The sequence below is a fragment of the Aegilops tauschii genome, chromosome 4 (assembly GCF_002575655.3).
Source record: "Aegilops tauschii subsp. strangulata cultivar AL8/78 chromosome 4, Aet v6.0, whole genome shotgun sequence".
NCBI classification, from domain to species: Eukaryota; Viridiplantae; Streptophyta; class Magnoliopsida; order Poales; family Poaceae; genus Aegilops; species Aegilops tauschii.
The window spans coordinates 300,765,860-300,837,948 of NC_053038.3; the positions used below are offsets into that span (position 1 = coordinate 300,765,860).

The following is a 72,089-nucleotide window of genomic DNA, read 5'->3' on the forward strand; positions in this document are numbered from 1 at the left end:
TTAAGTAGAGGCATACTAGGGACACTCTGTTTTGTCTATGTATTCACACATGTACTAAGTTTCCGGTTAATACAATTCTAGCATGAATAATAAACATTTATCATGATATAAGGAAATATAAATAACAACTTTATTATTGCCTCTAGGGCATATTTCCTTCACTTAATTACAGGGGTGTTACATCCCCAAACCCTATTACATCTCTTGTGCTCAATCTTTGCATCAAACCTCATATTTACCTGGGGGTGCTAGTAGTGTTGATTACATCTTATAGTTCATGCTAGTTGGTTTACTTTTTGGAAGATCATTATGTTCGGATTGTTGATTGCATATTTATACCTATTAAACATGTTCAATATAATGAGTTGTGAGTATTTATATTTGTTCTTGAGGCATGGGAGAAGTCTTGTTATTATTAACCATGTCAAGTTGATCACCGTTCAATGTTCTGATATTATGTTGTGTTGATCTTTCTCTAGTGGTGTTATGTGAACGTCGACTACATGGCACTTCACCATCTTTGGGCCTAGGGGAAGGCATCATGGAATTAGTTTGTAGTTGATTGGTTGCAGGAGTGACTGAAACCTAAACCCTAGTTTATGAATTATTCCGTGATGGCCTGTTTTCGATCCACATGTTTAATGCTACAGCTAGATTTACCTTAATTACTTCTCTTGTATTTGCGAATGCTTGCATGGAGGGTATAATCATAAGTAGGTGTTTGTTCAAGTAAGAAAGGTACCTTAGCTCCGGTCCACCCACACAACACTTATCAAGGCAATGAACGTAACTCGATGAATCATGGTGGAAGTAACTTGACGAGATTCCCATGTGTCCTCAAGAGCGTTTTAATCACTATAAGAAATATTGCCGGCTTGCCCTTAGCATAATTAAGGACTGGGCCAGTTGATGCACCTTCCTACTTTTGTTACTTGTTACCAATTATCCTGCTATCAAACTATAGGTCAAAACTATCTTACAACACTTGCAGAGAATACCTTGCTGAAAGCCGCCTATCAATTCCTTCTGCTCCTCATTGGGTTCGACACTCTTACTTATCAAGAGGACTACGACTGATCCCCTATACTTGTGGGTCATCATGCCTCATGCACCATCAATGATGCAGCTTCACATGCCCTAGAATGTCAATATCCACAGGCTTTAGTATGCCTTGGTACCGGTCTAATATGATGCATACCTCCCTGCCGAAGGAGTGACAGTGGTCCTCACAAGTGTCATGAACCATTCCTAGTCTTGGATCTCGACTGACACCAAAGAAAATTCCACATGCAACACTTGATAATTAGCATTATATGACATTGCTATCATGAGCGTGCCCTTGTATTTGCTTGCCAAGAATGTTCCATCTATAGGCAAAACCGGATGACAATACTGAGAAGCCACAATGCATGGGTCCAATGTCCAAAATGCATGACGGAACACTCCATCAATATCCTAGACAAAGTGATCATTCATGGGTTCCTATAGATCATTGCTCCCAACAACCTAGGGAGCATGTTGTATGCTTCTTCCCATCCATCGTACAACATTCTTAGAGCGACTTGATTGGCCTTCCATGTCGTCCAGTACTTCACCTTATATCCAAACTTATCTTCTACTCAGCTCATCATCAACTTGATTTTAATTATTGGATCCTTGGCGATATGTTTCTGGTATTTATAACCGATGAATTCTGAGGTTAGCCGACGGTATGTCTTGCGTGCTTATGCGAATGGCAATTTGCATTAGTGATTGGCTTTGCAATTAGTTATATTCCACCATTCATCTTTCATAAGTCTTCCATGCACTTTCCATGAGCATCCTTCCGCCTCACATTTCACAATGTATTGCTTCTTGCAGTCCAAGTGAACCACTATGAAAGGCATATAGTACTTAACAACGTACTCACACAGCTACATCTTGCATTCTAGCATGTGCTCAAACATCGAACCTTTCCTTAGGTAAGATATCTTGGACTCGTCGGATGTACTATTCGGGAACAGTCTAGGCTCAATTGTCTTACTCATTCCACCATCAACTATAGCCTTATGGGCAAGGCTAACATCACAAAACAATGGCACTCGATGATCCCGACTGGTGATTTTTGTGTACCGCTTTGCTTCTTTATCCATGAATCCAACATCATCCAAATCATTCTCCGTGCCATCATCATCCAAGTCACAAGCATGTTGATAGATGATGTCAGGGTTTATTCCTTATGCCTGACTTGAGCCTCTATGTCACCAAGATCATTGTTGTGCCTCTCATCCTCTTGCTCGTAGTCATGACCATCCTCATTCATCGGTGCACCACCCAAACACTCATATTGGGGATCCACATTGACAAATCAACTTGTTTGCTGCCATGTTGAATATCTTTCACCTTGAATTTATTCGATTGGATAACAAGAGGTTGGCTCATTGCATTGACGGCTTTGCACTTCAACACTTTGCTCAAAAATTGGCGGCACACTTCTAATTGAGCTCATATCATCTAACAAGGTTTGCCTCAAGTCAACATGAAAAAGAGAAACTTTGACCACCTTAGTGACAAACACTTCAAGTGATTTGACTTCCAAGGATGGAACAACCTCCTTATAGGCACCCCGTTGCAAATTTGACTTGATAGGCGTTGTCTTCATTCAACACTTATGTCCCGTACCGAGATCATATCTTCCTACTAGTTACACTTATGTCCATCCAATTTAATCTAATTCTTATCCCTTTGACAACCTCCTCATAGCTAGGACTTGTAAGAAATTCAACAGTTCCTCATCATTGTCAACAATCTCGACATGCATAAATGTCCCCTTGTCAACATAATGAACATTCACGATCCTCTCCATCCAAAAACCAATGGGACCATAATAAGTACTTACAAAGAGCAATAAAAATCTACCACATGCCATACAAAACAAGTAACAACATTAAACCTAATCCTAACCCTAACTCTAAATACTAAATACTAATCCTAACCCTAAGTCCTAACATTAAACCTAACCCTAACCCAAACCCTTGTTCATCCACATCACATATCACCACTACAAAAAGCGATAGCGCGCTTTGTTGCACCGAAATATTACAATGTGATGCAATACATTACCAACCGAACCTGCAATGCTCTTCGTTGCGATCACCTTGACATATCGAAGACCATCATGCCATAAAGAAATATGCATTTTCAAATACACATACATAAATTTTTATGATTGCATTTTGGAATGGTTTATCTAAACAATGATATATTGGTATATCCATGAAAAAAGGATTGCTTTGACTAAACTAAGACATACTGAAGTAAGTGAATAAAAGGTATGCACAAAAATAATATTGTTTGTCTCAGTAGCTAAGTATCTTGAAAGGAAATAACGATGAATGGAGTTTGCCCTTATAAGTACTCCCATCGTTTCATTTTCAAGGTCTTTGGTAGCAAAAGAACAGGGCACGATCCTCTACACAGAAGACGCAATGTTGTATATAGGTCAATAAACAACTTAAAATTTGGCATGGTAATATATGGTCATTCTTTGAGTCATGGGTTTGTGAGAGCATTGAACACGCCGTTAAATAGGTTTCACGCCACAACTTGTCTGCTGAATGTAAACGAAAGCCTGATCAAACCAAAGACGATGAAGAGAAATCAACAAATGGATGATCACTGGATAGGTTAGTTGGGTATACTAATCTTCATTGTAGTAGCTATTTGAATGCACTGTTATAGGTGCACCCATTGGAGTGCATTAAATGTCCAACAGAACTTTACCAGCCAAGTGGCATAATATTGTACCATATTATCTAGAAGTGATTAGGTCTCTTGTAGCATGGGTTTTTCTTGTGAAAACAACCTACAATCTATTAGGGGTAAATATTGGTTTTCACTTCAATGGTATAAACACGTAATTCAAATTCGATCTGCACTCATAAAAAAAGTTTCATATTCCCTGATTTCTCATGGAATTTTTGTTAGATGATAACATTTCAATGGCATATAAGTTTAAAAAATAAGACCATGTGCTTGAAATAGATGTATCATAAAAAAGATCGGCATGATCTGCTCTATACCTTTCTTTGCACATCCACAACCATTTATGATCATGCTTGCCATAAACAGTCATATCTCCATCTGTTCGGAAGTGAAGGAGGAACACAAAAAGGTACATATGTCTCTCCTCTACCTTCCAGCTATAGCTCCACCTTCTTGAAACTATAGGTAGAAAAGTAAGATGAACTATCAAATTGCTCACTTGTATACCCGTCTCCACCTTACCCTTTGGTTCATCCCTATCTCCTACACCGAATTTTCTAACCCGAAGACCAATTAGGAGTTGGAATGATCCAGGTGGTTAAGAATGTGAGAACCTAAGAATACAACAATTGGGGAAAAATACTTTTACCGCCTATTGAGTTGCATCATATAGTGAACAATTTAGGCCAAGTTGAAAAATCTCATGAAACAGAAGTTGTACAGCCTTCCACAATGAGCATATCACTGAATCACACTGTACAAATGTCATCAATATGGACCACCAAGTCCAACTAAGTCATTCAAAAAGTGGACACTGTGAAGACTTTGCTATCCTAACAGACCACAAATAAGCCATGGAAAGGACAACTCCCAAATTTTTTCATATGTGTCAGCTACACGACTTCGCCTTAGATTTGAAAGAAGAATTCAAAGTGAAGGGGTTGAATTTCATTACCCGAGTGTCACTAAGACTTGATCAGATGTTCCCCAGTCTTGCTTCTATTATGTTGTTTAGAGGTGGGAGTTAGAAAACACGACACAACCAGGATTCGAGTATCTTGTGGATGACAAACATCTGCTCATTTTCCTAGTTATTGTACTCAGTTGGCTCTGGTGTAACCTTCAGGTTGAGGCTGGGATTGCTGTCCCTGGCACCACATTTCTGAGGTGCTCCAACGCCCCGCTATCATGGAACTCCAGTGCAGGGACCATGCCCATAATATCATCTTCCAGAAAGCCTCCAGCAGCTGCAACATAATAAAGGGAGCAAGCGTGAAGGGTTAACACCACACACCAGAGAAGCATGCACGGAAGGGAATGGTGGGGGTTTTGTTTACCTAACCCCGCTGCTGGTCTCGTAGCTTGCTTGTAACTGTTGGGGAACGCAGTATTTCAAAAAATTTACCTACGATCACGCAAGATCTATCTACGAGATGCATAGCAACGAGCGGGGAGAGTGTGTCCATGTACCCTTGTAGACCGAAAGCGGAAGCGTTTAGTAACGCGGTTGATGTAGTCGAACGTCTTCGTGATCCAGTTGAGCGGAGGGAGAGTTCCGTCAGCATGACGGCATGGTGACGGTGATGATGAAGTTACCAGCGCAGAGCTTCGCCTAAGCACTACGACGATATGACCGAGGTGTGTAACTGTGGAGGGGAGCACCACACACGGTTAAGAGAAACTTGTATGTTCTAGGGTGCCCCTGCCCCCGTATATAAAGGAGGGGAGGGGAGGCCGGACAACCCTCCTAGGGCGCGCCAGGAGAGGGGAGTCCTACTAGGACTCCAAGTCCTAGTAGGATTCCACCTAAGGAAGAGGGGGAAGAAGGAAGGAAGAGGGGGAGGGAAGGAAAGGGGGGCGCTGCCCCCTTCCTGTTGGGGAACGTAGTAATTTCAAAAAAATTCCTACGCACACGCAAGATCATGGTGATGCATAGCAACAAGAGGGGAGAGTGTCGTCCACGTACCCTCGTAGACCGTAAGCGGAAGCGTTATAACAACGCGGTTGATGTACTCGTACGTCTTCACGATCGACCGATCCTAGTACCGAACGTACGGCACCTTCGTGATCTGTACACGTTCAGCTCGGTGACGTCCCACGAACTCACGATCCAGTAGAGCTTCGAGGGAGAGTTCCGTCAACACGACGGCGTGATGATGGTGTTGATGAAGCTACCGACGCAGGGCTTCGCCTAAGCACCGCTACGATATGACCGAGGTGGATTATGGTGGAGGGGGGCACCGCACACGGCTAAAAGATCAATGATCAACTTGTGTGTTTATGGGGTGCCCCCTTCCCCGTATATAAAGGAGTGGAGGAGGGGGAGGAGGCCGGCCTCCTAGGCGCGCCCCAAGGGGAGTCCTACTCCCACCGGGAGTAGGATTTCCCCCCTTCCAAGCGTAGGAGTAGGAGGGAAGGAAGGAGGAGAGAGGGGGAAGGAAAAAGGGGGGGCGCCCCCCCCCTTCCTTGTCCAATTCGGACTAGAGGGGGAGGGGGCACCCGGCCTGCCCTGGCCGCCCCTTCCTCTCTCCACCAAGGCCCATGAGGCCCATTACACTCCCCGGGGGGTTCCGGTAACCCCTCGGTACTCCGGTATACGTCCGAACTCATCCGGAACCTTTCCGAAGTCCAAACATAGTCATCCAATATATCGATCTTTATGTATCGACCATTTAGAGACTCCTCGTCATGTCCGTAATCATATCCGGGACTCCGAACTACCTTCGGTACATCAAAACACATAAACTCATATTACCGCTCGTCACCGAACGTTAAGCGTGCGGACTCTACGGGTTCGAGAACTATGTAGACATGACCGAGACACGTCTCCGGTCAATAACCAATAGCGGAACCTGGATGCTCATATTGGTTCCTACATATTCTACGAAGATCTTTATCGGTCAAACCGCATAACAACATACGTTGTTCCCTTTGTCATCGGTATGTTACTTGCCCGAGATTCGATCGTCGGTATCTCAATACCTAGTTCAATCTCGTTACCGGCAAGTCTCTTAACTCGTTCCGTAATACATCATCCTGCAACTAACTCATTAGTTGCATTGCTTGCAAGGCTTATAGTGATGTGCATTACCGAGAGGGCCCAGAGATACCTCTCCGACAATCGTAGTGACAAATCCTAATCTTGATGTATGCCAACTCAACAAGTACCATTAGAGACACCTGTAGAGCACCTTTATAATCACCCAGTTACGTTGTGACGTTTGGTAGCACACAAAGTGTTCCTCCGGTATTCGGGAGTTGCATAATCTCATAGTCATAGGAACATGTATAAGTCATGAAGAAAGCAATAGCAATATACTAAACGATCAAATGCTAAGCTAACGAAATGGGTCAAGTCAATCACATCATTCTCTAATGATGTGACCCCGTTAATCAAATGACAACTCATGTCTATGGCTAGGAAACTTAACCATCTTTGATTCAACGAGCTAGTCAAGTAGAGGCATACTAGTGACGCTCTGTTTGTCTATGTATTCACACTTGTACTAAGTTTCCGATTAATACAATTCTAGCATGAATAATAAACATTTATCATGATATAAGGAAATTTAAATAACAACTTTATTATTGCCTCTAGGGCATATTTCCTTCAGTCTCCCACTTGCACTAGAGTCAATAATCTAGATTACACAGTAATTATTCTAACACCCATGGAGTCTTGGTGTTGATCATGTTTTGCTCGTGAGAGAGGCTTAGTCAACGGGTCTGCAACATTTAGATCCGTATGTATCTTGCAAATCTCTATGTCTCCCTCCTTGACTTGATCACGGATGGAATTGAAGCGTCTCTTGATGTGCTTGGTTCTCTTGTGAAATCTGGATTCCTTTGCCAAGGCAATTGCACCAGTATTGTCACAAAAGATTTTCATTGGACCCGATGCACTAGGTATGACACCTAGATCGGATATGAACTCCTTCATCCAGACTCCTTCATTTGCTGCTTCCGAAGCAGCTATGTACTCCGCTTCACACGTAGATCCCGCCACGACGCTTTGCTAAGAGCTGCACCAACTGGCAGCTCCACCGTTCAATATAAATACGTATCAGGTTTGTGACTTAGAGTCATCCGGATCAGTGTCAAAGCTTGCATCGACGTAACCATTTACGATGAGCTCTTTGTCACCTCCATGAACGAGAAACATATCCTTAGTCCTTTTCAGGTATTTCAGGATGTTCTTGACCGTTGTCCAGTGATCCACTCCTGGATTACTTTGGTACCTCCCTGCTAAACTAATAGCAAGGCACACATCGGTCTGGTACACAGCATTGCATACATGATAGAGCCTATGGCCGAAGCATAGGGAACACCTTTCATTTTCTCTCTATCTTCTGCAGTGCTCGGGCATTGAGTCTGACTCAACTTCACACCTTGTAACACTGGCAAGAACCCTTTCTTTGCTTGATCCATTTTGAACTTCTTCAAAACTTTGTCAAGGTATGTGCTTTGTGAAAGTCCAATTAAGCATCTTGATCTATCTCTATAGATCTTGATGCCCAATATATAAGTAGCTTCACTGAGGTCTTTCATTGAAAAACTCTTATTCAAGTATCCTTTTATGCTATCCAGAAATTCTACATCATTTCCAATCAACAATATGTCATCCACATATAATATTAGAAATGCTACAGAGCTCCCACTCACTTTCTTGTAAATACAGGCTTCTCCAAAAGTCTGTATAAAACCATATGCTTTGATCACACTATCAAAGCGCTTATTCCAACTCCGAGATGCTTGCACCAGTCCATAGATGGATCGCTGGAGCTTGCACACTTTGTTAGAACCCTTTGGATCGATAAAACCTTCAGGTTGCATCATATACAACTCTTCTTCCAGAAATCCATTCAAGAATGCAGTCTTTACATCCATTTGCCAAATTTCATAATCATAAAATGCGGCAATTGCTAACATGATTCAGACGGACTTAAGCATCGCTATGGGTGAGAAAGTCTCATCGTAGTCAACTCCTTGAACTTGTCGAAAACCTTTTGCATCAAGTCAAGCTTTGTAGACAGTAACATTACCATCAGCGTTAGTCTTCTTCTTGAAGATCCATTTATTCTCGATGGCTTGCCGATCATCGGGCAAGTCAACCAAAGTCCACACTTTGTTCTCATACATGGATCCCATCTCAGATTTCATGGCTTCAAGCCATTTCGCGGAATCTGGGCTCATCATCGCTTCCTCATAGTTCGTAGGTTCGTCATGGTCAAGTAACATGACCTCCAGAACAGGATTATCGTACCACTCTGGTGCGGATATTACTCTAGTTGACCTACGAGGTTCGGTAGTAACTTGATCTGAAGTTACATGATCATCATCATTAGCTTCCTCACTAATTGGTGTAGGAGTCACAGGAACAGATTTCTATGATGAACTACTTTCCAATAAGGGAGCAGGTACAGTTACCTCATCAAGTTCTACTTTCCTCCCACTCACTTCTTTTGAGAGAAACTCCTTCTCTAGAAAGGATCCATTCTTAGCAACGAATGTCTTGCCTTCGGATCTGTGATAGAAGGTGTACCCAACAGTCTCCTTTGGGTATCCTATGAAGACACATTTCTCCGATTTGGGTTCGAGCTTATCAGGTTGAAGCTTTTTCACATAAGCATCGCAGCCCCAAACTTTAAGAAACGACAACTTTGGTTTCTTGCCAAACCACAGTTCATAAGGCGTCGTCTCAGCGGATTTAGATGGTGCCCTATTTAACGTGAATGCAGCCGTCTCTAAAGCATAACCCCAAAACGATAGCGGTAAATCAGTAAGAGACATCATAGATCGCAACATATCTAGTAAAGTACGATTACGACGTTCGGACACACCATTACGTTGTGGTGTTCCGGGTGGCGTGAGTTGCGAAACTATTCCGCATTGTTTCAAATGAAGACCAAACTCGTAACTCAAATATTCTCCTCCATGATCAGATCGCAGAAACTTTATTTTCTTGTTACGATGATTTTCCACTTAAGTCTGAAATTCTTTGAACTTTTCAAATGTTTCAGACTTATGTTTCATCAAGTAGATATACCCATATCTGCTCAAATCATCTGTGAAGGTGAGAAAATAATGATACCTGCCGCGAGCCTCAACATTCATCGGACTACATACATCAGTATGTATGATTTCCAACAAATCTGTTGCTCGCTCCATTGTTTCGGAACGGCATTTTAGTCATCTTGCCCATGAGGCATGGTTCACAAGTACCAAGTGATTCCAAAAGTCCATTAGAATGGAGTTTCTTCATGTGCTTTACACCAATATGACCTAAACGGCAGTGCCACAAATAAGTTGCACTATCATTATTAACTCTGCATCTTTTGGCTTCAATATTATGAATATGTGTATCACTACTATCGAGATTCAATATAAATAGACCACTCTTCAAGGGTGCGTGACCATAAAAGAAATTACTCATATAAATAGAACAACCATTATTCTCTGATTTAAATGAATAACCGTCTCGCATCAAACAAGATCCAGATATAATGTTCATGCTCAACGCTGGCACCAAATAACAATTATTTAGGTCTAAAACTAATCCCGAAGGTAGATGTAGAGGTAGAGTGCCGACCGCGATCACATCGACTTTGGAACCATTTCCCACGCGCATTCGTCACCTCGTCCTTAGCCAATCTTCGCTTAATCCATAGTCCCTGTTTCGAGTTGCAAATATTAGCAACAGAACCAGTATCAAATACCCAGGCGCTACTACGAGCATTAGTAAGGTACACGTCAATAACATGTATATCAAATATACCTTTCACTTTGCCATCCTTCTTATCCACCAAATACTTGGGGCAGTTCCGCTTCAAGTGACCAGTCCCTTTGCAGTAGAAGCACTCAGTCTCAGGCTTAGGTCCAGACTTGGGTTTCTTCACTTGAGCAGCAACTTGCTTGCCGTTCTTCTTGAAGTTCCCCTTCTTCCCTTTGCCCTTCTTCTTGAAACTAGTGGTCTTGTTAACCATCAACACTTGATGCTCCTTCTTGATTTCTACCTCCGCAGCCTTTAGCATCGCGAAGAGCTCGGGAATTGTCTTATCCATCCCTTGCATATTATAGTTCATCACGAAGCTTTTGTAGCTTGGTGGCAGTGATTGAAGAACTCTGTCAATGACACTATCATCAGGAAGATTAACTCCCAGTTGAGTCAAGTGGTTGTGGTACCCAGACATTCTGAGTATATGTTCACTGACAGAACTATTCTCCTCCATCTTGCAGCTATAGAACTTATTGGAGACTTCATATCTCTCAATTCGGGCATTTGCTTCAAATATTAACTTCAACTCCTAGAACATCTCATATGCTCCATGACGTTCAAAACATCGTTGAAGTCCTGATTCTAAGCCGTAAAGCATGGCACACTGAACTATGGAGTAGTCATCAGCTTTGCTCTGCCAGACGTTCATAACGTCCGGAGTTGCTCCTGCAGCGAGTCTTGCACCTAGCGGTGTTTCCAGGACATAATTCTTCTGTGCAACAATGAGGATAATCCTCAAGTTACGAACCCAGTCCGTGTGGTTGCTACCATCATCTTTCAACTTAGCTTTCTCTAGGAACACATTAAAATTCAAAGGAACAGTAGCATGGGCCATTTATCTACAACAACATTAACATGCAAAATACTATCAGATACTAAGTTCATGATAAATTAAAGTTCAATTAATCATATTACTTAAGAACTCCCACTTACATACACATCCCTCTAATCATCTAAGTGATCACGTGATCCATATCAGCTAAACCATGTTCGATCATCACGTGAGATGGAGTAGTTTTCAATGGTGAACATCACTATGTTGATCATATCTACTATATGATTCACGCTCGACCTTTCGGTCTCAGTGTTCCGAGGCCATATCTGCATATGCTAGGCTCGTCAAGTTTAACCCGAGTATTCTGCGTGTGCAAAACTGGCTTGCACCCGTTGTATGTGAACGTAGAGCTTATCACAACCGATCATCACGTGGTGTCTCGGCACGATGAACTGTAGCAACGGTGCATACTCAGGGAGAACACTTATACCTTGAAATTTAGCGAGAGATCATCTTATAATGCTACCGCCGTACTAAGCAAAATAAGATGCATAAAGGATAAACATCACATGCAATCAAATAAGTGATATGATATGCCCATCATCATCTTGTGCCTTTGATCTCCATCTCCAAAGCACCGTCATGATCACCATCGTCACCGGCTTGACACCTTGATCTCCATCGTAGCATCGTTGTCGTCTCGCCAACTATTGCTTCTACGACTATCGCTACCGCTTAGTGATAAAGTAAAGCAATTACATGGCGATTGCATTTCATACAATAAAGCGACAACCATATGGCTCCTGCCAGTTGCTGATAACTGTTACAAAACATGATCATCTCATACAACAATTTATATCATCACGTCTTGACCATATCACATCGCGACATGCCCTGCAAAAACAAGTTAGACATCCTCTACTTTGTTGTTGCGAGTTTTACGTGGCTGCTACGGGCTTCTAGCAAGAACCGTTCTTACCTACGCACCAAAACCACAACGATTTTTCATCAATTGTGTTGCTTTAACCTTCAACAAGGACCGGGCGTAGTCAAAATCGATTCAACTAAAGCTGGAGAAACAGACACCCGCTAGCCACCTGTGTGCGAAGCACGTCGGTAGAACCAGTCTCATGAACGTGGTCATGTAATGTCGGTCTGGGCCGCTTCATCCAACAATACCTCCGAATCAAAGTAAGACGTTGTTGGTAAGTAGTATGACTATTATCGCCCACAACTCATTGTGTTCTACTCGTGCATATAACATCTATGCATAGACCTGGCTCGGATGCCACTGTTGGGGAACACAGTATTTCAAAAAAATTACCTACGATCACGCAAGATCTATCTAGCAGATGCATAGCAATGAGCGGGGAGAGTGTATCCACGTACCCTCGTAGACCGAAAGCGGAAGCATTTAGTAACGCGGTTGATGTAGTCGAACGTCTTCGCGATCCAACCGATCCAAGCACCGAACGTACGGCACCTCGGCGATCAGCACACGTTCAGCTCGATGACGTCCCTCGGACTCTTGATCCAGTTGAGGCCGAGGGAGAGTTCCGTCGGCATGAGGGCGTGGTGACGGTGATGATGAAGTTACCGGCGCAGGGCTTCGCCTAAGCACTACGACGATATGACTGAGGTGTGTAACTGTGGAGGGGGGCACCGCACACGGTTAAGAGAAACTTGTGTGTTCTAGGGTGCCCCCCTGCCCCCATATATAAAGGAGGGGAAGGGAGGCCGGACGGCCCTCCTAGGGCGCGCCAGGAGAGGGGAGTCCTACTAGGACTCCACGTCCTAGTAGGATTCCACCTAAGGAAGAGGGGGAAGAAGGAAGGAAGAGGGGGAAGGGAAGGAAAGGGGGGCGGCGCCCCCTTCCCCTAGTCCAATTCGGACCCAGGGGCGCGGCCAGCCCCTTGTGGCCCTTCCTCTCTTCCCACTAAGGCCCATCAAGGCCCATTTGTTCCCCTGGGGGGTTCCGATAACCCTCCGGCACTCCGATAATTATCCGATACCTCTCGGAACTCATCCGGTGTCCGAATAATATCGTCCAATATATCAATCTTTATGTCTCGACCATTTCGAGACTCCTCGTCATGTCCGTGATCTCATCCAGGACTCCAAACAATCTTCGGTCATCAAATCACATAACTCATAGTACAAATCATCATCGAACGTTAAGCGTGCGGACCCTACAGGTTCGAGAACTATGTAGACATGACCGAGACACATCTCCGGTCAATAACCAATAGCGGAACCTGGATGCTCATATTGGTTCCTACATATTCTACGAAGATCTTTATCGGTCAAACCGCATAACAACATATGTTGTTCCCTTTGTCATCGGTATGTTACTTGCCCGAGATTTGATCGTCGGTATCATCATACCTAGTTCAATCTCGTTACCGGCAAGTCTCTTTACTCGTTCCATAATGCATCATCCCGTAACTAACTCATTAGTCACATTGCTTGCAAGGCTCATAGTGATGTGCATTACCGAGAGGGCCCAGAGATACCTCTCCGATACACGGAGTGACAAATCCTAATCTCGATCTATGCCAACTCAACAAACACCATCGGAGACACCTGTAGAGCATCTTTATAACCACCCAGTTACGTTGTGACGTTTGATAGCACACAAGGTGTTCCTCCGATATTCGGGAGTTGCATAATCTCATAGTCTGAGGAACATTTATAAGTCATGAAGAAAGCAATAGCAGAAAAACTAAACGATCATTATGCTAAGCTAACGGATGGGTCTTGTCCATCACATCATTCTCTAATGATGTGATCCCGTTCATCAAATGACAACACATGTCTATGGCTAGGAAACTTAACCATCTTTGATTAACGAGCTAGTCAAGTAGAGGCACACTAGGGACACTCTGTTTGTCTATGTATTCACACATGTACTAAGTTTCCGGTTAATACAATTCTAGCATGAATAATAAACATTTATCATGATATAAGGAAATATAAATAACAACTTTATTATTGCCTCTAGGGCATATTTCCTTCAGTAACCTCCCGCAACGTGCAGGCCACGGTGTTGCGGACACTACATGAGCCTGTTCGCCGCCGCGCGGGAGGTACTGGACCTCCGACCCTTGCGGGTGGTCTCACAGGTTGCCCGTAGGCTCCCGCTAGGCGCAGATGCATCCACGGCGAGTGCACATTGGAACTTTCCAAGGCTCCGACATTAGCAGCGCATAGACGGACCAAGGACATCAAAGAGCATGAACGCAGGCGCTGCCCGAGCTCCTCCAGTGACAACGCCGACGACACGAAGCACCCAAGTCGCCAGCGTCGAACACCCCAGAACCCTCCCGGGCCCGCCTCTCCCTTCTATGCATAGTCGGCCCGACGCGCCCACTCAACTCATATGGATCCACCCACAGCCGCCACGCTGCCCACCAAGCTTACCAAAAGGCCCACCCTTTCCCTCACCATCAACCTTGGCCCACCGCCCCCTCTCACTGCCCAAAAGGACCCACCGGCTACCCAGACCCTCCACAGATAGCAGATTATCTCCACAGATAGCAGCGTATGACAGCAGTGCAGGACCAAGTCAAAATCGGTCACCCAGCAAATTGATCGCCGCAATTGACTCTCAAGGCTTCCACCCCTGGGGATCTTAGTGATATAAGAGATTGGACTGACCATACTAATTACTCCCTCCATCCGAAAAAGCTTGTCCCAAGCTTGTTCCTTAAATGGATGTATCTAGCACTAATTTGATGCTAGATACGTCCATTTGAGAGACAAGCTTTTCCGGATGGAGGGAGTACTAAACATCACAAACATTGTATTAGGGAGAAATCTTCACAACTAGGGTTAGGATTCACATGAACAAAGCCATCCAAATACAATAATCCAACCAACAAAAACTTGAAAGATGAAGGAGATTGCCTCAAGGAACGGAAAAGGGACCGGATCCAAGGACACATGCCACCGATTTGGAAGGATTTGAAGGAGGATTGAGTGGAGAAGAGAGGGCTTGAGCTTGGGGTGAGACTTGAGGAGGAAGAGGGTGGGGTGAGGGGGAAACCCGTCAAGGCCCCGCAACCACTTACTTATCTAGGGCAGAAACACAAGGGCCCTTGACGTGCCTAGAAACGCAGCCCGCTTTGGAGGAGACACTAGAGTGACATGCGCCGTCCAGACCGTAAGACATAGTCTCAGACAGAAGAGACGTCAAACAAGAGTTCGCTATAGCACCATCTCACGGTCAGAGGAGACACTGGACAAGGTTTTAGCGATGAATGAATTCGCACGCATGACCATCACTTCCATCACCCACGTCGTCATGGGTGGCTGCAGATTCTAGTGTCCACGCCTCCGCTATTAGAGCAACTAATGCCCTATAACCTCGCTGGCCGGCCCGCATAATACAGACCAATATAGCGTTTTTGCCTGTTTTGCGGTCCGAACAGGTACGCTATATTTGACCCGGCCCGTAAAAATTATACAATCGACCGTTAAACCACTCCTGGCCGCTATATCTACCGGACCACGCACGATTTAGGGTTTGTGCTTCATTTTCTCCGTCATCTCCCTTCTCCTCCGCCGCCTTCCTTTCTAACTCCGGCGAGCGATTCCACCCGGCGGAGAGATTTTTTTCCGGTGAGCGATGGCGGGATCCGCACACAGGCGTGGAGGCCGCGGTCGTGGCGGGTCGCCGCCGCGCAAGATCTTGCATGGCGGCGCGGAGGCCAACAGCTCCCTCCGCTCCTTCCTCCCCCCCCCCCACCCCACCCCCTGGTCGAAGCTTGGCGGTCGGAGCAAGCGCTGCAGCGCGGCCGCCTCTTCTACAGAGGCGAGCGATCAACTTGGGCCTACTTCGACCGGCTCCACGAGGAGCTCTACCCGCACACCGTGGCTTGCCGTAGGACAGATGCGGAGCTCCTTGTCGCAACGAGCTTCATTGAGGCCGAAGAAGCAGGGACTGCCGAGAGGCTCGCCGCGAAGGAGGAGCACGCCTTCGCCCATGCTTGCCGCCAGTCGGCGGAGGCGTTCTTCCTTGGCAACAAGCACTAAGCCGTTGCCGCTCCTGCCGCTAGATCTATGTTTATCTATGTATGTGATGAACTCCAGTGTGTCGTGTGATGAACTATGTAGCGGGAATTATGTTTCATCCAAGTTTTAAAGTTAGCAGTAAGCTTTTGCGAGATCTGTTCTTCTTGGAGGCATCACTTCCCGCAAAATTCTTTTAGGTGGAACCATAAAACGATTTTGCAGGATAGAATTATACGGCATCTGCTATAGTTGCTTTTAACCGATCTAGATCCGGTTGGTTATCGCGTTGGTTTCTTGCTTTCTCAGTTACATCTTCCGAGGCAGATTGTATTGTTTACTCCCTTCGTCCTCAAATAAGGGTTCGTTTAGCATTTAAATTTTATCCAAAAAATGTATTTTTATCCTTCCAATGCATGTTAAAGTAGAAAAATATATTTCTCTCTCCTCACACAAGAATCGAGGCCATTAACATTCAACATATGGTGTCCTTATTTTGTTACAAACACTTAGGTCACTATCAATAACATTCAACGTATGGTCTTCTTATTTTTTATGTGCACTTAGCTCATTGAAAGTAGGGTAATTAAAGAAGAGAGGGATGATTTGTTTGCATCTTCCCATGCATTTTTTATTCCACTCCATAATCTATTATAATAAAAATTGTATATGCACACTTTTTAAGGTCTTTGGGAGTATGTAGTACGTGCTCCCTCTGCCTCAAAATAAATGTCTCAAGTTTATCAGTACTCCTTCAGTCCCAAAATAGATGACTCAACTTTGTACTAAAGTCACTTATTTTAGAACGGATTTAGTATAACTTCGTATTAAAGTTATCAAAATTAACACACTTATTTTGGGATGGAGTACAATCCTATCGGCTAAAAAATAAGAATTCTTCAGGAGTGCACTTATGCGACCTGGTTATCCTCTTAGAAAATCAATACCATAGGGTAAGAAAGGAGATTCATGACACTGAGTATCCAAATAGGGTCAAAATTTTGGGACACTGAGATTCCAGGTCAAAACTCTAGCTGCACATTCAATTACACAACTAGTATATGCAACCCTCAGAAGGGTAAAAAAGAGAGAAGAAACCAGCCTTTATTTGGTCATTCACGGAGGCCTTTTTCTGTATAAACCCAGCCAATCCCTGCACTAACAGTATACTACTCGCTCAGCTATGTACACTCTCTCGCTTCCAAATGAAGCGTGGTAACATCTGGTTCTAGTTTCATCTGCCTTCACTCTGCCTGATTTGACAAAGTAAAGGGAGCCGAGACCCGACTGCTCCCAAAACATTTCATCATTGGTGCTTCCAAAATTGTCTCAGCTTCAGTGGAGATGAAGGTCAACTGTGCATCACGACTACACTAGCACTCAAGAACACCAAGCGGATTATAACTACACCCAGCAGACCAACCAAGAACACCAAGAATCATCTCAACACTGGAGCATGCGCTCACCTGCAATTATGCCGTCGACTTAGGTTGAATATACACACTTGTAAAGTAAAACAAATATATACAGGTCAGCCAAGGGAGTGTACCACATTCTCATCAGTTCCCTCAAAATGGAAAAGCAGCACACCCATTCCTCTTCTGTTATCTCTCTCCGCCTGAAAATTGCAACTTAGATGGTCAACACAAAACAGTAGATATGGAGATGATTGCCAAATGCAATTACAAGGACCAAGGAATTAGTTAAACTAATAAATTAAGAAATGGCGTGTTGTACTTGATACCTAATTTGCACACACAGAAATAACTGTCTAAAATTATCGAGGGAAATTCAGTCCACCTACCACACAAGAACATATGGTGATTCCGCAAGCTGTCAAAGCCGAAGTAACTTCAGCCATCATCCCTGTGCATCCCAAAAATTAATTGACATGGTTTTACTAATGTTTGCAATGAAAGCTCAATAACATAGATCCATAATAAATTGCGAAAATAGATACTGCTAGTTAATTGATGCTTCAACTAATTAATGTATCCATTTGAGGAAGCGTCTGTTTCAGGAGCATAAACAAACAGTTAGGCATGGGCACGAAATGGAGATGAACATAGTTGCAGTGAAACTTGGCATTACTCTCTGAAGGTACATTGTAGACACTAGTAATGCATTTTCAGTTTAGTAAAAAAGTTTGATGGTAAAGGAGTATTACCTTTTCGATCAACACACACTATGCAAAGCCATTGGATAGAGTTGCCTTCTGTATTGTGCCAAGAGGAAATTTTACCGCATTTCCAATTATCCAAACTAGCAAAAACTTCCTTATAGGCCGGGACGCCAGGGCGCATGAACTCAGTGGAGCTATCACCTCGAACTGTTGAACCATTAATTTTGATGCCTAGTTCCTTCACAGTTTTGTTGTGCTTCCCATTAATCTTTGGCGTGTGAATGTTGTTAACTGGTAAAAAGCCATCGCTATTTTTATTCACAAAGGATAACTTGTTGGAACTTAATATCTTCTGCCAATTGAATTTATAGTCCTCGTTTTGTGTGGTTGGAATTAACTGCTCGCTGTCACTTTCATCTTCAAGATCAGCGACAAAGTTATTAACTGCATCCGCCGTTATTTCAGCGGCAGAAAGAGCAGCTTGCTCCCTTAAGAACTGAATATGCAAACGATTAGTTACTACAGCCATCTAATAATGTAAGAAATCAATGATGATTATACCTACTTTCATAATTTTGTGCCTAGCACTGCGGGTTTTGGCATGTTGCAGCCACTGCTGATGACGCTGGAATGCATATTTACTGGACAATTTCTGCAACAAGACAAAAGGGGGGAAATATGTGTATAAGTCGAGTTTACCCAGATACTCAAGAGCTAACGTATGTGTGTCAATGTCAATACATACTGCCATGGAATCCTATTGCTGCAGTATAGATTTGTCTGTAGCAATTCAACAATTTGGTAGCTCAACTACAAGTGAAGAATATGAAACTACAAATTTTTTAGTTAGATGGTTATACAATTGAATAAATTTCAGAACCACAATTTATGAAATTTATATTTGGGGAACAAGATTAAAGGGGGGCTTAGCCTTCTAATTATGGCAATTTTTCCTTACTAAGCCTATCTCAACCAAATATAAGACGAAGAATACACTACTAAATTTGTCAGAATAATATAACAGAAATAAATCATGCATCTGTGTGAGAAATACTAACATCGTAAGTTATTATCTCCACTACTTCAGCGTTCGCAAGCGCATGGATTGGTGAAACTAGATTACCATTCACCTGAAAAAAAGAGCATGAGCACCCTCATGATTAATTGTTAAATCATACTACTAATGTTTCCACAACTAACCTTTGCTGCTACCATTTTATTGCCGATTTCTGTATGGATCAGATATGCATAATCAATCACAGTGGCCCCCTTAGGCAGGTTTTTAATCTGAGAGTGAAAATATAGTTAGCCAAGTGCCAAACCCAAAGAAAAGCTATGCTCTCCAAGTTCAGTGACTACCTCGCCTTTAGGTGTAAACACAAAGACACGGCTTCCCAGAAGATCTCTGGTAATAGTATCCACAAATTCCCTAGAGCTCATGTTACCAACAAACTCTTCTTGCCATTCACGGATTGCATTTAGCCAACCAATCTATGGGAGATGACAAATAATTGGAGGATTTTTTTTAGTCAAGCGAGATAAAAGAAATAATGTGAACTGCGATAAGCTTTAACAAACTACTGTAATTATACTAAGTAATAAAACATATACCCTCAGAGCAAAGCCTGTATTGTTAAGACAGATCACTTTCCCATCTAAATTTCTTCCACTAGATATTCCAGGACGAACAGGTCCTGAAACCACCCCTCTTCCACTGTAGTGTGCAGCAATGCCTCTTTCTGCTATCAGATCCATATCCTCTGTTCTTATCTGCAATACAGTTGGAGCATAATTTGTGTCTTTAAATCAATCTTATACTTTCTCTAGCTTAAATTGCTAAGAGTAGGCAACATTACCTGAACTTCCAAATGGAACATACTCTCATTAAGAAACGGTATCACTGTAGTATGTAGACTTTGATAGCCATTAGGCTTTGGAGTTGCAATATAATCTTTAACCTATCGGCATAGCTGAGTTTTAGAAAAATGATAGAAGCAAGTCAAAACGACATTGAATAACAGAGGGCGCATAACTCACAGCTTGAGGTATAGGTGTCCATATGCCATGAACAAGACCAAGGACATGGTAGCAGATCTGAATTGTATCAAACATACTTGTGCATCAGCGATAAATTGACCGCATAAACAAGATAATACTTAGTATATAATATTACCTGTTGTCCGGTGCACAGTGGCCCAACACCATTGCAGGATTTTGGTTTTATGATGATCCGCAGCTGAACAATATAAAAACATGTTTTACTAAGACATTCATAAGATAATAAACTGAGCAGGAATAATCACCTATAAAGATATTCAGAACATCGTACCTGAGCAACCTGATTTACCTCATTTAATGAACTCTTGGATTTGAGAGCGGTTTTATAAATGCTGCAAGATGATCCAAACAATCAACAATCCACCAACAGAACAAATCTTACAGCCTATTTCAAACATGGAACCTCGTAATAATTACCTCCTAATAAGACTACACATTGTTTGATTTTTCGGTTGTAAAATGTAAATGAGAGGCAGCTGAACAAAAGATTATGCAGCAGCAAAAATCAATTTCCCTAACTGTGCCACATTGTGAACTGATGTTTTGCCAATAATGCGATACAGTGGCAAAACAGATTATTTTTCCTTTTTATAATAAACAGAGAAATTGTGCGGCGACTAGTATCCCCCCTGGAAATTCGTTTTTTCAAAAGAAACAGGGCATAGAACAATAAGCTAAGCACATCTATATCATATACAGAAATTGCATCACTAAGGCCCTGTTCGGCAACCCACCCACTCCCGGAATCCACGGAGCGAGGAAACTGCAGCTCCGTGATTTTCAACTGCAGCTCCGCCCGCTCCGGGAGCAGAGTTTTGGAGCGGCGCGATTCCGAACAGGGCGTAAGTAGACATAGAGACTCTGCAGTCTAAATGCTCATCTAATAAAATAAACTTATCATAACCAAGGTAAAGTCTAAAGACATCGCTCATTTTACTATGGAGTAGCATGTTTGCTCTACCTGTAAAGTTCTTTACACACTGAGCGCACTTCTGTTTCAACACTCACAAGATCAAGAAATTGATCCTCAGCAATTTTTTGCTTTAGGATTTTATTTGCCTGGAATTGAAAATCGCAAAGTCAAGAAACATAATTCAACACTAAATGCAAAAACATGTTAGTGTGCAATATCAAAAGAGAGAACCTCTTCCAATTCTTGTTCATGGGCTTTGAAGATGTCATCAACTCTTTTCCTTAGTTCAGCGAAATCACCAGGATTCATGTACATGAAGGACAGATACTCTAACTCAGACTGCAATGTGAAGTGTTAGTCATCAAATGGAATAACCAAACTACTAAGACTGCACAGAGCTAAGAATCAGATGGCATTGTAAGATGCTTCCTTGAGATAACATAAACATTATTCACATTGCATGGATCTACAGAGTATGACACATAAAAAAACGCATAAGGGCAAAATTTTTAACACTGTAATATACCATATATAAACATCTGCTTTATATATAAGATAAGGGAACATATTTCTTTGGCCCCTTGACTTTGGCAGTAGGTCAATTAAAGTCCCCCAAAGCCACCATCACAGGGAACAAATGTTCTGGTTTAAAAAAACCAAGGAGCTGGATGCTTGGGTTTGTAATTGAACTTGAAGGTCAACTGAGAGTCCCCCAATACATTTGTATAATCAAGTTTGCGGTGAAATAAACAAATCTAACATTTCAACAGAGGTAAAAGCAAACATTGAAAAGTAGCAAAGAAGAATGTACTGTTCAAAAACAACATATCAGTAACATAAAAGAAGTATCACCGTAATGAAATTAGTTGGACCATGCACAACAATAATGGCTATCATTTAAGGCGATTTCATCAAAGGTACCTTTATTTGATACATCCCGAGAAGTTTTGCTAGGGGTGCAAAAACCTGCAGTGTCTCCATGGCGATAGCATACTGGAAAAAGCAGTGCTTACAATAAGATGTCACTGAGTTACAGCGAGATCTTATACCAATGAAAAGAAGAACCTACCTGCTTGTGCTGAGGCATATGTGTAAGAGTACGCATGTTATGCAACCTGTCTGCCAGTTTCACAATGATTACACGAACCTGCAGAAGATTATTATTTCATTTTATTGGGAAACTAGACTTCAAAATGCTGCCGCTGAAACATTCTATATGGGATAAATACCTCTTCTGTCATTGCAAGAAACATCTGTCTTAAGTCTTCAGCTTTGACATCTTGTTTTGAACTACCCTCATTTTTGCATTGAAGTTTCCCTAGCTTAGACACCTGTATTTGTGATGAAATAGGTTTATGATTGCACTGAAACTATATCAAGATCATATAAGTTCTACAGTTAGTAGTACAATAGAAAATGTGAACAGGTGAGATGAAAAGTATACCTTTGTTTCCCCTTCAACAATACGACTTACTGTTGCCCCAAACTCATTTTGGATTGTTTCGAAAGTAACCATGTCAGTATCTTCAACAGTGTCATGCAATAAACCAGCAGCGATTGATTCCCAGTCAAGTTCCTAGTTATGTCCATAGAGTAGAGCACAGCCTGACTTCATTATGTTCATACTAGGATACTTGAGAAAAATATGCCTTTACAGGTTCAATGATATACTACTACTCACGTGCTCCCCAAGAATACGAGCAACTTCAACAGGATGAATGATAAAAGGCTCCCCACTCCGGCGTTTCTGCCCATTATGTGCTTCATATGCTAACTGCATTAGACAATAAACTATCATGACACGGCCTCTTGATGCATTCTCAGAGGAATCAGCCAGTCTAGAATATTATTCAGAAGCACATGGAAGAACAATATCAGATGTATTACCTTTAAAGCGTCATGTACGAAGTTCAACTCTTCAGGTTGAAGGTACGAGATAGCTGGTCTGAGACTCTGTTATGTAACAGCATTAATAGTTAACATGCAATAAAAAAAATCCAACCTTGCCTCGAACAAAAACAAATATTTAGTTGCATTTCAGGAGGGATCCTTGAACATTAAATATGCCAAACCAAGAATAACAACAACCGTGCTACCAAGTCAGTGTTTACCTTGGATGTTTTCACGTTTTCTAAGAATATGAAGAAGAAAAATGTTGCTTATTTTTTTCATTATTGTAATGTAAAATGTGTCGACAAGATTAAGGAAGTGCATGTGGTGTTACAGTAGTAAGGCACCAAAAGGCTATTTGATTTCATTGTACATGCTCGGAGCCTAGTAGGACTGCTTAGGTAGCTGGAACATAGGGTCCCTGACAGCTAAGTTACGGGAGCTAGTTGACACAACGGTGAAGACAGGTATTGATATCCTATGCGTCCAAGAAACTAGGGATGAAAATGGAGCGGAAACGAACAAAACTGGGTGCTACCACATTTGTTTTCATATTTTTATGCAGAAGCGGAAACGAATACAGAAACCCTGAAAATGAATACGGAAACAGATACTACTGAAAATAGACACGGAGCAAATACAGAGCGGACACGGAAACAAAACTATGTGTTGACCGGAACTTGAAACCCCCTTGAATCATAGAGAAACACACATAAAAAAACAAACAAATTCAAGGAATTGTTAACATGGATACAAATTAATATGGTTGCGTTAGCAACATAGGGTAGTATTATAGTAGTACATGACAATTTCGTATAGGTCTAATTGAGTATGTGTGTGGTAGTAAAAGTTGGTCCTCAAATGATCCATCCTGCTCATCGTCTCATTGTGTGTTCTTTGGTAGTTGGGCTACAAAGCAGCCATGGGCCTATACTAGAAACAGAAATTCCATATTCACGGAAACGGAAAGTTCCATTTCCACGTCTGTTCCACCGGAAAACACCATTCTGTTTTTGTTTCCGTTTCTGCATAAAAAATTCCATTTCCATTTCCGTTTTCATATTTCCTCTCCGTTTCCATTTTTCCTCCAGAAAAACAGAAACTTTCCGCTTCATTTTCATCCCTACAAGAAACCAAATGGAGGGGACAGAAGGCGAAGGAAGTGGAGGATGCCGGCTGCAAGTTGTGGTACACAGGGACAGCTACCAACAGAAATGAAGTAGGCATCTTGATCAACAAGAGCCTCAAGTATGGACTGGTAGACGTCAAGAGGCAAGGGACAAAATTATCCTGGTCAAGCTGGTAGTCGGGGACTTAGTTCTCAATGTTATCAACACGTATGCCTCGTAGGTAGGCCACCGTGAGAGCACCAAGAGGGAGTTCTGGGAAGGCCTGGAGGACATGGTTAGTAGTGTACCTATTGACGAGAAGCTCTTCATAGGAGGAGACCTCAATGGCCACATAGGTACATCTAACACAGGTTTTGAAGGGGTGCATGGGCGCTTTGGCTATGGCATCAGAAATCAAGAAGGAGAAGATGTCTTAAGCTTCGCTCTAGCCTACGACATGATCGTAGCTAACACCCTATTTGAAAAGAGAGAATCCCATCTAGTGACTTCTAGTAGTGGTCAAAACTCAAGCCAGATTGATTTTGTCCTCTCGAGAAGAGAAGACGGGCGTGCTTGCCTAGATTGTAAGGTGATACCAGGAGAGAGTGGTGTCCCTCAACATAAGCTTGTGGTGGCTGACTTCCGCTTTCGGATTCGTGTCCAGCGGGATAAGCGTGCCAAAGTCGCTAGAATGAAGTGGTGGAAGCTCAAGGGGGAGGCAGCCCAGGCTTTCAAGGAGAGGGTTATCAAGGAGTGCCCTCGGGAGGAAGGAGGTGATGCAAACAATATGTGGATGAAGATGGCAACTTGCATTTGTAAGGTGGCTTCGAGGAGTTTGGTGTGACCAGGGGAAGTAGAAGCTAAAGATACCTAGTGATGGAACGACGATGTCCAGAAGGCTATTAAGGAGAAGAAAGATTGTTTCAGACACCTACACCACCTACACCTAGATAGGAGTGTAGACAACATAGAGAATTACAAAGTGGCAAAGAAGGCCGCAAAGCGAGTTGTGGATGAAGCAAGGAGTCAGGTGTATGAGGACCTCTACCATCGCTTAGACACGAAGGAAGGCGAAAGGGGCATCTATAAGGTAGCCAAGATTAGAGAGAGGAAGACGAGGGATGTCAATCAAGTCAAATGCATCAAGATCAGATCCTGGTGAAGGACGAGGAGATCAAGCATAGATGGTGTTAGTACTTCAACAAGTTGTTCAATGGAGAGAATGAGAGCTCTACCACTGAGCTGGACGACTCTTTTGATGATACCAGCAAGCGTTTTGTGCGTCGAATCCAGGAGTCTAAGATCAGGGAGGCTTTAAAGGAGGCAAGGCGATGGGCCCTGATTGTATCCCCATTCATGTGTGGAGAGGCCTCGGAGACATAACAATAGGATGGCCAACTAAGCTTTTCAACATCATTTTTCGAGCAAACAAGATGCCTGAAGAATGGATACGGAGTATATTAGTACCAATCTTCAAGAACATTGGAAAAGTTGTACTAATTACCATGGAAATAAGCTGACGAGCCGCTTAAGAGGAATGACAAGCGTGACCAAAAATCAGTTTGGTTTCATACCTTGGAGGTCAACCATGGAAGCCATTTTCTTGGTACGACAACTTATGGAGAGATAAAAGGAGAAAAAGAAGGACCTACATATGGTGTTCATTGACTTGGAGAAGACCTACAATAAGATACCGCGGAATTTCATGAGGTGGGCCCTAGAGAAACACAGAGTCCCAACAAAGTACATTACCCTCATCAAGGACATGCATGCTAATGCTGTCACAAGTGTTCAAACAAGTGATGGCGACAGTGATGAGTGATGACTTCCCGATTAAAATAGGACCGCGCCAAGGGTCAGCTTTGAGCCCTTATCATTTTGCCTTGGTGATGGATGAGGTCACAAGGGATATACAAGGAGATATCCCATGGTGCATGCTCTTTCAGGATGATGTGGCGCTAGTCAATGATAGTCAAACAAGGGTTAATAGAAAGTTAAGCTATGGAGACAAACTTTGGAACCGAAAGGTTTTAAGCTTAGTAGAACTAACTGACTAAATGAGGTTCGGTCTCGGTACTACTAGGCACGACGAGAAGGATAGCCTTGATGGGCGTGGTACCTCAGAAAGACACCTTTCGATATTTGGGGTCAATGTTGCAGAAGGATGGTGATATCGATGAAGATGTGAGCCATTGAATCAAAGCCGAATGGATGAAGTGGCGCCAAACTTCTGGCGTTCTCTGTAACAAGAGAGTGCCACAAAAGCTAAAAGACAGGTTCTATAGGACGGCAATTCGGCCCTCAATGTTGTATGGCGCTAAGTGTTGGCCGACTAAAAGGCGACATGTTCAACAGTTGGGTGTAGCGGAAATGCGCATGTTAAGACGGATGTGTGGCCACACAAGGAAGAATTGGGTCCGGAATGATGATATACATGATAGAGTTTGGGGTAGCACCGATTGAAGCAAAACTTGTCGAACATTGTCCGAAATGGTTTGGGCGTGCACAGGGCAGGCTCCTAAAGTTCCGGTGCATAGCGGACAGTTAAAGCGTGCCGATAATGTAAGAGAGGTCAGGGTAGACCAAACTTAACATGGGAGGAGTCCGTAAAGAGAGATCTGAAGGAGTGGAATATCACCAAAGAACTAGCCATGGACAGGGTGCGTGGAAGTTAGCTATCCACGTGCCAGAACCATGAGTTGGTTTCGAGATCTTATGGGTTTCAGCTCTAGCCTACCCCAACTTGTTTGGGACTAAAGGCTTTGTTGCTGCTGCTGTTGTATAGGCTTGGATACTTGCGAAACAACAAGAGAAATGACGACAAACATTATATTCATTAACATACTATCATGAAATGGTCATAAAGCTAGTGAGCAAATAAAATGTTGATAGAGCAAAGCAATTAACCATAATCTTAAGCTGGTTTTAGAAAAAGAGGCATGTGAACATGACTAGTGCAAACTAAATATACACCAAAAATGAGCAAAGAGTATTGAGCTTTTTGGTTTGTTGGCACACCTCCCACAACGTTTCTGGAGAAACAAGGTCGAACGGTCCTGACGAATAGCAGGAAACCCTCCACATTGACTTCACAGGAGTTGACCAATATCTGATTTTTTTTACCGAGGAAACAAAACTAGCTGATGAACCATGGCCCAACTTTCCTTTGTTGATGTCTTCTGCCCAGGTGATGTGCAGTAGCTGGAAATAAAAGGCGATAACTATTAAGGAAAGAATCATTATAACATTTCAAATGCAACCAATGCGCACAGTGACCAACTATCGGTATGAGAAGTCAGATACTCGCAAAATTAACTATTTCAGTATTAGTATCAGCACCATTGGATGTCAGCCAGTCTCTAGATACTTTGTCTTTAGTTTATGGTAGCTAAGAAGTAAGAACATGCTTTTCTGAATAGACATGTGCCTTAGATTTTGCTGTTGTTGGGTGATTATCTTGAATTTTAACTCTTTCACTGCGGTCTAAATGAAACAAGAGATTAGCCCGATTTCTCTAAGGAATAGCAATTCCTCCGTCTGCTACCAATTTGTTTCTCACTTTAGAATATGCGCGATCAAACTTCTAAAATTCCACACCTAAAATACACAAAAGTACTCAGTCTGACAATACAAAAGCTAATTAGTATATTTCAAGCAAATTTAGTTCCACAATGTTATCATATAAAGACCATGAATATGTTATGTTGAAGTCAGTAGTCAAAAGATGAAAACCTGACGTGTGTCAATTTCTGACAATCTTATCTTGTGAACAAGATGGGAGAGCTAAGAAAATAATGGTGGGGCGGCAGGCATTAAGCCTGTATGAGTACATACAATCTGTATGCCAATGGTGGACAATCCAAAGGGCATAGTGCATACAAGAGATTACAGATTGTGAAATTGACAAGGTGATTACAGAACACATATTTCCATAACGCAAGTCATTTTGAATACATTTAGCAGCAATTGATCCTAAATGAGTTTGCTGATGGGAACACGTAAGGAAATAACCTGCCATACAAATGGGGATTTAAATTTTTTTTCCCTTGAGACAAGGTACTTCACAATGGCCCTTGACCCAAAGGCTAGAGGTATCAACCTTGGTTTTGATGTTTCGGATCAGTAATTTCACTAATTCCACCAAAATGGGGTAAAACACTAATATCCATTGCCACTCGGTTATAAAAACCTAAAGTAGCAGAGATACCGAATTATTATCAACAGCACAGCTATATAGCAGAATCTCTAACGGGTAGGAGCAACACACCGTGTTGTTGTTACTCTGCCGTGGGCGACCTCGCCGCCTCCCGCCGCCTACGGCTTCAGCGTGGCTACAGGAGGAGCACTGCGTGGTGCTGGCAAGCGCGCCGGTGAGCGCGCGTGGAGCGTTCCAGGCGCAGGAGAGGACGCTGCATTCGTAGGGCCTCCCAGCTCCGCCGCCCCCCTTCCACAAGGCCCTGCACGAGCTCGCGCACTCCAGCGACGACGCTACGCGACAGGAACAAAACAAAAACAAAAAATCAGGTTCCGAAAGCAGAATTCTCCCCTCAAAAACCTAAGGCGAGGCAACAGGAGAGGCTTAACCGAATTGCAGGTTTAACGAGGAGTCGGGGCCTACCAGACAGAGCGGCCGTCGGGGGTTGCATGGCGCGGCGGCGGCCAATCTCATCGGCGGCGCGGCGGCCGGCGAAAGGGGGGCCTCTTCGTGGACCCGGGCTCCGGCAGGGCGCGAATTGGGCAGAACTCGGCGAGCGGTGGAGAGCGAGAGGGGGTTTGCCGAAGGGGAGGAGGAGGGAGGAGGCGAGACGGGGAAGAAGAAGGGATAACAGGGGACGGAGGCCACACAAAGGCCGCGGCCGTGGTGAAGTAAAATAGGGCTGTCTGTGCGAGAGGGCTGGGTTGGAGGCTGGAGCTTTACCTCTGCCGGTCTCAGATTCTACTTTTAATTTCCCTATGATTTCTTTTCTATTTTGTTCTTGGGGTTTTCTGATGATTTTTTCTGGTTTCGCGGCAGGAATGGCGTGGATCACTGGATCGTAATGCTTCCCTCTCCACTAGTAAGTGCTCGTGGCCTCGACTTTCGCTCCTCTTGGCATAAAAAGGTGATTCTGGTTGTGCGCAAGGAATTCATCGGAGTTATCTTTCGTGCGTGTTAGAGCATCTTCAGCCGTTGGCCCCTCAGAAGGCGCTAAAAATCACCCCTAGAGACGCACCGGCGTTAAACTGTGTGTTGGGGGCGTGATGCCCCAGTCACGGCGCCCACATTTTTTTGAAAACTTAAATTTGGCACAAACACGACGTAAATTAAACCAAACTTCGGCGAGTTCGTTCATATTTACAATATTTTACAAAAAAGAAAAAGAAAAACGCTACTAGTCTGCTCCTCGCCGTCTCCCTCGCCGCTCCTTGCCGCCCGCCGCCCTTGCAGTTCTACATGCCGAGGAGGCTGTAGAACCGCGTGTAGTCGCCGCCGCCGTCGTCGTCGTCGCCTCCGCCGCGGCCGCCGTCCCTGCTGCAGCCCTCCCCCGGTTGGCGCGGCGGGTTGGACAGTCCGGGGGCGTCCTCGTCGTCGTCGCTGTCGAGGATCACGATGCCGTGCTCGTCCTCGCGCCCACGTTTGCGAGCGGCTATCTCCTCCAGGGCCCGGCGCTGCCGGACCATCTCGTCGCGGAGGTAGTCGTCGCGCGCCCACCATAGGGCGTCCTCGTCGGAGAAGCCGCGCCGGGCTATCTCCTCATACTCCAGGGGGAGGCTGGGCTCCGGTTTGGGCGCGACGAGGACGAGGCGGCCAGATGCGGGGGTCGAGTCGGCGATGCGGACACCGGAGCTGCGGGTGCGCCGGCTGACAGGCGTGTCTTGGGGCTCCGGCTTGATGGGGCGGAGGCAGGGAGAGCCGGTCGACCGAGCGGACGAGGAGGAGGACGCCCCGGGGTCCATGCGCCTCGGCGTCCACGAGCTCCCATGGCGGCGAGAAGGACGGGGGGTCGGGGTACTGCAGCCTCGGCGTGTTGCCGCCTTCGATGTACTCGAGGACGGCCTCCAGCGTGCGGCCGGGCACGCCCCACCATCGGCGCCACCCCTCGGAGTTGAGCCTGCCGGAGGGCACGACGCCGTTGGTGCCTCGAGCTGCTCGGCGTGACGGCGGCGGAAGTACGGCTCCCAGAGCGGGCTGTCGAGGACGTAGCGCGGCCCCTCCCTCGCCGCCCGCGACAGGGAGGCGCGGATACGCGCGATCTCCGCACGCCGCGCCGCCCCGGTGGGCGGTGGTGGCACCGGGACCCCGCCGGCGCTGATTCTCCACGCCCCGGGCACCCGCATGTCCGGCGGGACCGGATACTCGGCCTCGAAGAGGAGCCGAGCTTCGTCCCCATGAAGGTGGCGGCGGCCGAAGCCGTTCGCCGCCGCGCCGTCGCCTGGGAAGCGTTCGGCCATTCTTTGAACTGGGGACGGCGAGAGGAGAGGGAGGAAGGAGGAGAGAGGGCGCGTCGGCGGTGGAGACTCTGTGCGTGCCACCGGCGCGCTGGGGGTCGGCTTATATAAGCGGAGGCGCCGCGCGCACGCGTGGCCGCCGCGTTTACGCGTGGCATGCGCGGGGACGCGCGTCGTCACGCCTTCACTGCACCGCCCGTGAGGCATCAATGGCGGAGGCTGACCGGCGCGGCAGCTTTGGTATTGATTCGCCGCGGGAAACGAGGCGATGAGGACGACGAAGCGGCGAGAAGCGAGACGAGTCGCTAGCAAGGAGGGCCCGCGGCTCTTTCGCGCCAAAAACGATTCGCCCGGCGCCCCCAGCACGCCGGGTTCGGGTTGGGTCCGCCGGCGCCAATTTCGGCCCGAGCCGGCGAAAATTGGGCCTTTGGGGGCGCGACTGGGCCAATTTTTTGGCGCCGGCGGCTGAAAAATCGCCTGGGGGCCTTGTTGGGGACGCGGCTGGAGATGCTTTTATAGTCGTGAACATTGATGGCGGGCAGAGCGATGAAGAGCGTGTAGTGCACGTCTAGCTCGTGAGTGCTGTGATATTTATGCGTGCATATATGTTCTTTTTATTTGTCTCAACTTCTTCTAACATGTAGTGGTATGTTGGTAAAAAGGTTTATGGAAATATTTGGGATGGTGATCCCTGCGACAATTGTTCGTATTCATATGCATTTTGGGAGAAAGGATTTGCAGCACGGCGGGGAACGCAGATTATGGGCCATCTGATTGCCTCACGATTCGGAAACTGGATTGGTCTTTTTTTTTTTAATATTTATATTTATATTTTTATATATATACCTATTAATAAAGGGGTTATCGCTTCCTACCCCGTAATTTCATCTTTTTTGTCCGTTCGTCGTCCGTCCACTTTGCTCATATTATTTTCTATATCCGAGGTGGTCTTAATCTTGCACTTTGTTTTTTACGTTTGGTCATCGGCCGGGCCGTGCGTTCCTCCACATGGGCCTCCACATGTCTCTGCTGCTTCCTTCTTTTATGTACGTCTCTCTCCCTTAGGACGCAGACTCCCGGTTAGAGTCCAACTCTACGCCGCCTCACCTCTCCCTCTTATTCCTCCCATAATATTGGTTGGATCTTGTGGAGGCAAAAGAGTTGCAGACAGAGCACTGGACGAGGATAACGCCCAGATCTGCCTCTAGGACCCGGACATCGCCGCCACCAAAAATCCCACGAAGGACAGCAATGAGATCTCCCTCGCTTTCTCCTCCACCTAATGGTTCGCACACGTTCCGTGGATCGGAAGTGGTTTTGGCAGTGGGCCCGTGGCCTCACCAGCAGCAGCCTTCTGACAATGGAGGCGGGCAGCGCTGGCTTGGCTGAGGTAGAGCGCTGGTTCGCGTTTCGCTTCGAAGCCATCAACGCAAGCGCCGCACACTGCAGGCCCGCACTAAACTGGGCTGACTCGCTCCACCGCCGCGAGCTCTCCATATCGCGATCTCGAGCAGCTCGACTTCCTTGCTGCCGCAGGCTCCGGTGACAAGTCTAGGACGCCGCAAGCATCACCGAGAGCCCGAGGACGCTCTACGCCAGGATGGACTCTGCGGCATAGTTCAAATTCGTTGCCGCATGGCACAAGAGGCAGACGCCGCCGACGCTCAGTTGTTGCATGGATTCGGCTAAGTCCATCATGAACGCAGTCGCCGACGTGTTTTTGATGGACCGACAGGAGGTGAAGAACCCGTAGACTTGACCTGGGCATGTATGCTCATCCTAGAGGTAGCCGTGCAGGCGCTTGACGGCCTAGACCCGGAGATCGGGGCGACACGACCCTTGCCGCGGGGCACGGCGAGAGAGTTGAAGGAGGCGGTGGAGCTGAAGGGTGGGGATGCAGCCAAGCCCACTCGCGTGCTCCCTTACGAAACAGGCCGATGTCCCTCATGCGATCTCTAGCCGCTGCTCAAAGAAAATCAGCGACCTACTTGCCAACCTAGCCAAGGCCAGTGCTTCAGTGCTTCCTCGCCAAGGTTTTGTACTTCTGTTGCTTGTGCAACTCGACGCCGACAGGGATGGCACGCTGTTCGTGCGGAAGCTGCGACCCTCTCTACCGTGCCGGGGCATCTCTTATTTTATGCCCATTCGTCACCATTACGTACGTCCTCGCTCGGTTCACAGTTCACGGTTCTGGGGACTTGCACATGCAAGTGTACATGCATGTCGGCACAACTCAAATTTAGTGGTTGGATTGCATATAGGAAAATTTTGCACATGTTGTCTAGCCGTCCACACATCGATCACTAGCAAATTAAAAAGACATGTATGCATGCTGAACAGAAAGTTTAGCACTTTGATTGGACTTAACATTCCCATTATCTTAAAACGATAAATTACATCTTATACCCATGTAATATGCAGGTAAGCCCCTACAGCCGAAAGGCCCTCTCATTGCCATGCGTAGATGACTATCATGGCAGGGCCAGCGGCGGATAATAACGGTAGAACGTTGATGCGGACATGTGATACATAGCCGATGCTGATGCTGAAGCCCCTACACTAGAACACGTAGTTGTAGACGATCTCCGACCGCTTCATGGTGTGGGATCACCTAAAGTCAAAAGTCATTCCCCTTGAGACTGTCTTCGCAAAAAAATTGTGTTTTCTCTAGAGGGCGCTCACTGAATTACGTGTGATATTGAGATATTTCTTTTAGGTTGGGACCACAACATGATCGAGGTGATGTTCATTGAAAACCCAATGCTCACCGTGCAGTCGAGGACGCTTGGAAGAAGCTTGGCATGCTGATGTTTGGGCAAGGGAAGAGGGAGCTTGACACCAAGAATGTGTAGAAGAATGTCGTGCGCAAGGAGGTCTTAGATGCTACTACAGGAAAAAAATGAAGCCGTCTATGAAACATACACGGCAAAGGCCATTTTAACCACGTCAAATTGTAAGCCGAGTGTTACACTCAGCGTAGTGTATATGGCTTAGAATGTTTCGGCTTAGGGGCTATAAGCTGAGTGTCAACTGAAATCTTGAGTGCATGTATGTACAATGCCGATTGTGCAACTAAAATTCTCTTGCAAGTAGTCAATCCTACATCTAATGTGATGCTAAATGAACTAATTTTCAACTATATTTAGCTCAAAAAATATATCTTTGGTCTACAAATTTGAAAACTAGATGAGTTGTTTTTTTGTCGTGATTAGGGATTTCACACAAGGATGCTTCAATATAAAGTCTTATCATTTGATTTCATGATTCACGTTAGAGATTTGGTTTTTGATGATGAGCATATGCAAGTTGAATAGCGAGATGTACTTAAGAAGCATTGAAATGACAGAAAAATGTGGTACTTGATTGTAAGTGATCATAGATTTTTTTTAAAGAGTGTCGGCTCCGTAGAGAAGCACATGTGTTCCGTAAGTTGTGGACACATCGGTGGGGGTGACCTTGACGGCAAACGTCGGCAGCACATAAGTGCCATGAAGTGAAGTTTGTGAGGATGCAGTGGCCGTTGCTGGTTTATCGCAGTTCCGATGGACGACATCTTGCTTTGTGTTTCTTTCGCTAATCTATTTCTTTTCCCTTGGGGTCACAAATGGTGTTCTAGGCTCTTGCGTGAGTTATTCTATATAGTTGATTTGATTTGTAAAACTGATGGCAGATTGGTACAATTTGGTTGGATAGTTTCGAGGACTATAAATTTTGTGCCTTTTAGTTGTTCACTTGTTGCAACGCACAGGCACTTTTGCTAGTAAGGACTAATCTGTTGGGGAACGTAGTAATTTCAAAAAATTCCTACGCACACGCAAGATCATGGTGATGCATAGCAACGAGAGGGGAGAGTGTTGTCCACGTACCCTCGTAGACCGAAAGCGGAAGCGTTATGACAACGCGGTTGATGTAGTCGTACGTTTTCACGATCGACCGATCCTAGTACCCAACGTACGGCACCTCCGCGATCTGCACACGTTCAGCTCGGTGACGTCCCATGAACTCACGATCCAGTAGAGCTTCGAGGGAGAGCTTCGTCAGCACGACGGCGTGATGACGGTGATGATGAAGCTACCGGCGCAGGGCTTCGCCTAAGCACTACGACGATATGACCGAGATGGATTATGGTGGAGGGGGGCACCGCACACGGCGAAGAGATCAGTGATCAACTTCTGTGTCTATGGGGTGCCCCCATCCCCCGTATATAAAGGAGTGGAGGAGGGGGAGGGCCGGCCCTCTACTATGGCGCGCCCTAGGGAGTCCTACTCCCACCGGGAGTAGGATTCCCCCCCTTTCCAAGTAGTAGGAGTAGGAGAGAAGGAAGGGGAAGAGAGAAGAGAAGGAAGGAGGGGGCGCCACCCCTCCCCCTAGTCCAATTCGGACTAGGCCTTGGGGGCGCGCGGCCTGCCCTAGGCAGCCCCTCTCTGTCCCCCCTAAAACCCAATAAGGCCCATATACTCCCCGGCGAATTCCCGTAACTCTCCGGTACTCTGATAAATACCCGAACCACTCAGAACCTTTCCGATGTACGAATATAGCCTTCCAATATATCGGTCTTTACGTCTCAAACATTTCGAGACTCCTCGTCATGTCCCTGATCTCATCCGGGACTCCGAACAACCTTCGGTACATCAAAACACATAAACTCATAATACCGGTCTTCACCGAACATTAAGCGTGCGGACCCTACGGGTTCGAGAACTATGTAGACATGACCGAGACTCATCTCCGGTCAATAACCAACAGCGGAACCTGGATGCTCATATTGGCTCCTACATATTCTACGAAGATCTTTATCGGTCAAACCGCATAACAACATACGTTGTTCCCTTTGTCATCGATATGTTACTTGCCCGAGATTCGATCGTCGGTATCTCAATACCTAGTTCAATCTCGTTACCGGCAAGTCTCTTTACTCGTTCCGTAATGCATCATCCCGCAACTAACTAATTAGTTACATTGCTTGCAAGGTTTATAGTGATGTGCATTACCGAGAGGGCCCAGAGATACCTCTCCGACAATCGGAGTGACAAATCCTAATCTTGATCTATGCCAACTCAACAAGTACCATCGGAGACACCTGTAGAGCACCTTTATAATCACCCAGTTACGTTGTGACGTTTGGTAGCACACAAAGTGTTCCTCCGGTATTCGGGAGTTGCATAAGCTCATAGTCGTAGGAACATGTATAAGTCATGAAGAAAGCAATAGCAATATACTAAACAATCAAATGCTAAGCTAACGGAATGGGTCAAGTCAATCACATCATTCTCTAATGATGTGATCCCGTTTATCAAATGACAACTCATGTCTATGGCTAGGAAACTTAACCATCTTTAATTCAACGAGCTAGTCAAGTAGAGGCATACTAGTGACACTCTGTTTGTCTATGTATTCACACATGTACTAAGTTTTCGGTTAATACAATTCTAGCATGAATAATAAACATTTATCATGAAATAAGGAAATAAATAATAACTTTATTATTGCCTCTAGGGCATATTTCCTTCATAATCATGTAAACGAGTTTATGAATCATGCACTATTAGGAAATACCTTATAGGTGGATGCTGCGGTAGCGATGGGTAAGTGCCCCACCTTGTTGTTAAGTAGTAGTAGCGAGGGCATGCACCCCGCGCTACAGGTACAAGGTAGTAGTGTGGGTTGGCACAAGTCGCGCTGCTACTAAGGGGGCCCCAAGGTGCACCAGGAGCCCTAGTAGTAGCGCTGGCTATATGATCCACGCTACACCTAACCTAGTAGCCGTAGCGCGGGTCATGTAGCATGCATTGCAACTACTGTTACAAGGGGCTAGCTGGTGGCCCCCATATAGCAGTAGCGCTGGTTATAAGGTGATACGTCTCCATCGTATCTACTTTTCCAAACTCTTTTATCCTTATTTTGGACTCTAATTTGCATGATTTGAATGGAACTAACCTGGACTGACGCTGTTTTCAGCAGAATTGCCATGGTGTTATTTTTGTGCAGAAATAAAAGTTCTCAGAATGACCTGAAACTTCACGGAGAATATTTTTGGAATAAATAAAAAATATTGGCGAAAGAATCAACAGAGGGGGGCCCACCAGCTGTCCACAAGGGTGGGGGCGCCCCTCCTAGGGCGTGCCCCTGGCTTGTGGGCCCCACGAAGCTCCACCGACCTCAACTCCAACTCCATATATTCACGTTCGAGGAGAAAAAAAACAGAGAGAAGGATTCATCACGTTTTACGATACGGGGCCGCCGCCACCTCCTGTTCTTCCTCGGGAGGGCATATCTGGAGTCCGTTTTGGGCTTCGGAGAGGGGAAATCGTCGCCATCGTCATCATCAACCATCCTCCATCACCAATTTCATGATGCTCACCGTCGTGCATGAGTAATCCCATCGTAGGCTTGCTGGACGGTGATGGGTTGGATGAGATTTATCATGTAATCGAGTTAGTTTTGTTAGGGTTTGATCCCTAGTATCCACTATGTTCTAAGATTGATGTTGCTATGACTTTGCTATGCTTAATGCTTGTCACTAGGACCTGAGTGCCATGATTTCATATCTTAACCTATTATGTTTTCATTAATAGATTTGTGTTCTTGATCCTATCTTACAAGTTATAGTCACCTACTATGCGTTATGATCCAGCAACTCCGGAGTGACAATAGTCGGGACACTTCCCGGTGATGACCGTAATTTGAGGAGTTCATGTATTAGTGTTAATGCTTCGGTCCAGTTCTCTATTAAAAGGAGGCCTTAATATCCCCTAGTTTCCATTAGGACCCCGCTGCCTTGGGAGGGTAGGACAAAAGATGGCATGCAAGTTCTTTTCCATAAGCATGTATGACTATATTCGAAATACATGCCTACATTATATTGATGAATTGGAGCTAGTTCTGTGTCACCCTATGTTATAACTGTTGCATGATGAATGCCATACAACATAATTATCCATCATTGACCCACTGCCTACGAGTTCGTTTTATATTGATCTTTGCTAAGTTACTTTTTTGTTGCCACTGTTACGATTGCTACAAAATTGTTACTGTTACTTTTGCCACTCTTACCGTTACTTCCATACTACTTTGCTACTAAATATTTTGCTACAGATATTAAGTTTTTCAGGTGTGGTTGAATTGACAACGTAGCTCTTAATACTTGAGAATATTCTTTGGCTCCCCTTGTGTCAAAACAGTAAATTTGGGTTGAATACTCTACCCTCCAAAACTGTTGCGATCCCCTATACTTGTGGGTTATCAAGACCTTTTTCTGGCACCGTTGCCAGGGAGCATAGCTCTATTCTCTGAGTCACTTTTGATTTATATCTGTTGATCACTATGAGGAATTGGAAAGATACTAGAACCAAAAAAAATCCCTCAACTACGAGGGGAGGTAAGGAACTGCCATCTAGCTCTGCACTTGATTCACCTTCTGTTTTGAGTAAGCTTGCGACACCTACACCTGCTATTGATTCTGATATGTCGCATGTTATTGATGATGCTACTTCTACTATGCATGATGCTTATGATGATACTACTTCTTTGCTTGATAATACTGTGCCACTAGGTGAATTTCTTTGACTGTTCCATTTTGAACTACTTCAAAAATTTGTCAAGGTATGTACTCATTGAAAAAAATTATCAAGCGTCTTGATCTATCTCTATAGATCTTGATGCTCAATATGTAAGCAGCTTCACCAGGGTCTTTCTTTGAAATACTCCTTTCAAACACTCCTTTATGCTTTCCAGAAAATTCTACATCATTTCCGATTGACAATATGTCATTTACATATACTTATCAGAAAGGTTGTAGTGCTCCCACTCACTTTCTTGTAAATACAGACTTCTTCAAAAGTCTGTATAAAACAATATGCTTTGATCACACTATCAAAGCGTATATTCCAACTCCGAGAGGCTTGCACCAGTCCATAAATGGATTGCTGGAGCTTGCACACTTTGTTAGCACCTTTTGGATCGACAAAACCTTCTTGTTGTATCATATACAATTCTTCTTTAAGATATCCGTTAAGGAATGTAGTTTTGACATCCATTTGCCAGATTTCATAAAATGTGGCAATTGCTAACATGATTCGGACAGACTTAAGCATCGCTATGAGTGAGAAAATCTTATCGTAGTCAACACCTTGAACTTGTCGAAAACCTTTTTGACAATTCGAGCTTTGTAGATAGTAACACTACTATAGCGTCGGTCTTCCTCTTGAAGATCCATTTATTCTTAATGTCTTGCCGATCATCGGGCAAATCAATCAAAGTCCATACTTTTTTCTCATACATGGATCCCATCTCAAATTTCATGGCCTTAAGCCATTTTGTGGAATCTGGGCTCATCATCGCTTCCTCATAGTTCGTAGGTTCGTCATGGTCAAGTAACATGACCTCCAGAACAGGATTACCGTACTACTCTAGTGTGGATATTACTCTGGTTGACCTATGAGGTTCGGTAGTAACTTGATCAGAAGTTTCATGATCATCATCATTAGCTTCCTCACTAATTGGTGTAGGAATCACTAGAACTGATTTCTGTGATTAACTACTTTCCAAATCGGGAGAAGGTACAATTACCTCATCAAGTTCTACTTTCCTCCCACTCACTTCTTTCGAGAGAAACTCCTTCTCTAGAAAGGATCCATTCTAAGCAACGAATAACTTGCCTTCGGATCTGTGATAGAAGGTGTACCCAACAGTCTCCTTTGGGTATCCTATGAAGACACATTTCTCCGATTTTGGGTTCGAGCTTATCAGGTTGAAGCTTTTTCACATAAGCATCGCAGCCCCAAACTTTAAGAAACGACAACTTTGGTTTCTTGCCAAACCACAGTTCATATGGTGTCGTCTCAATCGATTTAGATGGTGCCCTATTTAACATGAATGCATCTGTCTCTAATGCATAACCCCAAAACAATAGTGGTAAATTGGTAAGAGACATCATAGATCGCACAATATCTAATAAAGTATGGTTATGACGTTCGGACACACCATTACGCTGTGGTGTTCCAGGTGGCGTGAGTTGCGAAACTATTCCGCATTGTTTCAAATGAAAACCAAACTCGTAACTCAAATATTCGTCTCCGCGATCAGATCGTAGAAACTTTATTTTCTTGTTACGATGATTTTCCACTTCAGTCTGAAATTCTTTGAACTTCTCAAATGTTTCAGACTTATGTTTCATCAAGTAGATATACCCATATCTGCTCAAATCATCTGTGAAGGTCAGAAAATAACGATACCCGCCGCGAGCCTCAACACTCATCGGACCGTATACATCAGTATGTATTATTTCCAATAAGTTAGTTGCTCGCTCCATTGTTCCGGAGAATGGAGTCTTAGTCATCTTGCCCACGAGGCATGGTTTGCAAGCATCAAGTGATTCATAATCAAGTGATTCCAAAAACCCATCAGTATGGAGTTTCTTCATGCGCTTTACACCAATATGACCTAAACGGCAGTGCCACAAATAAGTTGCACTATCATTATTAACTTTGCATCTTTTGGCATCAATATTATGAATATGTGTATCACTGCGATCGAGATTCAATAAACCATGCACCTTGGGTGTATGACCACAGAAGGTTTTATTCACATAAACAGAATAACAATTATTCTTTAACTTAAATGAATAACCGTACTACAATAAACATGATCAAATCATATTCATGCTCAACGCAAACACCAAATAACATTTATTTAGGTTCAACACTAATCCCGAAAGTAAAGGGAGTGTGCGATGATGATCATATCAATCTTGGAACCACTTCCAACACACATCGTCACTTCACCCTTAACTAGTCTATGTTCATTCTGCAACTCCCGCTTCGAGTTACTAATCTTAGCAACTGAACTAGTATCACTGAGGGGTTGCTATAAACACTAGTAAAGTACACATCAATAAGAAGTATATCAAATATACCTTTGTTCACTTTGCCATCCTTCTTATCCGCCAAATACTTGGGGCAGTTCCGCTTCCAGTGACCAGACCCTTTGCAGTAGAAGCACTTAGTCTAAGGCTTAGGTCCAGACTTGGGCTTCTTCACTTGAGCAGCAACTTGATTGCCATTCTTTTTGAAGTTCCCCTTCTTTCCTTTGCCCTTTTCTTGAAACTAGTGGTCTTGTCAACCATCAACACTTGATGCTTTTCTTGATTTCTACCTTTGTCGATTTCAGCATCACGAAGAGCTTGGGAATCGTTTCCGTTATCCCTTGCATATTATAGTTCATCACGAAGTTCTAGTAATTTGGTGATAGTGACTAGATAACTCTGTCAATCACTATCTTATCTGGAAGATTAACTCCCACTGGATTCAAGTGATTGTAGTACTCAGACATTCTGAGCACATGCTCACTAGCTGACCTATTCCCCTCCATTTTGTAGGCAAAGTACTTGTCAAAGGTCTCATACCTTTCGACATGGGCATGAGTCTGAAATACTAATTTCAACTCTTGGAACATCTCATATGCTCCGTGGCGTTTCAAAAACTTCTTTGAAGCCCTGATTCTAAGCCATAAAGCATGGTGCACTAAACTATAAAGTAGTCATCATATCGAGCTTGCCAAACGTTCATAACGTCTGCATCTACTCCTGCTATCGCTCTGTCACCTAGCTGTGCATCAAGGACATAATTCTTCTGTGCAGCAATGAGGATAATCCTCAGATCACGGATCCAATCCGCATCATTGCTACTAACATATTTCAACTTAGTTTTCTCTAGGAACATATCAAAAAATAAAACAGGGGAGATAAACGCGAGCTACTGATCTACAACATAAATATGCTAATACTACTAGGACTAAGTTCATGATAAATTAAAGTTCAATTAATCATATTACTTAAGAACTCCCACTTAGATAGACATCCCTCTAATCATCTAAGTGATCACGTGATCCATATCAACTAAACCATGTCCGATCATCACGTGAGATGGAGTAGTTTTCAATGGTGAACATCACTATGTTGATCATATCTTCTATATGATTCACGCTCGACCTTTCGGTCTCCAGTGTTCCAAGGCCATATCTGCATATGCTAGACTCGTCAAGTTTAACCCGAGTATTCTGCGTGTGCAAAACTGGCTTGCACCCGTTGTATGTGAACGTAGAGCTTATCACACCCGATCATCACATGGTGTCTCAGCACGAAGAACTGTCGCAACAGTGCATACTCAGGGAGAACACTTGTACCTTGAAATTTAGTGAGAGATCATCTTATAATGCTACTGTCGAACTAAGCAAAATAAGATGCATAAAGGATAAACATCACATGCAATCAATATAAGTGATATGATATGGCCATCATCATCTTGTGCCTTTGATCTCCATCTCCAAAGCACCGTCATGATCACCATCGTCACCGGCGCGACACCTTGATCTCCATCGTAGCATCGTTGTCGTCTCGCCAACTATTGCTTCTACGACTATCGCTACTGCTTAGTGATAAAGTAAAGCAATTACATGGCGATTGCATTTCATACAATAAAGCGACAACCATATGGCTCCTGCCAGTTGCCGATAAATCCGTTACAAAACATGATCATCTCATACAATAAAATTTAGCATCATGTCTTGACCATATCATATCACAACATGCCCTGCAGAAACAAGTTAGACGTCCTCTACTTTGTTGTTGCAAGTTTTATGTGGCTGCTACGGGCTGAGCAAGAACCTTTCTTACCTATGCATCAAAACCACAACGATATTTCGTCAAGTATGTGCTATTTTAACCTTCAACAAGGACCGGGCGTAGCCACACTCGATTCAACTAAAGTTGGATAAACTGACACCCGCCAGCCACCTATGTGCGAAGCACGTCGGTAGAACCAGTCTCGCGTAAGCGTACGCGTAATGTCGGTCCGAGCCGCTTCATCCAACAATACCGCCGAATCAAAGTATGACATGCTGGTAAGCAGTATGACTAGTATCGCCCACAATTCATTGTGTTCTACTCGTGCATATAACATCTATGCATAGACCTGGCTCGGATGCCACTGTTGGGGAACGCAGTATTTCAAAAAATTTACCTACGATCACGCAAGATCTATCTAGTAGATGCATAGCAATGAGCGGGGAGAGTGTGTCCACGTACCCTCATAGACCGAAAGCGGAAGCATTATGACAACGCGGTTGATGTAGTCGTACGTCTTCACGATCGACCGATCCTAGTACCAAACGTACGACACCTCCGCGATCTGCACACGTTCAGCTCGGTGACGTCCCATGAACTCACGATCCAGTAGAGCTTCGAGGGAGAGCTTCGTCAGCACGACGGCGTGATGACGGTGATGATGAAGCTACCGGCGCAGGGCTTCGCCTAAGCACTATGACGATATGACCGAGATGGATTATGGTGGAGGGGGGCACCGCACACGGCTAAGAGATCATTGATCAACTTGTGTGTCTATGGGGTGCCCCCCTCCCCCGTATATAAAGGAGTGGACGAGGGGGAGGGCCGGCCCTCTACTATGGCGCGCCCTGGGGAGTCCTACTCCCACCGGGAGTAGGATTCCCCCCTTTCCAAGTAGTAGGAGTAGGAGAGAAGAGAAGGAAGGAGGGGGCGCCACCCCTCCCCCTAGTCCAATTCGGACTAGGCCTTGGGGGCGCGCGGCCTGCCCTAGGCAGCCCCTCTCTCTCTCCCCTAAAGCCCAATAAGGCCCATATACTCCCCGGCGAATTCCCGTAACTCTACGGTACTCCGATAAATACCCGAACCACTCATAACCTTTCCGATGTCCGAATATAGCCTTCCAATGTATCGATCTTTACATCTCGAACATTTTGAGACTCCTCGTCATGTCCCTGATCTCATCCGGGACTCCGAACAACCTTAGGTACATCAAAACACATAAACTCATAATATCGATCATCACCGAACATTAAGCGTGCGGACCCTACGGGTTCGAGAATTATGTAGACATGACTGAGACTCATCTCTGGTCAATAACCAACAACGGAACCTGGATGCTCATATTGGCTTCTACATATTCTACGAAGATCGTTATCGGTCAAACCGCATAACAACATACGTTGTTCCCTTTGTCATCGGTATGTTACTTGCCCGACATTCGATCGTCGGTATCTCAATACCTAGTTCAATGTCGTTATCGGCAAGTCTCTTTACTCGTTCCGTAATGCATCATCCCACAACTAACTCATTAGTTACATTGCTTGCAAGGCTTATAGTGATGTGCATTGCCGAGAGGGCCCAGAGATACCTCTCCGACAATCGGAGTGACAAATCCTAATCTTGATCTATGCCAACTCAACAAGTACCATCGGAGACACCTGTAGAGCACCTTTATAATGACCCAGTTACGTTGTGATGTTTGGTAGCACACAAAGTGTTCCTCCGGTATTCGGGAGTTGCATAATCTCATAGTCATAGGAACATGTATAAGTCATGAAGAAAGCAATAGCAATATACTAAACGATCAAATGCTAAGCTAACGGAATGGGTCAAGTCAATCACATCATTCTCTAATGATGTGGTCCCGTTAATCAAATGACAACTCATGTCTATAGCTAGGAAACTTAACCATCTTTGATTCAACGAGCTAGTCAAGTAGAGGCATACTAGTGATACTCTGTTTGTCTATGTATCCACACATGTACTAAGTTTCCGGTTAATACAATTCTAGCAGGAATAATAAACATTTATCATGATATAAGGAAATATAAATAACAACTTTATTATTGCCTCTAGGGCATATTTCCTTCATAATCATGTAAACGAGTTTATGAATCGTGCACTATTAGGAAATACCTTATAGGTGGATGTTGCGGTAGCGATGGGTAAGTGCCCCACCTTGTTGTTAAGTAGCAGTAGCGAGGGCATGCACCCCGCGCTACAGGTACAAGGTAGTAGTAGTGTGGGTTGGCATAAGCCGCGCTGCTGCTAAGGGGGCCCCAAGGTGCACCAGGAGCCCTAGTAGTAGTGTTGGCTATATGCCCCACGCTACAACTAACCTAGTAGCCGTAGCGCGGGTCATATAGCATGCGTTGCAACTACCGTTACAAGGGGCCAGCTTGTGGCCCCCATATAGCAGTAGTGCTGGTTATAAGGTGATACGTCTCCATCGTATCTACTTTTCCAAACTCTTTTGCCCTTATTTTGGACTCTAATTTGCATGATTTGAATGGAACTAACCCGGACCGACACTCTTTTCAGCAGAATTACCATGGTGTTATTTTTGTGCAGAAATAAAAGTTCTCAGAATGACCTGAAACTTCACAGAGAATATTTTTGGAATAAATAAAAAATATTGGCGAAAGAATCAATAGAGGGGGGGCCCACCAGTTGTCCACAAGGGTGGGGGCGCCCCTCCTAGGGCGTGCCCCTGGTTTGTGGGCCCCACGAAGCTCCACCGACCTCAACTCCAACTCCATATATTCATGTTCGAGGAGAAAAAAACAGAGAGAAGGATTTATCGCGTTTTACGATACGGAGCCGCCGCCACCTCCTGTTCTTCCTCGGGAGGGCATATATGGAGTCCATTTTGGGCTTCGGAGAGGGGAAATCGTCGCCATCGTCATCATCAACCATCCTCCGTCACCAATTTCATGATGCTCACCGTCGTGCATGAGTAATCCCATCGTAGGCTTGCTGGACGGTGATGGGTTGGATGAGATTTATCATGTAATCGAGTTAGTTTTGTTAGGGTTTGATCCCTAGTATCCACTATCACTACAGGAATCAGCTATTTTGCCGTCTGCTACGGCGGACGGCAAAGGCATGAACGGCGGACGGCAAAGACCTTTGCCGTCAGCCGCGGACGGCAAAAGACTCCGGCAAAGTAGGCTACGGTAAAGAGCTACTTTGCCGTCTGCTTCCTGGCGGCTGACGGCAAAGGCCCTTTGCCGTCTGCCACGGACGGCAAAGAGAGCGGACGACAATAATTGCGTTGTCAGTCCGTTAAGTGGCTAACGGCAGGCCTTTGCCGTCCGCCGCTGACGGCAAACTTTCTAGTGCCTTTGCCGTCCGCCGCTTACGGCAAACTATCTAGTGTCTTTGCCGTCCGCCGCTGACGGCAAAATCGTTTACTCTTTGCCGTCTGCCACTGTAGGCAAACTGACCAAATGGGTCAGCTCCTAGGAAGCATAGCTGGATGCCACGTGTCTTCTTTGCCGTCCGCGGCGGACGGCAAAGAGCCCGTTGCCGTCGGTGGCAGACGGCAAAGAGCCTGCATATTGGTTCTTTTTTCTGTTTTTTATTAAATCCAACAATTTTCACAGCAAATATATATGACATATATAGATATATTTCACAAGGCAATTACAGAGCAAACATATAAGATATCCAACACATAACTTCATCATACATGCATAGTTCCATCCAACCATACCAAGTTCCATGCATAGTTCCATCATACATAGCAAGTTCAACATAGAGGCATCCAACCATATATATTACAATAGTTTCATCCAACGATACATGCATAGTTCAACGATACAAAAGAAACAGAGAAAGGGATAAGGAGCACTCCATCTATGCAAGCTTTCGTCAAGTGAATGAAATCTGCAAAATGAAAAATAAGAAAGTTAGAAATAGGTGACTAGAATAAGAAGACTAGAACAAGAAGAGTAGAACAACAAGAAAACTAGAACAAGAAGAGTATGTCATTTATGAGCTAACTTACGTGAAATGGATCATATATGAGCTAACTAAGTTGAAATGGGTCGTTTATGAGCTAGCTAAGGTGAAATGGATCATTTATGAGCTAACTTAGTTGAAATGGGTCGTTTATGAGCTAACTAAGGTCAAATGGATCATTTTTGAGGTAACTAAGGTGAAATGGATCGTTTTTTAGCTCACTTAGGTGAAATGGATCATTTATGAGCTAACTTAGTTGAAATGGATCGTTTTTGAGCTAACTTAGGTGAAATGGATCATTTTTGAGCTAACTTAGTTGAAATGGATCGTTTTTGAGCTAACTTAGGTGAAATGGATCATTTTTGAGCTAATTTAGTTGAAATGGATCTTTTTGAGTTAACTTAGGTGAAATGGATCATTTAAGAGCTAATTTAGGTGAAATGGATTGTTTTTTAGCTAACTTGGTGAAATGGATCGTTTATGAGCTAAATTAGTTGAAATGGATCGTTTATGAGATAACCTAGGTAAGATGGGTCATTTTGGAGTTAACCTAGGTGAAATGGGTCATTTTAAAGCTAACGTAGGTAAAATGGATCATTTAGGAGCTAATCTAGGTAAAATGGGTCATTTTTGAGCTAACTTGGATGAACTGGATCATTTATAAGCTAACGTAGGTAAAATGGGTCATTTTAGAGCTAACTTAGGTAAAATGGATCGTTTATGAGCTAACTAAGCTAATTATGCAATTTTTGACATAAGTAAGCTAAGTACAGATCGTTTTAGAGCTAACTTAGGTAAAATGGATGGTTTTGGAGGTCAGTAAGCTTATTAAGTCATTTTGGAGGAGAAGAAGCTAAGTCTAGGTCATTATGGTAAGCATTGGAGGAAATAAAGCTAAGTCTAGGTCTTTATGCATGTGTTAAGCAAAACACTAGATAAACTTACCAAGATCCAGGAGGTGTAGGAGCGGGCTGGCTCGTGTCGGTAGCTGGAGAAGGATCGTGCGATGCTTGTCTGGAGTTACGCTGCACCAAAGATCATTTCCAATGTCTTGTTAGCATGATGACACTCAAATGTTAAGACTAGCAAGTAATGTCCATTCAAATTAAACTCACCGTGGTCCCAGGAGCAATCACTGGCATCGGCGGAGCGGTCTGACCGGTCTTCTCGCACACAGACTGCACATTTGGTTTTGACGACTCAGTCATACTAGTTAGTAATGAGACAAACACTACATGAATGTTTTGGCTAATCTGCAGAAGAAACTTACCACAAGGAGCTCGTACATGGCCCTTGCCTACATGTCATTCCGTGCCCTCTCCTCCTCCATCATCTTTGTCGTCCTCTCCTCCAACTCCCGCTGCCTCTCTGCCGCCTCCGCCAGAAGTTTCTCCGTTCTATCTCTCTCACTTTGTATAGCAGCCTGCAACACCACTCACATGACCATTTGTAATCATTGATGGAAGTGCACACAATGTAATGGAGAAAGATAACTGAGTACGTATCACTAACCTTGATGGCGAGTTGCACTGGCCGTTCACGAGGCCTTATCTCAGGAGCGGAGCACGACTGGCGCGCCTTGATCTCCGGGAGAGTGCTAGGACAACGGATAAGTCCATCTCCAATGGCTATGGAGCCATGGGACCTCCCGCCACCAGATATCATCACCAGCTCTGGATCAATGGGACCCTGGCTCGGGTTAAAGTCCTCCCCTTTCCTCGCCTTCCCCTCATCTCTATATCTCACGAGCTTGTTGTGGGAGGAGATGTTGGTGAAGTTGTTTGCATCATCGAGGTCAGACTGAGAGAAAGCCTTTACTTTCTCGAAAGAGGCAGTGTGGGCCATGGCATACAGGTCGTACACCTCTGGCACCTTATCCACCTTATTGTGGCGTGCCTGAAAGAGAGAAACAATGTAAATTAGTAATTAAAGGGCTCAAGCTAGCATGATGAATGAATTGCATGAATCATGAAGCAAACCACATACCCAGTTGCGCCCGAACTGATATAAGTTGGAGCTGCCTTGATGGTGTGGCACACCTTCCATTTGGGCACGTTTGTCCTTGGCCTCGTTGTGGAGGGCTAGCCATTCTTTTGAGCACCACTCATCGACCAACACCTCCCAACAATCCATCCGATCCGCACACCATCTCGGAGGCGCCTAAGTTAGCAAATAGAAACTTGAGCGCTACGACTAAGAATTACTAAATGAAGGAACTTAAGTAGAAGGCCTGAAGAATTACCTTCATGTACTGCTCCTTACTCAGGAACTTATCGCGACACGCCGGCTTGGTCTTCTTGATACCACGCAAGGCGTAGTAGTCTCGAACAGCCTGCACCCGAGCCTCGTGCCGTAAGTTCTGGAGTAGGTGCTTGCAGACGTTCTCGATAACATGTGCCGCGTCCTCCTCGTATCCCTCCTCACACCTGTAAAATGTCTGCAATCAAATGAGACAATATTGATTAGTACAATTAATAACTAGCTAGTTGAAGATTTTTAAATGTGTAAAGGAGAAATTACCCAGAACTTTCTGATCACCATGTCTGCCCTCGTGTCGCACACGACACCGTCGATAATCTCATTCGGCGGGGCCGGGGCAGCCACGTAGTGCTCCTAGCTCAATCCAAGCTCTGGAAGCCGACCCTCACCAGGCAACGTGACAAACCCCGGGAAGTTTTGCCGGCAAAGAACTCCAAGGACGGAGTTGGGCCGGCGGACACTATGATGGTGGTCCCAACCCCTGCAGCATGACAAGGCCAACGCATTAGTTATTTGAAGAAACGTGAATGCAGAAGGTACAAAAATATTAAATGCACTTACCTCTCCCCATCAGGGAAAATCAACCACCTCTGCTCGCGGGTCGCCGGCACGGACGGGAGCCCTGTACAACCACGCTGGTAGACGGTGCCCCCCTCCTCCTCAATATCAGTCGGCTCCCCGCCATCATCAGCATGGCCACTCGGCTCCTCGGGCTGATCCGGCCAGGTACCCCATCCGGACGTGTGCTCCTCTGGGGTCTCGTGGGCCGAACTCTCATGGGCCGAAGGCCAGTCGACCCGAGGCTCGTGGGCCCAAGACCCGTGGACCGGAGGCTCGTGGACCGGAGTCCGTGTAGCCTCCTCCTCGGACGAGTCCACCCTAGCAGTCACGTGCTCGGGTGAAACAGCTGGGGGTGGCGGCGAGGAAGGCACCGTAGCAGTCATCCTACCTCCTCTCCCGCGACCACGTGCCCTACCTCCTCTCTTCCTACCTCGTCCCCTGCTGGGCACCGCGGTCGACGAAGAAGGGCCCGGCGGTGTGGCCATACTGTCCAGCAACGCTCGGCGGAGAGGTGCGTCTGGAATGGAAGACCTCAGACCACGCGCCGACGAAGAAGGGGCCTTGGCGCGCTCCCGACCAGCGCCCACCATCTTTCAACACCTGCCATGACAAACAGTAAATGAAATTAGTACAACATAAAAAAAAGACCGACATGAATAATAATATGTGTATCACTTAAGTGTATCATCATCAAGTACAACATAAAAAAATTTAATACCTGACACTACTAATAATCTCGATCAGTATCATCAATAAATGCATAATCATCATCATCACTATAATCAATGACGGGCTCATAGGGTTCAGTGGCATCAACATGTGGAAGGCCACCTTGACGTAATCGGTCAAGCAATGACAGGTCATCCGCAGCAGTAACCTCTTCTTGTTCCGGCTCTTCTTGTTCCTCCTCTGGGGTGATGTCGGATTCACTGTCGCTGTCTACTTCAATGTTTTGGGGTGAAGTATAGCGGTTCTTGAAACGCTTTTTGGAAAGACGTGTCTCTTGGAAGAATTCTCCTTCATATGTGTCTGGGTTAATGTGAGGTTCATAATCCTCTTCCTTTGGGGGAGATAGTCTAGCACGTGGCGGCACTTCATAAACGACATCCCAACCTTTCAGATTTGGATTAGTTTGGCAGGCCCACGGTAGATATAATACTTGGGTCGCCTGTTGAGCCGTAATATAGACATCAGGAACATCTAAATGGGTGCTTTGGTTGATTTCAACTAGCCCTATATGTTCATGAGTCCTTCTAGTCTCCTTCTGCTGAAACCAATAACATTTGAAGACTACGACATTCGGTGGGTTTTCACCATAGAATAGAAGTTCATAAATTGCTTCAACTCTCCCATAATACTCGGTACCTCCTTCGCCGATAGCAGATACACAACAATTTGTAGACTTTCGGTCGGCCATAGATAGATCTTTGCCATAGGTACGAAAGCGATACCCGTTGATGTCGTATTTGTCAAATGAACGGACCTTATAGTCAAAACCATTAGCGACTTGTCTCAATTCGGCATCCATAGACTCTGAATTAGCCTACAAGTTTAATATGAAAGGATTGTTGCATTATGCACAAATTAGCGAATGAAATGAAATTGTCTAATAGAAATTACCGTTTGTTTGAACCAAGAGATGAAACCGGGATAGCCGCCTCCTTGCTTTGCGAGAAGCTCATACTCTTCGACAGAATCCTTTTGGATCACCGCTCCATACGAGAATAAGGCGACGTATCGACTGTATGAAATATCCAGGAATAAGAGCAGTTCAAAGGAAATAGAAGTTGCGAAACTATGTACCGAGAACTTACTCGATGTACGGCCGCACTTCTATCAGGTTGTTGAAGATATACAACGAAATGGTCCGCCATTGTTCGTTATCCAAAGATACTGGATATGAAACACTGGCTGGTGCGAGATTCCCTTTGAATAGGCTGAGGTTGGATCCACCCTTTTTAGGGTCGTCAGCATTGTACCGAGGCTTCGGATTATGCAAATGACGATTTTTGGCTTCGTAGTGTGCTGTCACGAAGTTTGCCGCCTCCTCAGTGATGAATGCCTCAGCCATCGATGCTTCAATTCTACGTTTATTTTTACATTTTTGTCGAAGCGTCTTCTGCATCCTCTCAGTTGGGTAGCACCAACGATTTTGCACGGGCCCCCCCAATCTTGCCTCGGTCGGGAGATGCGAAATCAAATGTTGCATTCGATTAAAGAAGCCCGGTGGAAAGATCTTCTCTAACTTGCAGATCAACTCCGGTGCCAACTCTTCCATTTCTTCTAGCACGCCAGGCGATAGTTCTTTCGCACAAAGAACACGGAAGAAATAGCTGAGTTCTGCCAGTACTAGCCATTCATCCTCAGGGATGAAGCCACACAACATCACCGGCATTACCCGCTCAATCCATATGTGCCAATCATGACTCTTGAGACCAAATATCTTCAATTTATCAAGACTGGCTCCCCTCTGTAGATTCGCTGCATACCCATCGGGGAACATCAACTGCATTTTCACCCACAAGATAATTTCCCTCATAGCTGGCCTTCCAAGATTGAACCATGCCTTTGGCTTCGTCCAGTTCTGCTTTCCTTTCAGTTCTTTCATGTTTTGTAACGGCCTATCACATAGCGCCTCCAGATCGACTCTAGCCTTAGTATTATCCTTTGACTTCCCATCTATGCCGAACAATGTACCAAAAAGTGCCTCGGCGATATTCTTCTCAGTGTGCATCACGTCGATGTTGTGTGGCAAAGGAGGTCTTTGAAGTAAGGCAGATCCCATAAGCATGTTTTGTGAGTCTAGGCGTGCTTAGAATTATACCCCTTGAAGTACCCTGGACGCTCTGGATCTGGCTCGAGAGCGTTTAACTGATCCAGGGTCTGTTGGCCTGTCAATGCAGGTGGTGCAGAGTTTTTGACAACTCTACCTCTGATGAAGTTCTTCTTGTCTTTCCTGAACTTATGGCGAGGATTCAGGAACTGTCTATGCATGTCGAAGCAAGAAAACTTGCGACCGGCCTGAAGCCAACGAAACTCAAGAGCTCCCTTGCATGTGGGGCACGGGAACCTTCCATGCACACACCAGCCAACGAATAGCGCATACGCCGGCAAGTCATGCGTCGAGTACATGTACCAGACACGCATTATGAAGTTCCGTTTGCTATAGGCGTCGTATGTCTTGAACCCATTATCCCAGGCTTCTTGCAATTCGTCCTTAAGCGGCTGCATGTACACATTCATATTTTTCCCCGGATAGTTGGGCCCTGGAATTATCAACGTCAGGAAAATGTTCTTTCTTTGCATAATCTGTCCGGGGGGAGATTGAGTGGAAAGACAAATACGGGCCAACAACTGTATTGGGCTGCCGTCATACCAAACACACTGAACCCATCCGTGCTGATGCTGACTCGAGGATGCCTTGGATCTGCCGCTTTGTCACCATGTAATTCATCAAACTTTTTCCACGCAACACCATCCGATGTGTGTACAATCATCAGATTCCCATCTGCATCTAGTTCGGTTCTTTTGCCCGTTTTGTGCCATGTCATCTGTCTGGCCGTCTCTTCGACCATGAAAAGACGTTGAAGTCTTGGTACGATTGGCATATACCGAAGAACACTAACGGGGATTTTGGTCTGTGTCTTCTCACCCATACCGTTGTCTACCACAACATACCTGGAAGACTTGCAAATGGGACAATAGTTCAAGTCCGCATAGTCAAGCCTAAACAAGACACATCCTTTCTCACAGGCATGTATCTTATCATATGGCATCTTCAGTGCACGGAGGATTTTGTCCGACTGGTACAGGTTTGCAGGCATTACATGGCCTTTGGGTAGAAAGCGTCCAAATATTGTCATCATTGCATCGTAGCATTCTCTGCCCAAGTTGAACTGAGCCTTCAGAGCCATTACTTGTGAGATGGCATCCAACTGACAAAGCTCAGTGTGCTCATGGAGCGGACATTTTGAAGACTCCAACATTTCATTGAAGGCCTTTGCAGATTCCTCCATCTCCTCGTCCGAATCCCGAGCATCATCGAAGTCTTGCACCATGTTTTCCATCCCGGTACCATGCTCGTCGGTGCGACGACGATCCACCTCAGCTCGGTCACGTTGGGCAGACTCACCATGAAATGTCCACACCGTATAATCGGGCGTAAAACCACTCTTCTGCAGGTGTTTGCCCATTTCAGCCTCTGTTCTCTTTTCCCAATTGCCGCATCGTAAACAGGGGCACCAGGTTTTCCTCTGGCCATTTGCAAATGCGGCTCGCACAACCCCTTGGTTTTTGTGAACCATTCAGTGCTCCATTTGTTCTGACCAGTGTGACCGGTGTACATCCACGCACGATCACTCATCTTGACTTTCAGAGCTACTAGACACACAACAAATATATATATATATAATTCACCATGTATATATTCATTAGTTGATCTACTTTGTCAATTTTATTACGTCCATGCAACCTACACTCTAATAGGTAATGATAGGTCCTAATCCCACCCGAGTATGTTTAGATTGGGTTCATTTTCCCATGCTATGCTCCGGATCCTACGCAAAATTTCGGCAGCACCTCCCCGCTGTTCTCCTGATACACGTCTCTGCAATAAACAGAGAGGATGTATTCCCGGAGAACAACAGGGGAGGCACTGACGAAATTTATGCGTCGGATCCGGAGCAAAGCATATGGGAAAATGAACCCAATCTAAACATACTCGGGCTGTCCATGGATAGCGTTGGACAATTCGAAAGAATCAAGGTTATAAATATGCAAATGCATGCATATTTATAACTCTGACGCTTTCGAACGGGAGACACATATTGGTTACGCATACTGATGATTCAAGACACATATATAGCTAGCTATCAAGTTTCATCGAAATAGATCAAATAATTAATGGGGGAGGAGGACATGTCATTTGTGCTCACCCACGAACGAAGGGGCAGAGCTCGTCAAACGCACAGCGAGGTCGTCGAACACCAAACCTCGCAGCGATGAAACAACTGCACATTTAAAACTACCCGATCAACACAATTATATATGATGTTTTTCATAACAAAATCGAAAAATATATGACCAAACTAATAATTCACAAATATATGACCCCGTCGGCTTCTGGAAGGCCAAAGAACACCTTTTCGGGAGGTGCCGGGGGTCGGGGTGTCGTGTCGGTGTCGGGGTGCCGTGTCGGGGTCGGGGTCTCGGGGTCGGGGTGTCGGGTCGGGGTGCCGGGTCGGGGTCGGGGTGCCGTGTCGGTGTCGGGGTCGGGGTGTCGGGTCAGGCTTGGGGTCGGGGTGTCGGGGTCGGGGTCGGGGTGTCGGGTCGGGGTGCCGGGTGCCGTGTCGGTGTCGGGGTCGGGGTGTCGGGTCAGGCTCGGGGTCGGGGTCTCGGGGTCGGGGTGTCGGGTCGGGGTCGGGGTGCCGTGTCGGTGTCGGGGTAAGGGTGGGTGTGGTGTCAGGGTGTCGGTGTCGGGGTGTCGTGTCGGTGTCGGGGTCGGGGTCTCGGGGTCGGGGTGTTGGGTCGGGGTGCCGGGTCGGGGTCGGTGTCGGGGTCGGGGTGTCGGGTCAGGCTCGGGGTCGGGGTGTCGGGGTCGGGGTCGGGGTCGGGGTGTCAGGGTCGGGGTGTCGTGTCGGTGTCGGGGTGCCGTGTCGGGGTCGGGGTCAGGGTCTCGGGGTCGGGGTGTCGGGTCGGGGTGCCGGGTCGGGGTCGGGGTGCCGTGTCGGTGTCGGGGTCGGGGTGTCGGGTCAGGCTCGGGGTCGGGCTGTCGGGGTCGGTGTCGGGGTCGGGGTCTAGGGGGTCGGGGTGTCGTGTCGGGGTGCCGGGTCGGGGTCGGGGTGCCGTGTCGGGTCGGGTTTTTTCCCTCTTTTTTCCTTTTCTTCTTCTTCCTCTTCTTCCTTTTCTTCCTTTTCTTCCTTTTTTTTCCTTCTTCTTCTTCTTCTTCCTCCTTTCCTTTTTCCTCTTCTTCTTCTCCTCCTCTCCTCTTTTTTCTTCTTCTTCTTCCTCTTCTTCTTTTTTCTTCTCCTCCTCCTCTTCTTCTTGTTCCTTTCCTTTTTCCTCTTCTTCTTCTCCTCCTCTCCTCTTTTTCTCTTCTTCTTCTTCTTTCCTCAAACTAAACTAAACCTAAAACTAAACCTAAATCTAAAACTAAAACTAAATCTAAAACTAAATCTAAACTAAACATAAACCTAAAACTAATAAAACAGAAAAAAAGGAAAAAACTAAATCTAAACCTAAAACTAAACTAAAACTAAACCTAAAACTAAAACTAAATCTAAACTAAACATAAACCTAAAACTAAAAAAACAGAAAAAATGGAAAAAAAGAGGAGGTAGAGCTCACCTGGGGCAGGGCCGGTGGAGGAGGTGGCCGGTGGAGGAGGGGGGCGGGGCGGTGGAGGAGGTGGCTGGTGGAGGAGGGGTGCGGGGCGGCCTGGGGCGGCGGCGCCGGGCCCGGGGCGGTGGGGCGCAGGGGGGCCGGGGCGCCGGGGCGGAGGGGGGCCGGGGCGGGGGGGGGGGGGCGACGGGGCGACGGGGCGGTGGGGCGGCGGGGGGCCGGGGCGGTGGGGAGCGGGGGGCCGAGGCGGCGGGGGCGACGGGTGGTGGGGCGACGGCGCCGGGCGGCAGTGGCGACGGGGCGGGGGGCCGGTGGGGCGGCGGGGTGGTGGGGCGACCAGGCGGCGGCGAGTGGTGGGGGCGGCGGCGGCGGCGGTGGGGTGGGATGTGGTGGCGGGGCGCGTCGGGGAGGAGAGAGAGGGAGAGAACAGAGAGTAACGGGCGGGGGGGGGGGGGTACGGGCCGTTAGGTACTCTCCTCTTTGTCGTCCGCCAATCTTTGTCGTCCGCCAATCTTTGCCGTCCGCCTTTTTGTCTCTTTGCCGTCTGGGCGTTCAGTTTTTTCCAAACGGGCGGGGGGTGGGGCCACCTCTCTCTTTGCCGTCTGCCAGCGGACGGCAAAGAGCTCGCAGATGGCAAAGACCTGTTTTGTCGTCTGCCATTTCTTTGCCGTCTGCTTTTGGGTAGCTGATGGCAAAGAGCTTCTTTGCCGTCAGCTAGCAGGCGGCAAAGAGCTGGCAGATGGCAAATTAGCTGATTCCAGTAGTGTATGTTCTAAGATTGATGTTGCTATGACTTTGCTATGCTTAATGCTTGTCACTAGGGCCTGAGTGCCATGATTTCATATCTGAACCTATTATGTTTTCATTAATAGATTTGTATTCTTGATCCTATCTTACAAGTTATAGTCACCTACTATGCGTTATGATCCAACAACCCCAGAGTGACAATAGTCGGGACACTTCCCGGTGATGACCGTAATTTGAGGAGTTCATGTATTAGTGTTAATGCTTTGGTCCAGTTCTCTATTAAAAGGAGGCCTTAATATCCCTTAGTTTCCATTAGGACCCCGCTGCCTTGGGAGGGTAGGACAAAAGATGGCATGCAAGTTCTTTTCCATAAGCATGTATGACTATATTCGGAATACATGCCTACATTATATTGATGAATTGGAGCTAGTTCTGTGTCACCCTATGTTATAACTGTTGCATGACGAATGCCATACGACATAATTATCCATCATTGACCCACTGCCTACGAGTTCGTTTTATATTGATCTTTGCTAAGTTACTTTTTCGTTGCCACTGTTACGATTGCTACAAAACTGTTACTGTTACTTTTGCCACTGTTACCGTTACTTCCATACTACTTTGCTACTAAATATTTTGCTGCAGATATTAAGTTTTTCAGGTGTGGTTGAATTGACAACTCAGCTCTTAATACTTGAGAATATTCTTTGGCTCCCCTTATGTCAAATCAGTAAATTTGGGTTGAATACTCTACCCTCCAAAACTGTTGCGATCCCCTATACTTGTGGGTTATCAAGACCTTTTTCTGGCGCCGTTGCTAGGGAGCATAGCTCTATTCTCTGAGTCACTTTTGATTTATATCTGTTGATCATTATGAGGAATTGGAAAGATACTAGAACCAAAAAAATTCCCTCAACTACGAGGGGAGGTAAGGAACTGCCATCTAGCTTTGCACTTGATTCACCTTCTGTTTTGAGTAAGCTTGCGACACCTACACCTGCTATTGATTCTGATATGTCGCATGTTATTGATGATGCTACTTCTACTATGCATGATGCTTATGATGATACTACTTCTTTGCTTGATAATACTGTGCCACTAGGTGAATTTCTTGATGAACAACTTGCTAGGGTTAGAGAGAATGAAATTACTAAAACTGATGATATTATTAGAACTAAAAATTATGATTCTCTCCCTAGATAAGAATTGCCTATTGTACCTGAGGTTTGTATTATGGATGAAGAAACTGCAAGAGACTTTTTTGCTTGTAATGATAGAGATGATCTTAAGAAACCGTTAGCTAAGCTGAAAGAAAAGTCTTTGAATGCTAGAATGCAATATGATCCTAAGTTTTCTACTTCACCTATCTTTGTTACCGATAAGGATTATGAATTCTCTGTCGATCCTGAGTTAATTACTTTGGTAGAATCCGATCCTTTCTATGGTTATGAATCTGAAACTGTTGTGGCACATCTTACTAAATTGAATGATACAACCACCCTATTTACTCATGAGGAAAAAATCGCTATTACTATATTCTTAAGTTGTTTCCTTTCTCGTTAAAGGGTGATGCTAAGTTATGGTTTAATTCTCTTGCTCTTGCTTGTGTGAGTAGTCCCCAGGATATGATTTACTACTTCTCTGAAAAATATTTCCCTGCTCATAAGAAACAAGTTGTTTAAAGGAAATATTTAACTTTGTGCAAATTGAAGAAGAGAGTCTCCCACAAGCTTGGGGGAGGCTTCTCCAATTACTTAATGCTTTTCCTGATCATCCGCTCAAGAAAAATGAAATACTTGGTATCTTTTATAATGGACTAACCGATGCTTCTAGGGACAACCTAGATAGTTGTGCTGGTTGTGTTTTCAGGGAACGAACTGTTGAGCAAGCTGAATTGCTATTGAATAATATATTGAGTAATGATAATGATTGGACACTTCCTGAACCAACTCCTAAGCCAACTCCGAAGAAAAGAGGTTTTCTATTTCTTAGTCCTGGAGATATGCAAGAGGCAAAGAAATCTATGAAAGAAAAAGGTATTAAAGCTGAAGATGTTAAGAATTTACCACCTATTGAAGAAATACATGGTCTTGATAACCCAACAAAGGTAGTAGAGCTAAATTCTCTTTATAGATTTGATGAAGGTGATATTCCTCATAATAAGTCTGCTATACAATGCTTGGATGAGTTTGATAATTTTATTGTTAAACAAGAGAACTTCAATGCTTATGTTAGTAGACAATTGAAACATAATGCTTACATGCTTGACTACTTGGGTGATTATATGAGTAGAACTGTTAATGATCTTAAGCTTATTAGTAAGCATGCTTCCTTGGTTAAAACTCAAGTAGAACAAGTATTTAAGGCACAAGATGATTTGCTCAATGAGATGAATAGTAAGAACAATGATAATGTTGTTAGAGTTATGACTAGAGGTGGTAAAATGACCCAGGAACCTTTGTATCCTGAGGGCCATCCTAAGAGAATTGAGCAAGATTCTCAGAGAACTAATACTGATACATCTAGTCCTAGTAATAAAAAGAAAAAGAAAGCTGATAGGACTTTGCATGCTTCTAGTGAACCTGTTATAGATACACCTGAGAATCCAAATGATATTTCTATTTCTGATGCTGAGACACATTCTGGCGATGAACATGAACCTAGTGATAATGCTAATGATGATGTTCATGTTGATGCTCAACCTAGTAATGATAATGATGTGGAGATTGAACCTGTTGTTGATCTTGATAACCCACAATCAAAGAATCAACGTTATGATAAGAGAGACTTCGTTGCTAGGAAACATGGTAGAGAAAGAGAACCATGGGTTTAGAAACCCATGCCCTTTCCTCCTAAGCCATCCAAGAAAAAGGATGATGAGGATTTTGAGCGCTTTGCTGAAATGATTAGACCTATCTTTTTGCGTATGAATTTGACTGATATGCTGAAAATGTCTCCTTATGCTAAGTACATGAAAGATATTGTTACTAATAAAAGAAAGATATCTGAAGCTGAAATTTCCACCATGCTTGCTAATTATAATTTTAAGGGTGGAATACCAAAGAAACTTGGAGATCCAGCAGTACCAACTATACCATGCTCCATTAAAAGAAACTATGTTAAAACTGCTTTATGCGATCTTGGAGCCGGTGTTAGTGTTATGCCTTTCTCTTTATATCGTAGACTTGAATTGAATAAGTTGACACCTACTAAAATTTCTTTGCAAATGGCTGATAAATCAACTGCTATACCCATCGGTATTTGTGAGGATGTGCTTGTTGTGGTTGCAAACGTTACTATCTTAACGGACTTTGTTATTCTTGATATTCCCGAGGACGGCAGTATGTCGATCATCCTTGGTAGAACCTTTTTGAATACTGCAGGGGCTGTTATTGATTGCAACAAAGGCAATGTCACTTTTCATGTTAATGGTAATGAGCATACGGTACACTTTCCGAAGAAACAACCTCAAGTTCATAGTATCAATTATATTGGAAAATTTTCAACTATTACTATTGGAGGTTTTGAATTTCCTCTCCCTACCGTAAAAAAGAAATATGATATTCTTATTGTTGGGGACATGCATATCCCCGTTGAGGTAACCTAGTGTTATTCGAAAGTTCTCCGGTTTCATGTCATTCGGAAGAAGTTTGTTAATAAGACTTGATCAACCTTGTTAATGGATTCCTTTTGATGAGCATGAGATGGATGAATTTAGAAAGCACAATTTTATGTACCCACCTTTTACTTTCTGTTATTTAGAATTAATAAAGCAAAAATAGTATTTTCTGTCTGTTTTCTAAATTATCCGTGCAATAAAAAATTTCCTGAAAATAAAAGTTCTCCAAATGCCCTGAAAATTTAGTATGACTTTTTATAGAATATTTTAGAATTTCTGGCACCAAGAATGCACCAGGGGGCCTCACCAGCGGACCACAAGGGTGGAGGGCGCACCCTACCCTTGGGCGCACCCACTGCCTTGTGGGTCCCATGGTGGGTCCCCCTCACTTATTCCAGCACCATCCACTTCGTCTTCCTCCAGAAAAAATCATCCCATTGCTCAAACCCATGTGCTTGCTCTTCTTGCTGCCATTTTCGATCTCCTTGTGCAAAGCTCCATTTGCAAAATTGTTTTGGGGGATTGTTCTTCGGTATGTGACTCCTCCATTGGTCCAATTAGTTTGTGTTCTAATGATTTATTTATTGCATTTTTTTTTCTGTTGTGGTGCCCTTGTTCTTGAGCTTGCATGTCAAATTTATATGGTCCAAAGTGGTTTTGATGCATGATATAGCTTCTAGACACTTGTAGGAGTAGTTGCTATCAATTTTGTTGAGTTTGGTTCACTTTTATTTTGAGTCACTAAAAATTTCAGAAATTTTTCAGAGGAAGAAAATGATGAGGAGATTTTTAAGAGGCTCTTCAAGTCGGGGTTCTAAAGGCAATGAAAATGAAGAAAAGAAGAAGCCAAAGTACAACCTTCCTCGCACCACGGAGGTTCGGCGGTGTGAATGGCCATGTGATGCATTCTTGGAGGCGGCCGAAATTTATGAGGATTTCTATTATTTGGCTGAGAATGCAGGCATGACCGACTTTCTCCATGACCAGTGTGATTAGTACCTCCTACTCACTAATACTTTCGTGCAAAATTTTCATTTTCATGCTAGGAGATCACCACCCATGGCAGAATTTCACTTATATGATGAGCATAAGGAGATGATGCTTTATGACTTTTGTGAGGTTTGCAAATTACCTTATGAGGGCAGCGTCGATGAGCCATGTCCTCAAGATGTGGAAGATTTTATTGATGAAGTTACCGTTGGGGAAAGGAGAAAGGTGTCAGAAGCGAGAGTGTATAGTTTACATTTTCCTGTTTTGTGCTACTACTCATCATTTGCTGGGAGATGTTTAATTAGTCGCGGGGAGAGTGGAGGCCTTAGTGCTCCTGACCTTGCTATTTTGCGCCATGCTTTGCTTAGTGATAAAACTTTTAGTTTGGGTGCTATGGTTGCTCGATGGTTGAGTTTAAACCGTTCAAAGGGTCCCATCTTTGGAGGCATCTATGCTTCCCGTCTTGCTAGACGCTTTGAGATACCCACTAGGCACGATGAAAAAGAGGAGAAGCTGCTACCCACTATATACTTAGATTATGATAGTATGGTAGCACATGATTTTATTAAGAAAGACAATGACAAGAGACTCATTTATAACCTGGTATTTAGCGAGAAGACTTGCCAGATTATTAATTTGCCTGCACCTTCTTTGTTCGATATTCATTCAGGCAGGTATCTCATCATGCCCGCGGACATTTATGCATACTGGGAGGGGAAGCGATCCCCAGTTCCTGAGCCAGAGCCATCACTTGATCCATATCAGGAGTCTATTTATCAGTGGGAGCCACAGGAGCTCGCTAACCAGTGGAACCCCTAGGATCCTCCTCAGTACACCGGAGAGGGCTACTTTGATCCATGGGCGTAAACCAACTTAGGCCAAAAGACTAAGCTTGGGGGAGTACGTATTTCTCACCGACATAACATTCATATTCACACATTCATTCCAATTGTCGGTGTTCATACTTTTTCATTGTATTACCACATGCTAGTTTATTTTTTATTTTTCCTGCTTTCTTCTTGTGTGTTTGAAAAACCTTAAGAAAAACCAAAAAAATAGTTGTAGCTTATTTCCTTTCCATGTTCATTTAGTTGTAGTATTAAAAGAAAACCCAAAAAGATTTCTCGTTCTTCTTTTGCTTGTTGGGAGCTTTCCCGTGTAAATAGTTTTTCTCGTTCTTGTTTTACCTTCTTCAGAAAAACAAAAACTCCAAAAACATCTCACTGTGTTTCTATGAAATTCTTTTCCTTTCTTTGGGGGTCGAGAGGAGAAGACCACGATGAAAATGTTGAGTGGCTCTCATATGCATTGTTGTTGATCTAACAAAGAGCCAATATTACCTTGTCTTCTGCTTTGAATAAATGTTTGCAGATTCCAGCTTAGTCCAATGCATGTGCACTATTATTATTATCCACACCATTCGGTCGTGCAAGTGAAAGGCAATAATGACGATATATGATGAAATGATTGAGATGAGGAAAAGCTGGTATGAACTCGACCTATCTTGTTTTTGTAAATATGATTAGTTCATCGTTCTTGATTCAGCCCATTATGAATGAAACATGTTTGCAATGACAATTAGAGATTATAGTTACTCATGCCATGCTTAATTAGCTAGGAGTTTATAATGGTTTACCTTGCGTGCCAACATGCTTTTAAAATGGTTGTGATGTAGTATGATAGGATGGTATCCTCCTTTGAATGATTCGAGTGGCTTGACTTGGCACATGTTCACGCATGCAGTTGAAACAAAATCAACATAGCCTCCACGATATTTATGTTCATGGTGATTTATATCCTACTCATGCTTGCACTCAATGTTGGTTAATCTCAATGCATGTTTATGACTGTTGACGCTCTCTAGTTGGTCGCCCCTCAATCTTTTGCTAGCCTTCACTTATACTAAGCGGGAATACTGCTTGTGCATCCACTTCCATAAACCCAAAGTTGTTCCATATGAGTCCACCATACCTACCTATATGCGGTATTTACCTGCCATTCCAAGTAAATTTGCATGTGCCAAATTCTAAACCTTCAAATAATAATCTGTCTTGTATGCCCGAATTGCTCATGTGGCGACTGGGGGATGTCAGTTCATCCATGCTAGGTGGGTTATTCTCACGATGAGTGGACTCCGCTCATCATTCACGAGAAAATGGCTGATAACCGGGATGCCCAGTTCCATGCTCAAATCAAATCAAAATATAATTGCAAACAAAACTCCCCCAGGATTGTTGTTAGTTGGACGGTACCCATTGTTTCGGACCAGCCGTGGAATGTGCTTGTTGGTGGTGGGGGAGTATAAACTTTACCATTCTGTTTGGGAACCGCCTATAATGTATCAATTATGGAAGATACCGAGATCTCTTGGTTGTTATGTTGGCAATGAAAGCATACCGCTCAAAATATTATTTATCTCTGTTTTAAAACTCGAGCTATGGCAGCTCTGCAAATCCCTACTTCCCTCTGCGAAGGACCTATCTATTTACTTTTATTGCCGAGTCATCATCCTCTTATAAAAAGCACCAGTTAGAGAGCACCACTGTCATTTGTATGCTTTGCTATTAATCTATATTGAGTATGACTAGATCTATTTTACCATGAATTACAATGTCTAGTCAGTCCTTGATCTTCAGGGGTGCTCTGCATTTATGTTTTGCGGTCTCAGAAAGGGCTAGCGAGATACCATTTTGTTATATTATATCATGATTGTTTTGAAAAAGTGTTGTCATCCGAGATTTATTATTATTGCTCGCTAGTTATGCCATTGATATGAGTAAATGTGAGACCTAAATGTTATTATGATTATGGTTAGTTCATAACCTTTGTTGAAAACTTGAATGCTGTCTTTACATATTTGCAACAACAAGATCAAACAGAGTTTGTAAAAGTTTTTCTTTGTCACTTTCAGTTTGTCAACTGAATTGCTTGAGGAGAAGCAATGGGTTAAGCTTGGGGGAGTTGATACGTCTCCATCGTATCTACTTTTACAAACTCTTTTGCCCTTGTTTTGGACTCTAATTTGCATGATTTGATTGGAACTAACCCGGACTGACGTTGTTTTCAACAGAATTGCCATGGTGTTATTTTTGTGTAGAAATAAAAGTTCTCGGAATATCCTAAAACTTCACGGAGAATATTTTTGGAATAAATAAAAAATATTGGCGAAAGAATCAACAGAGGGGGACCCACCAGCTGTCCACAAGGGTGGGGGCGCGTCCCCTGGCTTGTGGGTCCCACGAAGCTCCATCGACCTCAACTCCAACTCCATATATTCATGTTCGGGGAGAAAACAATCAAAGAGAAGGATTCATCGCGTTTTACGATACAGAGTCGCCGCCACCTCCTGTTCTTCCTCGGGAGGGCAGTTCTGGAGTCTATTTTAGGCTCTGAAGAGGGGAAATCGTCGCCATCATCATCATCAACCATCCTCCATCACCAATTTCATGATGCTCACTGTCGTGCGTGAGTAATCCCATCATAGGCTTGCTGGAGGGTGATGGGTTGGATGAGATTTACCATGTAATCGAGTTAGTTTTGTTAGGGTTTGATCCCTAGTATCCACTATGTTCTAAATGTTGCTATGACTTTGCTATGCTTAATGCTTGTCACTAGGGCCCGAGTGCCATGATTTCAGATCTGAACCTATTATGTTTTCATGAATATATTTTTGTTCTTGATCCTACCTTGCAAGTTATAGTCACCTACTATGCGTTATGATCCAGCAACCCCGAAGTGACAATAGTCAGGACACTTCCCGGTGATGACCGTAGTTTGAGGAGTTCATGTATTCATTAAGTGCTAACGCTTTGGTCCGGTTCTCGATTAAAAGGAGACCTTAATATCCCTTAGTTTCCATTAGGACCCCGCTGCCACGGGAGGGTAGGACAAAAGATGTCATGCAAGTTCTTTTCCATAAGCATGTATGACTATATTCGGAATACATGCCTACATTATATTGATGAATTGGAGCTAGTTCCGTGTCACCCTATCACTACTACAGGATGCTCCAAACACGACACTACAATCAGAGACCCTTCGACGAAACTGTGTGCGATGCCATAATCGGAAATGGTGGTGTAAAAACTGTCAAAAAAGGTGCAAAACGTTTGTGATGACGGATGTATCAAATACGGTTCAGATTTTAGTTGCATGTGTGATGTAGGGCATACGGTTCAGTTCAATTAAATGTTTGGGATGAGGAGGAACAAAAGAAATGGGCAGCCAGATGAAGGTGTGTGCGATATACAGCATACAGTTCCCGGTGATGAACTGTTTGTGATTAGGCAACACAAAAGAAACATGTGCGAAGACCAATAATAACATAGACGATTGCTGCTATAAGCCGTGTGAATTGCTCTATCTACAATAGAATAACATGTGTATATATATATATAACTGAAATAAACATCCAATTACATAAGTGACTATACAGATCATTCGCACACACCTCAATAAACAATTACATGCATTCTAAAGTAGGAGAAACGATCATCTAGTCATATACTTCTTGTGACGCTCCCGCCACTGCTCTGTGACTCGATCCCTCGTCTGGGGCAGGAAGAAGCCACTTCCTCATGTCAACGATCCGCCCGTACATCTCGTAGCTTGTGTACGCGTCCTTGTCCGCGTACTTGACATGTTTTTCATCTAGTCTCTCATGCTACACACTGTGCCAGGTGTTCTTGTCCTTCTTGCTCTCATTCTTCATCTTCATGTAGTAGGGGTCGATGATGGCCGAGGCGAGGTCAACCAGGGAGTTCAGTTTGTTTTTATCGCTGCCCCAGACCTTGTAGTGGTGCTGGATGTTGACAAGATTCGGACATTTCAAGCCCGAAACCTTGAGCGCTTTTAAATCGTTGGTGGTGTGCACCATAGCGAAACTGTAGTCGGAGCTGTTGATAAACCTGGAGAAACACTCGCAAGGCCTTGTGGCAAGGTGGTAGTGGTAGATGAGGACGTCATGTCGCACACACAACTGGGCGACGACAACCTTCTGATCGTGCCCGGCACGACCGATGGTGTACTCGAGGTCGAAGCCGACCACTTGGTACTTGTCCACGGCAAGGAACTGCTCCATAGTTTGGATGGAGCTCTCCACCGAGAACGGATCGTTCGTATACACCACCGAGAGGGCCTTCCCCCTCACGTGGGTGTCCACTACGTGATGCACTGCCTGCCGTTGTCGTCGTCGGCCGCTGGGAGCGCCATTGGAGCCACGGGGATCACCATTGGAACCGCTGGATGTCCTCTCGTATGTGTCGTCGTGGGTGTGCTTATTGTGTCATGTGACACGAGAGATGAAGGTAAATGGCCGCAGGAATAAATGGCGGCCGAGCGGCCTGGATTCTCTACACGTCTGCATGGCAGTTTTTGCAGCGGGTAACTGCATTGTCGCGCTGCGCCCGGTGCAACCGCATGCACATGAACGTGCGTGATCATGCACCGGCCCCAAACACTGGCAGCGCGCGTGGAGGGATGAGGGTAGAGCACCCGGCGGGACGCGAGCAGAGCGTGTCGCGGTCGCCTGAACCGCAAGCAACCACACGCATAGAGCAGTTGAACACGCAGGAAATGGTCGCCTACAAGCCGGCCGACAGTTGTGTCACTGCGTAGAGAGCGGCCGTGTGCTACTAGCTCCGTCTTGTTCTATAGTCCCCTTTATATTCTGTGCCATACTTTGCCCTCAAATTAACCAACAAAATGTTAATGCATGTTATAAAAAAAATATAATTGGAAACTATGTTCAAATACGAATCCAACTATATAATCTTTGGCGAGATGCATTCGTATTTTATTAGTTAAATCCTACTTATAAACCAGGACGGGGGTATAGTAGGTAATTAAATCACAAACGTTTTTTATTAACCGTATGTGTACGTGGCTTTTCGTCCTCCTTTCGCACGTCTTGTCACCCGCTACCGCAGATGGCTTACAGCGCAAGCTTGCGCAGTGCGTGGGGGCGTTATTTTGGCCAAATGGTGGCTCGAAGTGGCACCAATGAATCGTCGGTGAGCCCGTTCCTGCGCAACCTCACAGATTCCCGCGCAAGCTTCCCGCCCGACTCGGTGAAATCCCCCAAAATCCCAATGCTTACCGGCCTGCTATATAAACCCTCACGGCAGGCGAGTCCCGCATCGCATTTTCCCCTCCCTCGTTGTAGCTTATCTCGTCTGCTTCTCCCACAATCGCCAATGGCACTGGTCCGTCGTTGTCACTCAGCCACTCAGCCATCATCAGAGGACAGCTCCAGCTGGGAGGCTACACCGCGGCGGCGGCGCAGTCCCCGGCGTAGTGTAGTGCGCGTGGCGTCCCTGTTGGGTGTGCATGGAACACCCACCACACGCTCCGCAGCCGCTGCCCGTCGGCAGCTGTTGCCGGCTTCCATTGCCGCCACACAACCGTCGAAAGCCAGGGCCATCGCCCGCTCTGCCACCGCAGCCCAAAGGCGGGAGGTGGCCGTCGTGGCCGCCACCACACTGCCGACCACTGTGGCCATCACCCGCTCTGCGACCGCGGCCCGAAGGAGGGAGGTGGTGGTCGTGGCTGCCACCCCATCATCGGCCGCCGTGGCCGCCAGCCCACCATCGACAGTTGGGGTCATCACCCGCTCCGCCACCGCTGCCCGAAGGCGGGAGGTGGAGGTGGATGCCCACACGTGCGTCAGCGACCTTGCGTGCTACACCGAGTTCCTGCTGGAGGAGGAGGAGCGCCTCGTCGAGCACGCAAAGAGCCTTACCGCCGCTATGGTCGCGGCAAACATCGCCTCAAAGGTGAGGAATCAGGAGATCTATGAGGAAAACCACCGCTTCGAGAGGGGTCGTCTGGAGCGGAAGAGGGCGTTCGAGGTGAGCGTCGCTGAAGCTGCAGCAGCGGCAGGCATCGTATTGCAGTTGTCCAGCTCGTCGGTAGGCTCCTCCTCCTCTGCCTCTTACTGAGCACGCTCGACAGAGGAGAGGCAGTCGGAAGTAGTACAAAGCCCCTCCGTAGTAGTAGTATTTAGGGGCTATTTTGTTCAGTTCATCTGACTATAGATGTGGTGGAACTGTACTACGTACTTAAAATTAGCTAGTATATAAAGTAGAACTAGCTATTTCAGTACGTGGTTGGCAACAATTGGTGAAAAGTTTGGTCGGTTCAGCTGTTGAGTTGAACTGTTTGTATAAAGAACGACTGCTTAATCTATGAATGAAATCTATGCTTAATTACTGAATTTTAGTTGCAAAAATTAAATACTACTAGTGATTTTTAGCTTCATATTTTGACAAATCGCAGTGTTACAAGGTTCACAAATGGCAATGTTACTAGATCAACAAATGTCAATCTTTCCAGTTTGACAAATGGCAACATACCCAATATGACAGATGCAAATCTTACCAAATTGTTTGTAAGAGGTTGCACACGGGTTATCCAAAAGAACCGTTTGTGTTGAAGAGATGCACAAATCCTGCTCTCACTTTGCATACGGGTGTTCTATCTAAAATGTTTGCGATCAAGAGCCGCAAAAATCCTGCTCGACACATTTTCCCTTGGCTTCCTGGGGAAGCTGTCGGTTTGCATACGGGTGTTCTAACTAAAGCGTTTGCGATGAATGTTTTATATTTAAAAACCATTGACTTCTTTTCAAAAGAAAATTGTTTGATAAGTATGTACATTAAGAGAGAAAAACACAAGTTTGCTCAAACCATATTTTTCATGCAATCATACTGCAAATTTATATTCATATGATCAAGATACAGTCTTAAACCCAAGAAAAAACTATTTTCGTCGGTGGCGGAGGCGGCGTGCCGTGCCGTCGTTGTCGTCCTCCGGGACGTCGTTGTTGAAGTCTTCAATGCAGCACAGAATGTTCTTCAATTGTAAATCAAACATCATGTCATCGCGCGATCGACGGGCGGGGCGTGGGAGGACGGCAACTGGCGGCGCTGAGAGGTAGCGGTCGACGGCGGCGTCCCATGCCGCTGAGGGGGGCGCGTGCACGGGCACGGGCGTAGCGGGTGCAGCCAAATGCACGAGGACCAGCACCGCGGTGGGTGGAGGGGACCGCACGAGCACGGGCACGGGCGTTGGCATTGGCATGTACACGAGCTCGCGCGGGTCCGCGGAGACCTCGCTGACGCCCGTGGCTTCCAGCTCTGTGATAGTGCTCGGCGACCAGCCCGTCAACGCTACGGGGATGGTCGCTGGCGCGGGCGCGGGGATGGGAGCTGGGACGGGAGTGGGGGCAGCAACCGTCACGGCCAGCTTGTTCTGGGCCATGTCCATGAGGCCCCATTCCTCCTTATTTTCTATCTCCTCCGGCTCAGAGTCGACTTCACCAAACTTGAAGACTAGTGGCAGATGATCCTTCTGCGCCATGGCGTTGGTGGAGGTCTGCACGAGGGAGGGGAATGGGAGGCGAACAGTAAGGCCGCCCGTATTAAGCAGCGGCTCAGGTGCCATTAATGGAGAGGAAGATGGGCGGCCATGGAAGTCAAAGGGCTCGCTTCCTAGTGAGCATGTGCATTGCACAACTCACATGCTTCCTGGTGAGCCTGCGCATTGGAGGACAACTTGCACACCTCTCGGTCAGCCTGCGCACCAGATTGTGCTCGCATGCCTCCCGTTCAGTCAAGGTTAAGCAGTTGTCCGCACGGCACCTCCTATAGCCATTAAAACCAAGACACGTGGCGTCACGTGAATGGTTAATAGAACGCACACGGTTTGAATTATACAAGTGTTTGAGATATTAAAGTGGTAGCTATTTTTTTCAAAATGCCTTTGTTGGCTGTTATTCGAGTGTGCCTTCTCTCAAAATGTACACAAAAAATACCACAACATGTCGGGTGCCATACCATGATAGCATGCCAAGTTTCATGAATTTCAGACGAGTTTTGGATTTACTAGAATTTAAAAACAAAGTATCTCAACGTTTTGCCGGCAATCAACGGTGCCCTATTGTTTGAAATTCATTCCCATTTCTTGCATGGGACCTAAGCATGCACCCAAGGACACCGATTTGATTTTTCATCCAATTTATATGCACTGGAGCATGTGCATGTAGTCCAAATTTGAATTATGCATCTAAATGCATTGAAAACTCAGTTAATGCATAAAAATGTCCAAACGAACCCCGAAAAATCACAACAATGGACACAACACTCCTGTTGTTCTATGTTGAGACGAGAATTTTTTTGAAAACAATAAGAGGCAATGGATATCGTTTCGTCCCCAAAGGTGGGACGTTCCCTACCGAAACCATCATGCTTGTTGTGAGAAGCTCTTGTTTGTGAGAAGCATATACCCAAACCTACCCCAAATGGGACAAAAGATTTACCACGGCATGTTGATGCTGCTCCATGATAGCATGCCAAGTTTCATGAATTTCAGACGAGTTTTGGATTTACTAGAATTTAAAAACCAGGTATCTCAATGTTTGCGGCTAAGTGACGGTCGCAGGGTGTTTGACATTCATCCCCATTTCTTGCATGGGACCTAAGCATGCAACCAGGAAAACATATTTGAATTTTCAACCAATTTATATGCATTAGAGCATGTGCATGTAGTTCAAATTTGAATTATGCACATGAATGCATTGAAAACTCAGTTAATGCATAAAAATGTCCAAACGAACCCCGAAAAATCACAACAATGGACACAACACTCCTGTTGTTCTATGTTGAGACGAGAATTTTTTTGAAAACAATAAGAGGCAATGGATATCGTTTCGTCCCCAAAGGTGGGACGTTCCCTACCGAAACCATCATGCTTGTTGTGAGAAGCATATACCCAAACCTACCCCAAATGGGACAAATTTTTTATCACGACATGTTGATGCTGCTCCATGATAGCATGCCAAGTTTCATGAATTTCAGACGAGTTTTGGATTTACTAGAATTTAAAAACAAGGTATCCCAGTGTTTGCAGCCGAGTGATGGTGGCAGGGTGTTTGACATTCATTCCCATTTCTTGCATGGGACCTAAGCATGCAACCAAGGACACAAATTTGAACTTTTAACCAATTTATATGCATTAGAGCATGTGCATGTAGTTCAAATTTGAATTATGCACATAAATGCATTGAAAACTCAATTAATGCATAAAAATGTCCAAAGGAACCCCGAAAAATCCCAAAAATTGACACAACACTCCTGTTGTTCTATGTTGACACTTGGAAAAAAAATTGAAATCGAGAAGAGGCAATGGATATCGTTTCATCCAGAAAGGTGAAACGTTCCCTACCGAAACCATCAGGCTTGTTGTGAGAAGCTCTGGTTTGTGAGAAGCATATCCCCAAACCTGCCCCAAATGGGACAAAAATTTACCACGACATGTTGATGCCGCTCCATGACAGCATGCCAAGTTTCATGAATTTCAGACGAGCTTTGGATTTACTAGAATTTAAAAACCAGGTATCTCAATGTTTGCGGCCGAGTGACGGTGGCAGGGTGTTTGACATTCATTCCCATTTTTTGCATGGGACCTAAGCATGCAACCAAGGACACCGATTTGAATTTCCAACCAATTTATATCCATTAGAGCATTTGCATATAGTTCAAATTTGAATTATGCACATAAATGCATTGAAAACTCAATTAATGCATAAAAATGTCCAAATGAACCCCGAAAAATCCGAAAAATTGACACAACACTCCTGTCTTTCTATGTTGACACTAGGAAAAAAATGAAATCGAGAAGAGGCAATGGATATCGTTTCGTTCCCAAAGGTGGGATGTTCCCTACCGAAACCATCATGCTGTTGGGGAACGTAGTAATTTCAAAAAAATTCCTACGCACACGCAAGATCATGGCGATGCATAGCAACGAGAGGGGAGAGTGTTGTCCACGTACCCTCGTAGACCGACAGCGGAAGCGTTATCACAACGCGGTTGATGTAGTCGTACGTCTTCACGATCCGACCGATCAAGTACCGAACGCACGGCACCTCCGAGTTCTACACACGTTCAGCTCGATGACGTCCCTCGAACTCCGATCCAGCCGAGTGTTGAGGGAGAGTTTCGTCAGCACGACGGCGTGGTGACGATGATGATGTTCCACCGACGCAGGGCTTCGCCTAAGCTCCGCAACGGTATTATCGAGGTGTAATTGGGTGGAGGGGGGCACCGCACACGGCTAAGAGATCTCAAGGATCAATTGTTGTGTCTCTGGGGTGCCCCCCTGCCCCCG

The 72,089-nt window shown here is 45.0% G+C and overlaps 1 protein-coding gene across 1 annotated transcript; it reads right to left on the reverse strand.

The window, feature by feature from the left end:
* Positions 1 to 17,292: 17,292 nt before the first annotated feature.
* LOC109740650 (putative GTP diphosphokinase RSH1, chloroplastic) lies at positions 17,293 to 29,506 on the reverse strand. The gene is made up of 24 exons (XM_020299706.4): positions 29,015 to 29,506; positions 28,664 to 28,884; positions 27,415 to 27,597; positions 23,285 to 23,350; positions 23,079 to 23,171; positions 22,842 to 22,973; positions 22,627 to 22,728; positions 22,467 to 22,544; positions 22,319 to 22,390; positions 21,629 to 21,736; positions 21,446 to 21,543; positions 20,756 to 20,816; positions 20,600 to 20,662; positions 20,464 to 20,520; positions 20,283 to 20,384; positions 20,038 to 20,196; positions 19,786 to 19,917; positions 19,627 to 19,713; positions 19,485 to 19,556; positions 18,992 to 19,078; positions 18,472 to 18,922; positions 18,109 to 18,170; positions 17,854 to 17,922; positions 17,293 to 17,770 (listed from the first exon to the last, which is right to left on the reverse strand). Exons 1-24 carry the CDS (start codon positions 29,040 to 29,042, stop codon positions 17,678 to 17,680), a joined length of 2,676 nt encoding a protein of 891 aa, XP_020155295.1. The 5' UTR covers positions 29,043 to 29,506; the 3' UTR covers positions 17,293 to 17,677.
* Between the last annotated feature and the right edge of the window lie 42,583 nt (positions 29,507 to 72,089).

Excerpts from the sequence above, each read along its gene's own strand:
- LOC109740650 (XM_020299706.4), bottom strand. The coding sequence starts at position 29,042 with ATGCAACCCCCGACGGCCGCTCTGTCTG. Across the intron at positions 21,544-21,628 it reads ATGAACAAGAATTGGAAGAG|GCAAATAAAATCCTAAAGCA; the intron begins GTTCTCTCTTTT and ends TTTCAATTCCAG. Across the intron at positions 20,663-20,755 it reads AGGTAAATCAGGTTGCTCAG|CTGCGGATCATCATAAAACC; the intron begins GTACGATGTTCT and ends TATATTGTTCAG.